The sequence below is a fragment of the Trichechus manatus genome, unplaced genomic scaffold (genome assembly GCF_000243295.1).
Source record: "Trichechus manatus latirostris isolate Lorelei unplaced genomic scaffold, TriManLat1.0 scaffold00035, whole genome shotgun sequence".
Classification (NCBI taxonomy): Eukaryota; Metazoa; Chordata; class Mammalia; order Sirenia; family Trichechidae; genus Trichechus; species Trichechus manatus.
In genome coordinates this window covers 11,224,093-11,295,205 of record NW_004443971.1, presented here as the reverse complement: position 1 = coordinate 11,295,205, position 71,113 = coordinate 11,224,093, and the positions used below count along the sequence as shown (strand labels likewise).

Genomic DNA, 71,113 nt, shown 5'->3' with positions numbered 1-71,113 from the left:
TTAAAAAATAAATGCCTATGATGCAATTATTACTCTCTGGAGTCTTTTACAACCTCCACCTGTTGAATGATACAAAGAACCACATTCAACTGGCAACTACAATAACATATACAGAAGTCCCTCCATAGAGCAGTATGCACAGAAATTAAATATATTAGATGTTATATTTGGCAGAAAGATGCAGCTTTCCCGAAGTAGTCGAGAGTACTACCCATGTAGGATTTGTGACAGTCCTTGGAAATAACTTAGGCAAAACAGAAACTAAAAATAAAAATCCTCCATACATTTTCAACCAGTCATTAGAAAAAAAAAAAAATATGATACAAGATAATATACTTTAACTTGGTAACATATACAAGATTATTTCCTTAGCCATAAGGTAGAAGGCCAAATCACTGAAATCAAATATACAGAGAAAACACAAAAGCCTACTAATTTCAAAATGTTATGGAGAGAAAGAGTGAGCCCAAAGTTTTTAGACAGCTATACATAATTTAAATTAGAACTGAAAAGGGCTTTGAACCCTATAAATATTGTTTCCCAAGAAAATAAGTTTTGAAAGTGCAAAATTACAACATAAAAGGTCCCCTTTTCAGTTCAACAAGCAAATAGCATTCAAAAACACATACAATTAAATCATAAAAGAAATGTCTTCAAAAAGGAAAGGATTAGAAATAACCACACTATCTCATCCTTCAATTCTGGATATTTCCGAGTGAGATATGTTGCAAAGAATATTAAACTAGGTCACTGGATCCAAGTTGCATTTCCTTTAAAAAGAATGTCAAAGGACAGCTGCCAATTTTTGTTTTTAAAAGAAACCTCTCAAGTAGGAGGTAGTGTATGCTAGGGCTAGAGGCCGTCAAATCACCTTAACATTGCTTGTTAAGTCCTTTGAAGCATGTTTCTTGGAGTCTATTAAACATTCTTTCTCTGTGCTCAAATGTCAAGCAATATCCAATAGCATCTTCGGTTTCTTGAATTCGTTTCTGGAACCTGCATCCATCACGCGCAAGTTCCTCCCAGGGTCCTTTACGATCCTCATCACCACTTATATAATACTCAGTAACTTCTTCAAGAAAGGTTACCTATAAAAACAAAGACTAATTTAATAACTCTCTAGGATCTTACAATTAGCACTGAGGTCAATAACCCTTTATGCTACTAGTTCTTTCAGAATAACACATATTATAGGAATGCTTGGTCCCAACCATAAAAGTAGCAAAAAAAGAAAAAGCTCTGACTGGATGGGCAACTGCCACTTGAATTTCTTTCATACATATGGATTTATGTATGTGTGTGTTGTGTATATATAAACATATCTTCCCCCCTTCACTTTTGATGTTAAAAGAATCCAGATGGAGAACTGATATTTTCCTATTATTAATCCCTGCTTCTTTAATCCTTAAGAAAACACAGTTGTAATATTCTTCCCTCGAAAATGACCAAAGTGTCCAAAGAAACTATTTCAGAAAATCACCACGACATCCCTGGAAGTTAATGCTTTTATTACAGCACAAAGGCTTTAACAACGTTTTCACTTCTATTTTTCCTTCAAAAAAAATTTACTCCTTAGTGCTTTTTTTGGATCATAGACCCTTATTTCTATTTTTGTATTATTAATTTTGTAATCAGAATATAGAAGAGAAAGTTACTTGGTAAACAAAGTGCAGCAAAATTAATTTATATCTTAAAGGCTTGTTACTAAAAAAGACTTTGTAGTTGAGATACAAACTCTCTTTGTATTTCCACTCAGCGGTGGCGCAGTGGTTAAGGGCTAGGCTGCTAACCAAAAGGTCAGCAGTTCAAATCCACCAGCAGCTCCTTGGAAACCCTATGGGGCATTTCTACTTGTCCTATAGGGTCGCTATGAGTCAGAATTGGCTGGATGGCCAACGGGGATTTTATATTTACATGAAACTGTAAATATTTCAATATACAGGATGACATGCAACGAGTGACAGTCCTTTTCAACCCCTATTTAATTTCTAATACAGAAGTTTCTAAGATAGTAAACTACAAAAGTAAATACTTGCTTTAAAGTACGTTCTATAGTTACATCAGCCAATCCCACTGTGGCCTACTACTTTCATTCTCTTTACATCAGGCCTGGGAATGCCCCTGAGGACAATTAGTAGGTATGTAACACCTTACTAAATATTGCATTCTAGTCATTACTCTTTCACTGAGTCACTAAGATAAATAACAACAAGCACTATATAATAACAAACACATAATGTTTGTTGTTGTTAGGTGCCATCGTGTTTACCATATGCCAAAGCACTTTACAATTTTTATCTCATTTAATCCTCACACCAACCCTATGAGCTGTGTACTATTATCATCCCCACAGTAGATACAGGCAAGATAGGCACAGAGAGGCTAACTGACCTACCCAAAGTCACACAGATGCTTAGTGGTGTAATCAGGATTCCAACACTGAGTCTGGCTCCATAATGTTCACTATGTTATGCCATGACACAAAGCATTGTAAACTAGATCTGAAAGCTTCATTCCAATAGATCAGGCACTACCCGTTTTTCTCTTAAAGAATGGCAAGTGGCCAAAGGCTGTCACATAATCTCACCATCTTTTAGACATAATCTTTTACAAGTTTTGGTTTTAGTTCATAGTCTCATGTCTGCTTACTCATCTCATTTTACTCAACGAGCAAAGCTAAAATGAGACACAAGACTGTCCTGAGGTCCCTGAGCAATAAGAGCTACCATATAAAGGCAAGGCAATGAATTACAACTTTTACTTACTTTACTCGTCCCATTTAAATCGTGCAATAACTCACACAGTAGATACTGTAACTGTTTCCACAGATAAATGAGTGAATCAAAGCCATAAGAGGTCATGTAACTTCCCTGGCCTAACCACTCAGGGATGGAGAACACCCGGCTCCAGGTGCCCAGTGCTCATTCCACTGCCCCACTTTGTTTACCTATCCACTCTAAATAGGTTTTGTCAGGGGCCCCTACAAGGACAGAGAAAAGCTCTTTTATCATCACATTTACTTCAGTGTGAGCTAAATTTTAATTTTTAACATGACTTGTTCTGCTTCTAAAGTAAGATATAAGATTACCGGCATTTAGAAACATGTTATACTCCCGGAATAGTTTGGAACCTGTAGATCATGGTACTGTACTGTACACGTGAGGCTCCTGATGTTGCTGAATCTGAAGTCAGTAACAACTCACCCACCTTTCTCCTTCCAAATAAACGTTTAGTAGCTAAAGAAAACTTCCCTCTACAAAAACAAAACAAAACAAAAAAAAAACCCTTGTGCATTTGGTGGATTTTTTTTTTCAATTAATAACTTTAGTTGAACTAACAGTAAAGAAAAAAAAGGCAATTCAAAAAACTCCCCAAATAAGGTTAATCTGATAATATGCTGTAAGAGCAAAATGCTCCATGAAGTTTTAAGACTAGCCTGAGAATAGGAAGTGACCATTATTGTTTACATATAATTTTCAACTTGCAGCTGGCCAATGATAACTAACCAATGACTGCTAACCGAAAGTTTGACGGTTTGAAACCACTAGCAGCTCTGCAGGAGAAAGATGTGGCAGTCCGCTTTCATAGACATTTACAGCCACGGAAACCCTATGGGGTCGCTATGAGTCGGAATCAACTTGATGGCAGTGGGTTTGGTTTTTTGATGATAACTAGTATTGCATTAAGGGAATATCATTTTCTGTATTGTTTTTGACTGTCAATCAAAACCATGTAAACGTCGAAAAAGTTTTTACACTGAAACTAATATTTTCTTTCCTGGCAAACAACCAAATAAATCTGAACTGGTGCCATCAGCCCTTTGGGTTCTAGTGGACAAGAATGAGGACACTGACACAAAGGAAAGACTGGTCCAAAGGACTCATGGACCACAACTGCCAAGGCCTCCATCAGACTGAGTCCAGCACAACGAGATGGTGCCTGGCTACCACCACTGACTGCTCTGACGGACCACAACAGAGGATCCCGGACAGAGCTGGAGAAGAATGTAGAACAAAATTCAAACTCACAAAAAATGACCAGACTTAACTGGTCTGACAGAGACTGGAGAAACCCCAAGAGTATGGCCCCCGGACACCCTGTTAACTCAGTACTGAAATCACTCCTGAGGTTCACCCTTCGGCCAAAGATTAGACAGGGCCATAAAACAAACAATAATACCCGTAGCTCAACCATGTATACGTGACTAAATCGGCACACCTCCCAGGGGCAAGGACCAGAAGACAGGAGGGGACAGGAAAGCTGGATGAATGGAAACGGGGAACCCAAGGTCAAGAAGGAGGGAGTGCTGACACATCGTGGGGTTGGCAACCAATGTCACAATATGTGTATTAATTGTTTAATGAGAAACTAATTTGCTCTGTAAACCTTCATCCAAAGTACAATTAAAAAAAAAAAAAGAGGACACTGTTATCATGGAAGTAAAATATTAAGTGTCTGCCAGGACATATGAGTCGGAATCGACTCAACAGCGACAGGTTTGGTTTTTGTTTGATTAATGACATGTCACGTGAAAACCATTTAAAAATTCTGTGGTTATAATAGGGCCATCCCAATCTCTAGAAAAATTGTGTATATTTCTGTTCCTTGAAAAACTGTGAAAAGCTGAAGCCTGTAGGGAACCTGCCAACTCGTTTAGAGGTCCTCTGCAAAAACATGCACTACTATTCCTCCAAAAAAGTCATGCTGCTATATTCAACCATATCAAAACAGTAAGAACAAATTACCAGGCATGTTAAGAGAAAGCAAGCAAACAAACCTTTTTTCTTTTGATAAGCCTGTGTCTTTCCCCAGAAAGAAACTGGCAGTGTACCAGGTCTGGACAGTCATTTCCTTGGCTCCCTAACTGCTGCACTTTACAAGAAAGTAAGGTGTGACACTCAGAAATGGCCACAAAGGACTCAGATGGTCTCTCTGAGTCACGATGGCCTTTCCAGTTTTTCCCTGATGTCTGAAAGGGAGCCTTAAAATTCAAAAGGTTGTAGGGGTCATCAGAGTTACAAAAAGAGTTCCACAGTTGGAGACTCTCGGCCTCATCTGCACTAGATTCCCAGTCATCTTCCTCTCCAGAACTCTGGTCAGGAGACTCAGGAGGGCTTCTAGTCTGGGGAGAATCCTCTAGATCAGATTTGTCGGACAAATCGTTCTCTGAATCAGAGGGCCCTCCAGGGCCAATGCTGGCCGCAGTCTGAATCGCTGCTGTAAAGTTCTGGGGATTGTAAGGATCTACACTGTAGAAAGAGTTCCAAAGGTGAAGCCCTTCAGTGTCTTGTTCAAGGTCTGACTCTGAAAGAGAGCTATCACTGTCAAAACCATCATCCTCCACATCCTCATCCCAATCCTCACCTTCAGAATCAGAACTTGACTCCAGGTCACTGGACCCACCTCCCAAAATGTAACCTATCAACTTGTTGCTACAGGCTGGTCTGGCAGACATGGGAAGGTCATCTTCTATGATTGAGTAGTTAACCCCACTAACTTGGTCCTCTCCAGGCTCTTTATCCACAGATATCTCACAAGATGGACAGTTTCCCAAAGGGCCCTGTTTTTCCAGAGCAAGTGGAACCTCTTTAGTCAACAATTCTATGTTTTCCTCAGGGACTTCCTGGCAGGTTCCAGGAATGGCTTCCACAGAGGAAACAAACTGTGCTGGGTTCTCTCTGCAGTGTTGTGGATCAATTCGAAGAAGGCTGTGCTCCTCCTCCAGGCTGTGATAGCCATGATCTTGGTCAGGGGTGGGTAATGTTTGCCCTCTGTTAGCCTGCTGCAGGAACTCCAGCCGTTTCATGCGAAGATGGTGGATTTCAGGCAGGCCTTCGGTAGAAAGAGGTGGGCATCCCTGCCACGAGGCTCCAGTGACCTCTGCATTCAGTGGCTGGGGGTGACAATGCTCATCAATCAGGCAGCTGCTCTCTGGAGTCAGAGTCTGGCAATCCACGAGCTCGCCACTTCCCACGCTGTTCTGATAACTGAGCTCTACCTGGGGAAGGCAGTCCAGGTAGGAGGGCTTCAGCAAACAGGAGACTACGTCGAAGTTGCTTAGGCGCTGAATGTTGAGAGCCTCTGAGGGCGAAGAGCCAAGTTCCTGGTCGGAGAAGAGCTGGGCTTGAAGGCTACTCGTCAACAGCTCCACTCTCCACAGCTGCTGCTCTAAGAGGAAAGCGTGTGCCGCAGGGTACAAAGCACGTCCTTTGGCTTTAAGTGCCAATTCTACATCTGGGGACAAGCACTGCCAATGGATCCCCTCCTCTACCCAATCAAGGTGGCTGGCAGCCGAGTCGTCCGAGAGGTCGAGCCGCAGCGAACTTACAGATTTCTGGGCGGTGGGGGCGGCAGGTCCGTCCCGTCCCCTCAGGGCGCTATAGCCTGCAGCCAACTCCAGCCATCTGGTAGGAATGAGCCCACCGAAAAGCTGGCTCCAAATCAGCAGCTTCTGAAACAAGCTGGGAAGCGGCGTAAAGAGCTGGGAAAGCAGCTTCATCCAGTAGCTGGTCCGAACCTCGGGCTGAGAAGAGGAAGCGAGTTTGGGGTTCCCGGAATTCTCCGGGGCGGCGGGTGTCGGGAACTTGGAAGAGCCTGGCGGTGATCGCCAAGGGAAGAGGAAGGGCAGCCGGAACCGGGAGCCTGCCCGTCTCCGCGATCCGTCTGCTCCCTGCTCCATCTCCTTTTTCTTGGCAATCTCTCTACCCAGAGCTCAGCGGCTGGGGGTCGGACGCGATTCGGAGGAGGCCTAAACAGTCTTGGCCTTACCTAGAGGCGGAGTTGGTGCTCCAGGCCGATCCCCGGGCCAACAGAGGTGCCACAGAGGAAAGCGGCTTCGGCAGCAGGCGGCAGACCGCAGCCCGGAAAGGCAGGGACAGGACGACGCAGCTGAGGCGAGAGCCATCCTGGCGAGGAAGGAGGTGGCCTAGTCCGCTCGAGGCCTCACCACCATAGATAGGAACCCTCCCACGGTGGCGACTTTCCAGAAGAGAGGGACCGTTAAAAAGCCCCTTAGCAGCGCGACACCGGAAGGACGGGGTAGGCAGGCGGGCGCGGTTGGAAGCAAAGTCCAAAATGGCCGCAGGGCCAGTGCTAGGAAGGACACCCCTGAACAACCGGATGAGACGAAGAACGGCAGAGACGTCTACGCCGCGAGGCCCGCGACGCCGAACGTCATTTGCAGAACACCGCGGGGCGGGTCTTTGCGCACACTTCCGTGTGGCCGCTGATTGGTCTCGCCCATTTCCCTGTCGGCTTCCTTACTCTCAGAGGACCCAGCTCACACGCGGGAGGTTGCATCAGCCTGGCCGTGGCTGTACGCGTGCGCAGTTGTTTTCTTGTGGTCTCCTAGGAGATCGCCCGGCTGCCCTCTGGGCTAAAGCGAAGGGGTTGGGGAGGTGGGGGTATTTCAAGATAACTGGAGAATTCCCTTGAGCCCTTTTAATGCCCTAATACACACCGAAGTGTATAAACTTACCTTATGTATCGAGGGTCCAGTATTTTTGAGAGCTGAGTAGATCATCAACCAGAGATTAGTATATACTGTACTTTGAGTCCGACTCAGAAGGTCGCCGTGAGTCGGAATCGACTGGACGGCAACAGGTTTGGTACTAAGAGTTGGGCAATGCTGTGTAGTAGGTACACACCTGGTGTTAAGACACTTAAATCTTAAGTGGAAAATGAATCATTCTTACGTATCCCTGTTCTCTCGGTTTTAGGGTTTCTAAATAACTACTTAGCGTTGCCTGGGATCTAGCTTTGAGGTGACATACTCAGGTACACGTTCGTTGCTTGGGTGGTGCGCCTACCAGACTGCCCCTCTCACTGTGGAGCAAACTGAAGTCACAGAGGAGGGAAGAAACTTAGTCCCCGGAACTTTACTCGAGTTATTGCTTCCCAGCAGGCAACACATTTAATTCATATTTTCTGAGCTCCCAAAACTACAGGGTACAGCACCCAAAGAAGAAAGCACAGACTATTATCTTTTGAAAAAAAATTGGCTGGTAATATTAATTGCTATGTTTGATTCTGTCTTGTGAATTTGGTCTTAGTTCATTTACTTATTTCTCCTAAAACTTTTAAATCCATACCCCTGAAGTTAAGTATCTATTACATAGGGAAGATAGCAGTAATGAGCACTAGGGAGAGCAGAAAGATCTTTGGGGAGCCAGGAAGAGGCCAGCTACTAGTCTTGCTTTATTAGGCCGGTTCAAGGAAACTTCTTTCTAGGAAGATTAAAAAAAAAAAAAAAAACCAACACCAAGTAGATTTTTGTGGAGTTGATTCTGACTCATGGTGACCGCATGTGTTACAGAGTAGAACATGGGGTTTTCTCTTTTTTTTTCTGTATTTTTTTTTTTTATTATACTTCAGGTGAAGGCTTACAGATCAAATAGTTTCTCATGAAACAGTAGTACACATATTGTTTTATGATACTGGTTAACAACCCCACAGCATGTCAACCCTCTCCCTTCTCAACCTTTTTTTGTTTTTGGTGAAAATACACATAGCCAAAGAGACACCATTTCAAAAATTTCTACATGCACAGTTCAGTGACATCGACTTTGCTCTTCCTATTGTGCTGCTATTCTCACTTAAGATGAAGGCTTACAGAACAAAATAGTTTCTCATTTAACAGTTACTACACATGTTGCCCTATGACAATGGTTAACAACCTCACAACACATCAACACTATCCTTACTCAACCTTGGGTTCCCTATCACCAGCTTTCTTGTCCCCTTCTGCCTTCTGGCCCTTGGCCCTGGACTACTGTACCTCATTAGTCCCATTTGGTTTTATGGGGCTGTCCACTCCCAGGCTGAACGGCGAACCTCGGAAATGACTTCACCACTGAGCTAAAAGGGTGTCTGCGGGCCATACTCTCAGGGTTTCTCCAGTCTCCTTTAGGCCAGTAAATCTGGTCTTTTTTTTGTGAGTTAGAATTTAGTTCTACATCCTTCTCCAGCTCTGTCCAGAACCCTCTGTTGTGATCCTGGTCAGAGCAGTCAGTGGTGGTAGCCAGGCACCATCTAGCTGTACTGGACTCAGTCTGGTGGAGGCCTTGGTAGCTGTGGTCCATTAGTCCTTGGACTAATCTTTCCCTTGTATCCTGTTCTCTTCATTCTCCCTTGCTCCTGAAGTGTTGAGACCAATGGAGTATCTTAGATGGCCGCTCAGAGGCTTTTAAGACACCAGACGCTACTCACCAAGGTAGAATGTAGAGCATTGTCTTTATAAACTGTGTTATGCCAACTGAGCTAGATGTTCCCTGAGACCATGGTCCCAACAGCCCTCCACCCAGCAATTCAGTCCCTCAGGGAGTTTGGATGTGTCTACGGAGCTTCATGACCTTTCCTTGTACAGGTTGTGCTGGCTTCCCCAGTATTGTGTACTGTCTTACCCTTCAACAAAGTTACCACTTATCTATTGTATAGTTAGTATTTCCCCACCCCACCAAGAATCTGTATTCTATTTGAAAGAAATATAGACAGAAGGGTTTTCTTAAGTATTTTCAGTTTCTTCTAACTACTTCACAATGAATAGACTCTTTGGGCCATATTATTATTATTACTTGTATTTAAATGTGAATTTATTTTCCATATTATTGGGTTAGATTTTCAGATATGCATCAACATCAACACGGACATTTACCCCTCGTTTAGCCTTCTATTACATTGCAGAGCTAATTCCCATTTTCTTTTAGAATTTAAAATATTGGCTATAAAATAACATTTTTTACTTTCTTAATATAGTAAGGATATTATATCAAATGCTCTGTGAATTTAGGATTTAACTTTTTTGTTTCATTTCATAGCTAAGAACATAGGGTTTTTATGGCTGTAATCTTTAGGGAAGGAGATCGCCAGGCCTTTTTTCCTGCTGTGCCGCTGGGTAGGTTTGACTGCCAAACTTTAGGTTAGTAGTTGAGCACAAACCATATCCGCCACCCAGAGACCGCTAGGAAACTAAGAGGTCCTCAATTTCTATTATTTACCCTTTATTATCTTATTATCCATATATCTGGAAATATCTCACTGCTCAATTCTAAGAACTTCAGAAAAATGTACCAATAATAGGAGTCAGTTTAATAACAGAAAAGAGATTCACGTATGCAAATTAATTACTAGATGCCTCAGTTAGTTCAGCTATAAAATGAGGCTAATAATTCCTCTTTCAATGGGTCGGTAAGAGAACTAATTTCCTAGTACAATGCCTAGCCTAGGTAGAGTAGGGGCACAATAAACGTTAGCTAACATTCTTGTGTCATTCTCCTACTTTAGAACCTTCAACTGTTTCCCATTGCCTACAGAATGAAGGCTCTATACAGTCTGTGCTCCCACCACACTTCCCAGTTTCCTCTTCAGTAACTTCCCTTCATGCATGTTATACTCCAGGAACATTGCACTAATTGTTCTTTGCTTCATGCTGCTCCTCGGCCAGGAAAGCACTCACCTCTCCTGTCATACACCTACTAATGCTTCAAGGTCCCACTCAAACATCAACTCTTCCTTGAAGCCTTTGCTGACCTTCCTGGTCAGAATTAATTGATCTCTCCCAGCATTTATATCATTATACTCTGTCAGAGTACTTAACACATTGCATACGTATGTATACCTGTAAATGTTCTCTCCTGCTGGTCTCTGAGCTTCTTAAGGGCTATATCCTAGCACAGTGGCTCCCAATATATGGTCAGGGCACCCCTGGGAAACCCATTTCAGGGTCCTCAAGGTCAAAAATATTTTCATGATAATACTAAGCCGTTATTTTCCTTTCTAACTCTCATTGTCTCATGAGTGTACAGTGGAGGCTTCTAGAGGACACATGATGTGTGATCTGGCAACAGACTGAACGCAAAAGCAGCTATGAGGTTCCAGCTGTTTTCTATTAAGCTAGTCATTAAAGAGACTTGCAAAAAATGTAAAACAATGCCACTCCTCTATTTTTGCTTTGAAAAATAATTTTTCACTAAAATATTATTTATGTCAACACAAAATTGGTTTATTTTTAAATGAATTAATATTTTAAATTCCTCAATTTTTAGTTTAAAAAAAATTTTTTTTAAATCAATAGATATAACCACATAAACAAAAGTTCTCTGGGTGCCTCAAAAATTTTTGGAGTGTAAAGGAACCCTGGGATAAAAAATGTAAGAACCACTGACCTAGCATGTTGAGTGCCACATAATAGGTGCCCAATAAACATTTGTTGAATGAACGGAAAAAAGTAGTAACACTTTAAAATCATAGCATCTTCCTTATAACCAAGCCTCTTGCATTCTGGTCTCAACTCTGTCACTGACTGACACCACATGCCCTTAAAAAAAATTTCTTAAAACTTTCTTGAATGGGCTGTCCCTTCCCCACCTAGTCATTGGATATATAATTTCATTCTTCCTTACCTTTGGAAGTTGTTCAAGAGAGGGAGAAAATATAACCACGAAGTATATGTGACTTTGCCTTTTTTTTGAACATTTTATTGTAGTGTAGGTGAAAATTTACACAGTAAATTTGTTTCCCATTCAATAATTCATACACAAATTGTTCCATGACATTCGTTGCGGTCCCCGCACTGTGTCAGCACTCTCAGCTTTGCTTTTGGGCAAATGTTGCCCTTTTGGTCTTGTATAGTTGATTGTTCTAATGAGCACATTTCTCATGGGTGTTGTTTATTTTATAGACATGTCTATTAATTCAGGGAGCCCTGGTGGTGCAGTGGTTAAGCACTCAGCCGCTAAACGAAAGGTCGGAGGTTTGAACTCACCAGCTGTTCCGAGGGAGAAAGATACGGCACTCTACTTCCGTAAAGATGTACAGCCTTGGAAATCCTATGGGACAGTTCTGCTCTGTCCTATGGGGTCGCTATGATTCAGAATCAATTCAACAGCAATGGGTTCAGGTCTATTATTTGGCTAAAAGATGATCTCTGGGAGTGGCTTCAGTTGTGGTTCCTTTGGTCTCTATTAGACCAGAAAGTCTAGTCTTTTTTATGAATTTAAATTTGTTCTACATTTTTCTCCCACTCTAACCAGGATCTTCTATTTTGTTCCTGGTCAGAACAGTCAGTAGTGGTACAGGGCACTATCTAGTTCCTCTGGTCTCAGGCTAGTGGAGGCTATGGTTCATGTGGGCCGTTAGTCCTTTGGACTAATTGCTTCCTTGAGTCTTTGGTTTTCTTCACTCTTATTTGCTCCAGACGGGAAGAGACCAATAGTTGTATCTGAGGTGGTCACTCACAACCTTTTAAGACCCCTGATGCTACTCACCACAGTAGCAGAACATTATGAACTATGTTACGCCAGTTGACCTGCATGCCCCCTGAGACTATGGTCCTCAGCCCTCAATCCCAGTATCTCAGTCCCTCGAGGTGTTTGGTTGCCTTGTCAGTCTTGACAGGAAAATAGAGCATGAGCTTGCTTCTCAAGCCTGCTATCAGCTAGAGGGTGGAGGGAGGACAGCTCTGTACACAGAGATAACAATGTGTTGCCATGGCTGTGTGCATGCTGGTAAACACAAGATGTCCATGGACTGGCAAGCTGACTGGCACTTTGGCAGATGCTAATTAAAACCTCAGTTAATTATATTTATTTTAAAAGATTTTGCTGAAGTACAATAAAAAAAAAAAAGAGGAAAAAGAAAAAGATTTTGCTTGGCCTGAGGTAAATTTTATATAGCTTTTGACTGTATTTTTCAGTCAGCTTCACCAACACCTATAAACAAACAAACAAACAAAAAAAACCATTGCCATCAACTGGACTGGATTCTAACTCGCAGCAACCCTATAGGACAGAGACCTGCCCCATAGGGTTTCAAGGCTATAATCTTTATGGAAGCTGACTGCCACATCTTTCTCCCACAGAGTGGCTGGTGGGTTCCAACCACTGGCCTTTCAGTTAGCAGGCAAGTGCTTAACCACTGCGCCATACAGCTCCTTCCAATACTTGTGTTGTTGTTTGTAGCTACCATCGAGTTGGTTCCAAATCATAGCAACCTCATGTACAACAGAAGGAAACACTGCCTCCTACGCCATCCTCACAGTCATTGCTATATATGAGCCCATTGTTGCGGTCACTGTTTCAATCCATCTTGTTGAGGGTCTTCCTTTTTTTTTTGCTGACTCTCTACTTTACCAAGCATGATGTCCTTCTCCAGGGACTAGTCCCTCCTGATAACATGTCCAAAGTACAAGAGACGAGTCTTGCCCTCCTCACTTTTTTTTTTAATTTTATTGTACTTTAAGTGAACGTTTACAATTCAAGTTAGTCTCTCATACAAAAATATATATACACATTATTATGTGACCCTAGTTGCTCTCCCTATCCTGTGACAGCACCCTCCTCCTTTCCATCCCTGATTTCCTGTGTCCATTCAACCAGCTCCTGAGCCTCTCTGCCTTCTCATCTCACCTCCCGACAGAAGCTGCCCATTTAGTCCCATGCATCTACTTGAGCTAAGAAGCACACTCTTCACGAGTATCATCTTATGTCCTATAATCCAGTCTAATCTTTGTCTGAAGAGTTGGCCTCAGGAATGGTTTTAGTTCTGGGTTGACAGAGTCTGGGGGCCATGCTTTGTGGGGTTCCTCCAGTCTCAGACCATTAAGTCTGGTCTTTTTACTAGAATTTGAGTTCTGCACCCCACTTTTCTCCAGCTCCATCAGGGACTCTCTGTTGTGCTCCCTGTCAGGATGGTCATTGGTGGTAGCCAGGTACCATCTAGTTCTTCTGGTCTCAGGCTGATGACGTTTCTGGTTTATATGGCCCTTTCTGTCACTTGCAAGCTTTTAAGACCCCAGATGCCACCCACCAAAGTAGGCCATCCTCATCTGGGGGGCATTATGCTGAGTGAATTTAGTCAGTCACAGAAGGACAAATATTGTATAAGACCACTATTATAAGAACTCAAGAATAGGTTTAAACACAGAAGAAAACATTCTTTGATGGTTGTGAGGGTGGGGAGGGAGGGTGAGGGTTATTCACTAACTAGTAGTAGACAAGAATTATCTTAGGTGAAGGGAAGGACAGCACATACTACAGGGGAAGTCAGCACAACTGGACTAAATCAAAGCTAAGACGTTTCCTGAATACAATCAAACACTTCAAGGGACAGAGTAGCAGCGGTGGGGGTCTGGGGAATCACGCTTTCAGAGGACATCTAGGTCAACTGGCATAACAAAGCTTATTAAGAAAATGTTCTGCATCCTACTTTGGTGAGCAGCGTCTGGGGCCTTAAAAGCTACCAAGCGGCCATCTAAGATGCATCAATTGGTCCCAACCACCTGGAGTAAAGGAGAATGAAGAACACCAGGGACACAAGGAAAGTATTAGCCCAAGAAACAGAAAGGGCCACATAAACCAGAGACTTCATCAGCCTGAGACCAGAAGAACTAGATGGTGCCCTGCTACCACCAATGACCGCCCTGACAGGGAACACTACAGAGAGTCCCTGATGGAACAGGGGAAAGGTGGGGTGCAGATCTCAAATTCTAGTAAGGAGACCAGACTTAATGGTCTGACTGAGACTGGAGGAACCCTGGAAAGCATGGTCCCTGGATTCTTCTATCAGCCCAGAAATAAAACAATTTCCAAGACCAACTCTTCAGACAGGGACTCGACTGGACTGTGGGACATAAAATGATACTCATAAAGAGTATGCTTCTTAGCTCAAGTAGATACATGGACTAAATGGGCAGCTTCTGTCGGGAGGTGAGATGAGAAGGCAGAGAGGGTTAGGAGCTGGCTGAACGGACATGGGAAATCAGGGATGGAAAGGAGGAGTGTGCTGTTGCAGTACAGGGAGAGCAATTAGGGTCACATAATAATGTATGTATAAATTTTTGTATGAGAGACTAACTTGAAATGTAAACTTTCACTTAAACTACAACAATAAACAAACAAAACAACAACAAAAAACTAAGTAGGCCATCCTCACTTCTAAGGAGCATTCTAGCTGTACTTCTTCCAAGAGATTTGTTCTTTCTTCTAGCAATCCATGGTATATTCAATATTCTTCACCAGCACCATAATTCAAAGGCATCAATTTTTCTTCAGTCTTCCTTATTCATCGTCTAGCTTTCATATGCATATGAGGCAATTGAAAACACCATGGCTTGGGTCAGGGACACCTTAGTCCTCAAAGTGACATCTTTAAAGAACACTTTAAAGAGGTCTTTTGCAGAACATTTGCCAATGCAGCATGTCGTTTGATTTCTTGATTGGGGTTCACCATCCCCAATACTTGTAACACCTCTAAAATCCTGTTTCCAAATATCCCACATACTGACTACCACGTATCTTTCCAATTCACTGCCCTGGTATCCCTATTCAGCTACTTATCAACCCCCAAAATCTTCCAAACCATTACTCTTACCACTTTTTCATGATCTACCGACCTCTTCATGTCCCTCCTTCTTGTTGTTGTTAATTGCTGTTGAGTTGACGCCAACTCATGGCGACCTTATGTATAACAAAATGAACCACTGCCCAGTCCTGTGCCATCTTCATCACTGGTATGTTTGAGTCCATTGTTGCGGCTACTGTGTTAATCCATTTCATTAAGGGTTTCCCTAATATTTGCTGACCCTCTACTTTACCAAACATGATGTCCTTTTCTAGTGACTGGTCTTTCCTGATGACATGTCCCTCCTTCCCTAGTATGAATTCCACGATTCAGTATTAAAACTATCTCCTTGCAAACACCAGTAATTCTCTTGCCCTTCTCCTTTGCCAACATTCTTCTCTGGCAAAATTCCAACCCTAGTTAAACCCACTGATTCTGAGACTATACCCTTGCAGTTAATCACTGCAAGCGAGAAGATCACTCAGCCATGCTGACTGACTCACTTCGTATTTGTGATCACAAATGTCCTTTATGCCAGGCACTCCTACGACAGTTCCCTAGTGGCTTTGCTTCTCCAGTGCTCTGAGACTGTTTCACAATATTTCTTCCCTCAAATTTCCAGCATTCTCCAGAAACATACATTCTCAGTTTATGTTTACATACTTCATTGAGAAAATAGATACAATTGGAAACAACCTCATCTTTCCACCACTAAATACACCAATCTACCTGCACCTGCACCCACATACTCTGCCTTCAATCCCATAACAAGAAGCAAGACCTGCTGGATCCTATCCCTTCATGTCCACTCAAGGAACTCTGGCCTCCATTTCCCCTCTTTTCCTGTAACATAACTTTCTTTCTCACTAACAGATCATTCACACTGACATAGTTTAATATTACCCATTTAAAAAAACAACAGAAAAGCCTCTCCCTAGATAAATGCCCCTCTCCAGTTTCTATGCCATTCAGCAACATTTCTCAAGAGTTTCTATACTCACAATCTCCACTTTCTCATCGCCTAATTTTCTCTTCAACCTGCTCCAATGTGGCTTTCATTTTCACCACTCATTCAAGTATCCCTTATGAAGGTCACCAAGAACATTTTGCCAAATCTAATTCTCTGACCATACTTCTTTTCTTTAGGTTCCCTTGGTACTATTCTCCTAGCTTCCTACAATTTCAATGGCTGCTCCTCCTCTTCCACCCAACCTCTAAATGTTGGCATGTATCAGAGCTCAGTCCACCCACATCTTTTTTTCTGCTCATTAAAAATCACCTAAATGCTGATGACTTCTATAGCTAAACTTCCAGACTGATCTCTCCTTTGGGCTCCAGATTCTATATTACTTCTCCACTTAGATGTTTACCAGTCATCTCAAATTTATCATGATCAAAACAAAACTCTTAATTCAGCTTCACCAACCACATCTTCCCTATCTCAGTAATGCCACCACAGTACTCTTCACCCAGGTGCCAAGCCTCCAAACTTAGGGTCATCCACAACTCTTGTCTTTCCCTCAACTCCGTATTGAATCCATCAGCAAATCCTATCAGCTCTACCTTCAAAATATATCCAGAATCTCACTACTTTTCACTATTCCCAAGCCACTATCATTTCCCTTCCTGCTGTTTTGTGCCGTGGAGTTGATTCTGACACAGTGACCCCATACGATAGAGTAGAACTGCCCCATACAGTTTAAACCACCAACCTTTCAGTTAGCATTTGAGGTGCTCAACCACTGCGCCACGTGCAGAAAAACCAAACCCTTTGCCATCCAGCAGATTCTGATTCATAGTCACCCTATAGGATAGAGAAGAACCGCCCCATAGGATTTCCAAGGCTATAAATCTTTATGGATACCAAATGTTGCATCTTTCTCCTGGAGCAGCTGGTCAGTTTGACCCACTGACCTTTTGGTTAGCAGCCAAGCGCTTAACTACTGCACCACTAGGGCTCTTATTTCTCTCCTAGACTGCTGCAAAAGGTTTCTCTTCCACTGTTTCCATTCTTGATTCACACAGCAGCCAGAAGGATTTTTTAAAGATGTAAATGGGAGCATTGCAGTCCCTTTTTCAAAAAACTCTAATGGTGCCCCCATAATACTAAGAATAAAATCTAGAGTTCTGACTGCCTTTAAAACTCAGTTCAGATATCTCCTCTGTGAAGCCCTCTATGCCCCAACCCTCCCCTTTTCAGCCCTTCCACCTTGTCTGTACCACACTGCACTGTAATTGTTTCCGTGTCTGTCTCCCTAACTAGACTATGACCTCCTTGAGGGCAGGATCCACACCTTTTGTCATCTTAGTAGTCACAGTGCCTGCCCCCTTGCCTGACCCAGAGTAGGTCATCAGTGTTGTTGACAAGTCCCAGCCACCAGAATTACCTCCCAACATAAGATGCTGCCTCATTTTTTTCCTAAATTTTACTGTTGTTGAGAATATACACAGCAAAGCAAACACTAATGCAACACTTTCTACATGTACAATTTAGTGGCATTGATTATACTCCTCGAGTTGTGTAACTACCCTCATCCTCCTTTCCTGAGTTGTTTCTCCCTCGTTAACATAAATTCACTGCCCCCTAAAGTTCCTATCTAACCTTTCGAGTTGCTGTTGTCAATTTGATCCCATATAAATAGTTCCTAGAAGAGCATAATGCTTGTAAAAAGGGCATGGGTGTGGCATCTGACCTCCTCTAACCTCCCAAGGGGGAAGAAGAATCAAGATCAGCAGCTCAGGGCTGATTCCTATGAGGCAGAGGTTAGACATGCCTCCTCTCTCTGCCATCTTTACCAATTCTGACACCAACCGTCCTTCCCACAGCACTCTCTACTTCTCTGCTGGGTTTGGTAATTCATTTCAATGGCCACACAGAACTCACAGACAATAGTCACGATTATGGGGTTTATTAGGGAAGTAACAGGTTACAATTCAGGTTGAGGAGCACTCAGGATGCAGTCCTTCTATCGGGACTGACTCTTCCCAGTTGTGCTTGCTGGCAGGCCTCTCCCAGGCCCCTCAGCCTCTGCCCTCCTCAGGCAAGTGTTACAAAGCTCTTTTAGCTCTGCAGTTAAGAGTCCGGGAGGCACCCCACTGCCAGTAAGCTTCGGCTGGAAGGCGCTCAGCTCTAGCTCCACAGGTCTGCAAACCTAGCTCCACGAAGTGGCTGGAGGCACCCTACTCCACCACGAACCTCCTGCCCAAAGGCACTCAGCTTTCTTGCTCTGTGGGCTGGGAAGCCCACCACACTGTCTCCTGCCAGTTTCTCCTGCCGCTGTTTCTCTGCCACTGTGTCCATTCTTCAGTGTTACAGCTCTCAGTTCTAGAAGCTTCTTAGCGCAGGGATCCCAAATCCAAAGCACATGCTCCACTCTTGGCTCTCCTTCCTTGGTGCTGGTAGGATCCTCTCCTTCCCGCCTCTTGGGTGGCTCATTTCAAGCCCAGTGTATCTCAAAACTGACCAATCCCCTTGGTGGGTCACAGTTACGCTATCTGCACAGTCCCACCCAATTACTTGGGTGGGAGTTACAAGACCATGGCAAGAAAGGCCACACAAAAGCAATCCATCGCACCACAGAGCTCAAGGCCATTATTATTTACCAGTTAAGTTAAACTATTGTTTGGTTTTAAGATGATTTCAGGGGATATTTTTGGCTTAAGGTTCAAAGATTATCTCAGGGCAATAGTTTCAAGGGTTCATCTACCTTCTATGGCTCCAGGAAGTCTAGAGTTCATGAGAATTTGAAATTCTGTTCTGCATTTTGATCAGGATTCTTCTATAGGAACTTTGATCAAAATGTTGAGTAATGGTAGCCGAGTACCAACCAGTTCTAGTCTCATGGCAAAGGAGGCAGTTGTTCATGGAGGCAATTAACTACACATTCTATATCCTCCTCCTATTCCTGACTCTCCTTCTTCCCCTGTTGCTCCAGGTGAATAAAGACCAATTGTGCCTTGGATGGCTGCTTGCAAGCTTTTAAAACCGAAGGCACTATGCAAGGAACTAGAAGGTAGAAAAGAAGCACTAAACACGTTATTAGGATGCTGTCTCACTTTTGACCTTTCAAATCCAATCTAACCTTACTCCCAGCCACCTCTCTTTCAACTTAGAAAATCAACCTCCTGGGCTTCTTTTCTCTTCTCCCCAGGAAACCCCTCTTTCCTACTCCCCAGCTCTTCCATCCCACTCCCTCAGGGTAGTTCAGATTTCTACGCCAATTGGCCAAGAAATTTCCTAAGACTCTTGCCAGATTCAAATTCTAACTTTTAAAGGGTCTATAGGGACTTGTCCAGAACTGCGGTGATACCTCGAAACCACTTAGAAATATAACAGGTAACACTTCCCACTGTTTACTACTGAAAATCCCTTGGAAGTCCCCACAAAATTCCCCAGCATGAAATATGACTCCCCACTGGGGAGTTTTGAAAACTTCTGGGTAAAATGCCTAACAAGGGCCGTATCACTTCCATTCTCCATTTGGGGGGTTCAATTCTGGGATACAGGTCTGCTGTCACAGTTCAATCCTAATGAGGCATTTAAGAGTCTTGGTTTCCTCTCTTATAAAACGGGCTTGGTTAATATCACCAGGCAGTAAACTTCTCAAATGCAGAAGATTGTCTTAATTTATCTTCGTAGCCCCCTCCCTCATGGTACCTGGTACAGGGCCCAGTGCACAGCTCCAGGGGGTGTCAGTCACACTGTCTTCTTTGGTAAGTGCTAATAAGCACAATGTTTGTTGAAAGAATGAATGAATGAGCCATGTTTACTTCCCAGGGTCGTTGTAATGAAAAATGACATCATATATATTAAAGCACTCTGAAAACTATCAAGTATTACACCAACATAACCACCACCAGTTGCTGTTGAGTCACTTTTTACTTATGGCAACCCTACGTGTGTCAGAGTAGACCTGTGCTCCATACGGTTTTCAATGGCTGATTTTTAAAAAATAGATCACCAGGCCTTTCTTCTGAGGTGCTTCTGTGCGGACCAAAAGCTCCAACTGTTCGGTTAGCAGCTGAGCATGTTAACCATTTGCACCACACTCAGGGGCTCCAAATTGACATAAGGGATTATATTAAACATTGCCAAGGATGAATAGCACAAGATGTGGAGTCAAACAAACCTGGTTTCAAATTCCAGCTCCATGATTAACTGGCTGTGTGCCCTTAGGCAAATTACTTAATCTCTCTGAGCTTCACTTTCTTCATCTGTAAAATGGGGATGGTAATACCCACCTGATCAAGTTGTTGTGATGATAGATTTAGCAGACAAATGTACAATGCCTTCTGCAGGGCATTAGTACACATAAGAGTTGCCTTCTGTAAAACGACTACTGTTATATTTTTATCTTGTACATCAGATGGTTTAACCTGAACATTTAAACATCAACCAATCTTGAAAATGACATTTTTCTCAGATGTCATTTATTAGAAAATACAATTCCAGAGAAAATAGGAGATACAGGGCGTCTGGGAAGTGGATACAGTACACAGACCTCCTTAAATCAGGGGCATAAAGGGTCAAAATAAAATGAGTTAACGGGCAAAAAGCCAGCAACCCATCTGTGGTCCATTCATCTGGAAAAGTCCCACTCCCATTCCTCACTCCCCCAGCCCCTCTCCACAGCAGCCTGCTTCATTCTTGGCATTTTTAATTTAAAAGAACAATTTAGACTCCCTTGCAGGGAATGGAGCTGCTTTCTCCAGTTATGGAATGAGTCGGCAAGAGGGGGAGTCTCCTCTGCTTGGAGTTGGAAAGGAATACAGTAGGTAGGTCGAGGGGAGGTACAGCTTGCAGGATGCCCTTATTTATTCCTTTCCACCTCGCAGGGCACAGCCAGCTGATTCTGGGTGAAAAAGTTCATATCAAATCCAAAGTCTCTCCCTCTTTTTTAAGGAGGACAACCTTTTGGAGTGAAGTGTTAAAGAGTGAACTTAACATCTGCCTGGTAAAGAATAAAGAATATGAAGAGATAAGAGACCCGGTCTCTTTCTCCCAGCTCCTGAGCTCAGCTACAGGGGATAATAATCACTACTCCAAGCCAGCCTCCTCATGACCAAAGGTAATTATTGGAAAAAAACAACTATTTCGACTGAACTCCCCCACCCCATGCCCATTTCCTCGAGTTAGGGCATCCCTTTGGCTCCAGGTTAAATAGGTTTATGGCCCCACAGAATGAGGGGAATTCTTATAAAAAGTGTGACAGAAAAGGGGCTTGGGGAGATGAAGCATAAAAGAAAGAAGTGGAGGGTGATAGGGAATGCTTCCCAGAAACCACCTAGCAGGCAGCCATGTTGGCATCTGCAGCCTAGGGACCCTTTCCCAGGGCCAAGACACCCTCAGGAAAACTAAACCTAAGGGCCGAGGCAGATGATATCTCATAAGAGAAAAATTAAGAGAGACTAGGGGGAAGCACCCCCAGCGTATTCATAGGGAGCAGGTGGCTCCCAGAAGGGCCAAGAGAAGGGAGGGGACAAGGGGTAGAGGACAGTATTCAGGGGAAGTCCTAACAAAGTAGGGGATGATGAGAGGAAACACTCACCCCAAAAGAGCACGGGTCCCTGAATACAGGTCCTTGGCAGAACCCCAATACAAAGGCCCTTGCTTACACACACAGGTATCATGGCGCTCTCCTTTGGAGGCAAACTCAGAAAGGCCCGGGGCCCAGGCCTCAGTCCAGTACTCCCTGCCCTCTCTGCCTGCCCTTAAAGAGGGAGAGCTCTAACTGAGGACAACTGGGCCCCTCCCCAAATAATTCCTATAGATAGAAAAACAAAAACAAACAAATAAACAAAAAACCTAGGGAAAAGTCCAATAAGAACCTTAATCATACAAAAAGTCCAAATAGTTTTCCTCTCTTGCCTTCTGAGGCATATGTATGTCCCTTCTCACAAGGCTTCCTGTCCAGTTAGGACAACATTACTATTTCATTTTTTAAAAATAAAAATAAAGATATCCACCCACCCTCCCTCAAAATGCTATTCATATAACCCACCCCCCCACACTCCAAACCGGGCATTGCTCCCTTGACACAAGGTAAACTTAAAACTTCGCTGAAACCTCACAGCCTCCAAGGGGCTGCGCATCACAATCATCCCAAGTTTAGTCTTAGAGGAAAGGACAGCAGAGAGCTTCTTACTCTCCCCGCCTCCTGTCATGGAGGACAGATCCACCTGGAGGGAGAAGAGTACCCCCAAGGGCCCTGGCCCTTCACAAGGAAAGGAAGTGTCAAGCAAGGGAGACTCCTCCGCCCCAGCTCCTGCCACCATCCTGGAGTCAGACCGTGGCTTTACTGAGTTCACAAGGTCCCATGACTTCGAGATCCCAATGCAAACCAGCCAGTCTTCTCCTGAGCCAGATCTAGCTCTCGCAGGCGGATGTGCACCTCCCCAAGGAGGACATTCTCCCACAATCCTTGCTCACTCAGCACACTCAGCTGTAGCTCCCGTTGCTGCAGGTCTCCCCTGGGAATCCCATCATACACCAACTGCAAAAGTGGAGAACAGGGAGAAAGGGAAGTGGTGAGAGAGGGAACTCGAAGAATCCAGAGGCAACATGGAACAACGAGATGCTTAAGTCTGTGGTGGTTCGATCTGGCTGTGGCTAAGAGCACTTGATCTCTTTAACCCTACAGAATCCAAGGGAATAGAAAAGGTATACGGAACCCAGTTCTGTTCTTTGTTCAGAGTCCAAGCAGGTGAGGGCTTTTTACTGAGGCTCCTGCTCATGTTCAGCATAGACCAGCAGGAAGCCCCCCAGAGGACAGGGGCCAGGCCACACAGAGCTGTGGAATCTACCCTAAGAGCCAGAGAGTAAATATTTTAGGCTTTGCAGGTCATATGGTCTGTGTTGCAGCTACTCAACTCTGCAGTCGCAACATGAAAGCTGCCACAGATAATATATAAATCAGTGGATGTAGCTACGTTTCAATAAAACTTTATTTACAAAAACAGGCATAGTTTGCTGACCCCTGTCCTACCCCCACCAAGTTCCCCACACACCATCTCATTGTAGGTGGGATTGCAGGTTTTCCGAGCCACTTTGGTTTTCCTCTTAGTGGTCTTCTGAGGGTCAGGAAGGAGGTAAGTCTTTACATAGGGGTCAGGGTCATTCCCATCCTGCAGCAGTTGCTACAAGGGAATGAAAACACAAAACATAAAGATTCTCATCACCACTCCTGTGAGCACACCCTCATCCAGACTCATCTCCCACACCTGGCTTCTTCAGTACACAGGTAATTTATTTGTCCGCCTCCCATCTCACTCCATCCTGACAGAGAAATCTGCCATGATGACATTACGTCTTCTGCTGAAACATCGATCAGATCATCCATTGTCTCGAGTCCATACTTTTTATCTGAATGCTCAGGGCACCCCATAATGGGGTCTATTTTCAAAGAACCTTCAAGTCCACAGCCATCCTCTTGCCACAATCTCTGTCTATTTTATCATTTGGCCCACTAACCTCTCGTTGTTGTTAACTGCCATTGAGTTGGTCCCCAACTCAGGGACCCCATGCACAATGAAACGAAATGCTGATGGGTCCTATGCCAAACTCATGATTAGTTGGGGTCAGACCGTTGATCCACAGCGGCTCCTTTCCTTTTTTTTTTTTTAAATAATATTTTATTGTTTTTTCAGTGGAAGTTTACACAGCAAATTAGGTTCCCTTTTGACAATTTCTCCACAAAGTGTTTAGTGACATTAGTACATTTTTCACAGTGTGTCAACTGTCAACATTCCCTCTCACTGCGCTCTGGTTGTTCGATCCACAGGGTTTTCCCGGACTGATTTTCAAAAGTAGATCACCTAGTCTGTCTTAGTCTAGAAGCTCCACTGAAGCTTGTTCAGCTTCCTAGCAACACACAAGCCTCCACAGACAGATGACAAGTTGCTACGCATGAGGTGCGTTGGCTGGGAATTGAACCCAGGTCTCCTGTATGGAAGGTAAGAATTTTACCACTGAACCACCACTGTCCCGCTTAACCTCTTAACCGCTAAGACATGAAGAAATGAGTCAGAGGGATTAAGTTGCTTGTCCAAGGCAGCCAACTAGTAAGTGATTTACCTAGGCTGATCCTTTTAAAATGTAAATCAGATCATGTTACGCTTCCGCTCAAAACGCCCAACAGCTCTCACCTCATTCAGAGGAAAAGCCAAAGTCCTTGCCATGGGACCCGCCAGCTCTGGCCTGCTGTGCCCTCTCTGAGGGCATCTCTCACTGCTCTCCCCTCTGCTCCATTGGCTGCAGCCACACTACCCCAGGCAGGCCCCCGGCTCAGGGCTTTAGGATTTTACTGCTCCCTCTGCCTGGAACAATCCTCCGTCAGAGGATTCTCACCTCTGTCTTTGCTACAGTATCTCCTCGTTAGTGAGGACTTCCCTGACCACTTTATACAAAATCTCCACTCCCTCATCCCACTCTAGCATTCCTTCTCTGCTTTCTCTCTCCACATAGCTCTTGCCAGCAGCTGACATGCCATGTATTTTTCTTATTTATTTGTCAGGCTGCCTCTTCCAACTAGAATGTAAGGTCCCTGAGGGCACAGATTTTTGTTTTGCTTACCACTGTAACCACAGCTAATGTCTCACTGCCTGGCACATAGTAGGCACTCAGTGAACATTTGTTGAATGAATGGATGATGGTGTGAGAGTGAAACCCAAGTCTGTCTGATTCCAAAGCTCCTCCTACTATAACTACGCAAAGTGCCTAGCCAGGGTACAGCGCATAGTAGGTGTTCAATAAAAATTCCCTCCCCCTTCCTCTCACAATGTTCTTGGAATCCATAACAAAAATTTCATAATTATATATTGCCTTGATTATGCTCGATGATGCCATGTGTCTGCCTTATCTCTAGGAAAAAAGTCCCTTGGGCCTCTTCCTTATAATTACCACGGTAATAATCGTATACCTGATACTAGGCACTGTTCTAAATGCTTTACATGCATTATCTCATTTAATCTCCATAACAACCCTATGAGGTAGTGTACTAACATTATCCTCATTTTAATGAGGCTCAGAGTAACTAGGTCACTTGCCAAAGATCACAGCTAATACGAAGCTGTGTCTTGTACTATTCGGTCATATCACAGGCCTGGTTACTCTCATGACATGGGGACAGAGAAGGTCTGAGCAGCCACTAAAGCACCAGAAAAAGACAGAAAAAGAGCCAGATGAGGGTTGCCCGTACACTTACCAAGTCCCGAATATGCATCACCATAATGAAGAGTTTATTGTTTTTATAGGAGATGGACAGCTTCACCTCCCCTCCTACCTTCCCGATGGGCCGGGCCCATGAGCCATCTGTAGGGACAAAGAAAAGTGAGAAAGCTCATGAGGTCAGCCATGTCCCTCTCTGGGGGCAGGCAGATGTTTCTAGTTTCCTTCTGACTCTTCCTGCTCCCCGCCCCCCACCCCCGGCTTCATGTCCAATTTATTCAGGGACTGGGGCTTCCTGGCACCCCCTGGGGGATCTGCATAAGAGGAGTCCATGAACATGATGTGGCATTGGGTCGGGATGGGTCTATCCGATTTGAAAGTGTAATCACCAACTGAATATCCAAGCCCTGGGGAACCTGGCCAAGGAGATATGCACCCCACAGCCTGAGTGGGAAACCTGATTCCCTAGCCAGTAAGGAAAGGAACTGGAGACAAGGAAAAAGATCTGTGGAGAGGTGGGGGCAGGAGGAGAAGTCACCCTTAGGAGTGGTTCATTGGGGCTGGCAGGGATGTCACAGAGGAGGCACTGTACCTGAGGATTTGGGAGCTGGGCTGGCGCCTATAGCCTTCTCGTCCCGGGGCAGGGGGTGGAAGAAGGTATACACCAAATCACACTGGAATGAACCAGAAGACGGGGTCATTATTCAATAAGACAATGGCACACTAAAAAATGTGTGTGGGGTGGGGGGGTGGTTCTTCCAGATGAAAAGAGACATAAAATGTAACAGCCAAATGTGCAATTCTTGTTTGCCTCCTGGCTCAAACAAACCGACTGTGAAAAGACATCTCAGGGACAAGAGGGGATCTTCGAATATGGAATATGTATTGGGTGAAATAATGGCAATGTGATGATGTGAGAATATATCCTTATGTTTTAGAGATGCACAGTGAGTATTTAGGGGTAGAATGTCATGGTGTCTGTAATTTAAAATACGTCATAAAAAATAGATGATCAGAACTGTTAAGGTGAAAGATATATGGGCACTTGTTATATTGTTCTACTTTTCTGTAGATATGAAAAAAAAAAAGAACAAATAAAACTAGGTCACACCAGGTCACAAGCAGTTTGTTCTCTCCCACTGCATACACAGACACACACAGACACACACACAGACACACACACACACACACACACAGCCATCAAGCACAGAGAAAAGCTTGAGCCAAGCTTGGACACAGACCATGAATCCCACTCTTGAGAACGTTTCCTAACTAATTTGAAAAACGAAACACCTAAATGCGTTCAAATACCCACTTTAGCATTAATACTAGGAAAAAATGGGCCTAATTTACAATGTCTTTTAAGAAGCAAATGGTAAAGGAAGTTATGGTATTGTAAGTTACTATACTACTAATTTAATACAGATATTTAAAGTTCTGGCATATGCTTACCATAGATGCTAAGTAGAAAAAAAACCCATCAAATTATGTTTAAGCTATGAGGACTGTTGTTGTTAGGTGCCATTAAGTGGATTTTCGACTTACAGTGACCCAGTGTGACAGAGTAGAACTGCCCCATAGAGTCTTCCAGGCTGTAATCTCCAGGCGTTTCTCCCAGGAAGCTGCTGGGTGGGTTCCAACTGCCAGGCTTCTGGTTAGCAGCCAAGCTCTTAACCATTGCGCCACCAGGGCTCCTTAGGACTACTGTAAAAGTCACATTTGCATGTGGACAAATATAAAGGAATCGTGGAAAACAGAGGTAGATGATTTAGTTAGGCTGATGGGATTCCTGATGACTAAATTGTTTTTATGCCCATTACAGTATCACTTGTTAAAACATATCTAAGTGGATACACACACACACTCAATCTGTTTAAAATTCCTTTTCCTCAGGTTCTGATCATTCTAATCCCTTTGGGATGGCATCTCTCCTTGTGACTGGCTGCATGGAAGTGTCCATGTTATGAATTGAATTATGTCCCCAAAATATATGTCCCCAACCTCTATGCCTGTGGTTATAATCCCATTTGGGAATGAGTTGTGTTTTTTTTTATGTTAATGAGTCAGGATTAGTGTAGGGCGTGTTTTAAGTCAGTATCTTTTGAGATATAAAACAGATTAAACAAGCAAGTGAGTAAGCAGAGATGGGGGGAGAGAGATGTGAAGCCACATGAGATGTCAAGTCACGTGAAGATCGACCAGGAGAAGCTCAGAAGAGACAAGGACCTTCCTCCAGAGCCGACAGAGAGAGAAAGCCTTTCTCTAGAGTCGGCACCCTGAATTCAGACTTCTAATCTCCTAAAAAACTGTGAGAAAATAAATTTCTGTGTGTTAAAGCCACCCACTTGTGGTATTTCTGTTACAGCAGCACTAGATAGCTAAGACACCAAGGAACTCTAAAGAACTACAAGGAACGCTAAGGAAATCCTGGGGCTACCGACAAGGAAGGCCTACCCCCCACAGCCATGCCCTGAATTTGGACTTCTAGCCTCCTACACTGTGAGAAAATAAATTTCTGTGTGCTACAGCCCGCATCTGTGGTATTTCTGTTACAGCAACACTAGATAACTAGCACAGTGCTCAGGATCTCTGTGAGGCTGGAACCACTGACCTACCCCTTCTCTTCATCTTCCACTCAGAGTTCAGAGCACTGGCCATTTCACCACCAAAAACGGAAGAGCCAGTCCCCCTTCCCTGATTCCCAGCAGGCTGGGACCCTTCCACTCCCCGCATCCTCCACATCAGTGACCAGGACAGCCAGAAAGGAGGAGAGTGGACCCACCTCGGCCACCTCAGGGACTGCGTGGATCAAGTGCCAGATGTAGCCATTTAACTCCTCCCTCCGTCGCTCAGCCACAGCCTCTCCCCAGGAGCGGCCAATCACAAAGCGACTAGGGAAGCTGGGTGGCGAGGTGGGCAGTGGTGATGCAGGAGGGGAAAGATGGGGAAAGAAAATTAGGAGACAACAAGCTTTTTTCAAATGTCATTTGCTGTTTCAGTCACCTGACCCACATTTTCCAATGGCCTCCCTTCCCGGAGACCGCTACCCCACCTCTCCATTCCCCCGGCCCCAGCTCCCCAAGACTGTGCCAATGACACACGTGCTCAGCATCTCACACCAGACAAGAAAACCAAACTGTTCCACAGAGTCCTGTGGCTCCCTGGGAGTGCCTCGGGGGCTTCACAGCTCCTTAATTTTTCAATCAGATTGTCTCCAACCAATGTAAAAATTCATTTGAAAAATAGTTTTACTCTTTAAACAATTAGAAACTTTGAAACAGAGTCACATTCAGTCAATCCCCCTGCCTTTGGACTAGTTTGCTTTCCTTCTGGCAGGTGGGCCCAAGCTTATTTTCAAGGCTGTAGTAAGACCTCTAAGGAGGCCTGGTTGCCCAGTGTTTAGGCACTTGGCTGCTAACCGAAAGGTCAGCGGCTGGAACCCACTAGTTGCTCCGCGGGAGAAAGATGTAGCAGTCTGCTTCCTTAAAGATTACAGCCTTGGAAGCCCTATAGGGCAGTTTTACTTTGTCCTACAGGGTCACTATGAGTCATTATCGACTCAGTGGGCAATGGGCTTAGTAAGACCTCTTGAGGGTATCAGGAGATCTTGGCCAGCAAGGGGAGCACTTCTCACCAAACTCATTACCAGGCCCAGTAAAGCAGCTAGAGCTTTGAAAGAGGGATTGGCACCCCCATGCAGTCCTGCCCACCCCCATCCCATCTCCCTCCCCAGCACTCCTCTGTGCAGAGTAAAGGCGTGCTACCTGGGCAAGAGGGAAGAAGGGAAGAGCAGCCGCAGCTTATTGTGTAATTCCTGGAACTCCTCAAACGTCCGCTGGATGTAAGCGGCCTCGTGAACATTCTCTCGCATCACCTTTACCATGTATATCTACAAAGGCCCAGATTTAGGGTATAACTGCCCACCCCTCTGCACCCAAGGAAGGGAGCAGATTAGGGAACAGTGTGTGTGTGAAGGGTTCATTTTCTAGGGAAGAAGACAAGAGTGCCTCCAATGGAGATGAATGGTTTCTACAACAGGAATCTGAAAGCCAAGTTTTCCTGTACATGTTCAGAGGGAATCACCATCCAATTCAGCCCCGATTCTAGGTAGGCCACCTGAGCAAGTGACAGGGAAGTAGTCTGGGAGCACTTCCAGGGAGGATGCTCAGACAACTCCAGTGCCCACTGCATGGGGTGTGAAGAATAGTCAGAACTCCAATAAGCTGGGGTCAGTAGGGAGCATGACGGAGTAGGATTGGAGAAGACGCTCACATAGCCCTTGCTGGGGTGGAAGACCTTCTCATGGCGGCAGAGAAAAACATCAGTGATGCGGCCCGAGCTCTTGAGGGTGTGTGTCCGGGGGGCAAAGGAAAGAGTCAGCCGGTCATCTGAGCCCGTGAACTTCATCTGAGCCAGGTTATGGATGAAGAAATTGAGCTTTGTGGCTACACTGCCCAGACTGGACTCAATCAACCTGTTGGTTCAAGAGGATGGGATGAACAGGATGTAGCCACGGACCCAAGTTCCCAGTGCCTTGATGCAGCTACCACAGATCAAATCCTTTTCATTATGAAATATCCTCATAGAGGGCATGACTGGCACGCAATTATCTATATGCGATTTACCTGTGTGAATCCTGGGGTCTTATCTCTCCTTGCGGCCCATGGTAGGAAGGAATTAGGGAACCCACTGTGTGGTGACCATGTAAATGTCTAAATATTGTTCTTAAACTGAATTCCAAGTTTGTTCAGTACAATGGAATTTCACCAAGGACTTATTAATATACATATTTCAATTCAAAAGGGAGTTCTATGAGTTGGAATCAACTCAATGGCACACACCAACAACATAATCAGCTTGTAAAACAAAACATAAAAGTAACAAAAACAAGACAAACAAAAGGAGAGGTTCTATGTTAGACCCAACAGAGAAAATTTAGTTCACTAAGCTCCAAAAAGAGTGCATAATAAAATGGAGACATAATCTACATGGACAAAATTACAGGCATTAATACACAGAAACATCCCTCGTCTTCAGACTAAAAGTTTTAGTTCCTAAAAACTGTCAAATATGGAAAAATCAAACCATGGGCTTCCATGTTTTTACAAGGGTGGTGGGCCTGATCCCAGAGAGCTAAAAACTGTTACAAAGTCCATATTATACCTTGTCCCTTAGACACAGTCTTCGGCTGGGATCTGGTAAGAGTGGAAGTAAAAGGCAGACTGCAATGCCTCTATATACAAAAGTTAGCACTAAAATGTACATGGGAAACTGAGGCAGAGAGGAGCAAAGTGATTTACCTAAGCCAGAAGCAAAGGTGGGACAACAGAGCCATGCTGTCAGCTTTAGGCTGCCATCTTAGCCTTTCCCATTCCCTAGTCCTGTTCTACCAGTCAGGCAGCCTGGAAATTACTCGGGGTGGGCAGTGCTCCGTTTTGTACAGGGTATTACCTTGTGAAGTAGGTCGTGGCATTGGCCTCTGTGTCCTGAGGCCTCAAGGCATCATACACATACTTGAGGTCCTCCAGGTCTGAGAGCTCAGGGATCCCACAGGACAACATCTAGAAGGTGAGGAAAGAAGAAGAAATAGTATCTGTAATAACAAGGAATCCTTGCTTCTTCCCCACCATAAGGCAAGATTTTCTATAGCTAAGCTCCCTGACCCTTCTAGAGGGTGGCAGGAGGCAGATCCTGTGGGCAGTGGCTAGAGGGTCATAGGGGTTGGGGGCTGGAGAAGGGAGTCCGACACTTGCACAGAGACTACTGTCCCCAGGTACCCTAGGTTCCTGCCTTTATCTGGGGCAGGCAGGTGCTCAGTTGGGGCTTAGAGAAGTGGACCTCCAGAAATCCTTTGAAGCAAGACAGGGGAGTCTTACAGATGGTGCCAGATGGTAAGAAGGAGGGGTTCAGCCAAGGATGGAGCTCCTCACCAGGCCCAGAAGGTTGAGGAAGAGGTGGGTGTGCTTGCGGATGAGGTTGTAGGCTTGGCAGCAAAGGTCAACAAAGTCATGGAAGCGGCTGGAAGGTTTGTCACCCCCGTTGATGACATACGCCATGTCCGAGGTGAAGACAAAGGGGGCACGGTCCCTGGGCCAAGGGGAACATATAGATAGAAGGTCAACATGGAGGAGGAAGGCTCCCTTGTGGACTGCATCAGGGGATGGCGTCCCTCATCCCTCATATGAGCCCGGATAGATGGGGCTCTCTCTAACTTTTTTCTCCTTCCCCTACCTTAATCTTAAAAGATCACAAGTCAGTGACATCACTAGGAGGGTGTGGGGGGTGTGGACCGCACTGGGTGATACTGTCAGAGGGGGTGATGTCAAAATGTCTGTCGATAAAATTTTTGTGCATTGTTTCAACAGAAATTTATTATGTTTTATAAAAATATCCCTGTAGTTAGTAAAAACAACAAAAAATTTTTTTGTAAGCCCAGCTTACATGTATCAGTATACCCACAAGCCTAAAACTCTACGCTAATTTACTTTTTAAACCTTCTAATGCACTCCAGTCAGAGCTGTCATTATTACCCAATTACAATGATGCTTCAAATCACGTGGTTTCGTCTGCATGCGCTGCAAGCGTGCGCTGTTGTTCTCATTGCTGCCACTGTCTCTATAGTCGCTGATTTTGTCAGAATTTCTGGTGTTTTAGCTATGATATTGTGGTAATTAGCACGGGGGGGTGACATCATGAGTTACAGCACTGGGTGACACCAACCCTAGTGATGTCACTGCCACCAGTAACAGCTATTCCACATCTTTCTCTGGTTCCCTGTCTGTGAGCAATCAATATTTTTTCCTGACTATCTAATCATGTTCTCTTTTGCTGAAGTTTGGGCTCATTTTCGTTTGCTCAGCCTCAGGAGGGAGGGAGAACAGTTGGTCCCCATCTTCTTCTGCATGGCCCTATAAAGACTTGGCCACTTATCCAAAGCTGGTCAGCTCAGAGTCCACGCTCAGAGGCCCACTTATCGTGGGCTGTTTTCCAGCTCTGAACCATTTCTGTTGACCTCCCTGACCTATACACTGTACCCACATATCCTGGATTCTGGAGACCACTTACCGCTTGATGTTGCCAAACATCTGGGCATGGCCCAAGAAGCGGCCAAAATCTATGTGGAACATGTGGCCAGTGGTCTTCAGCATAATGTTGTCATTGTGTCGGTCACAGATGCCCAAGACATAAGTGGCCACGCAGCAGCCTGCGCAGGAGTAGATGAAGTTCTCCACAGCCTGGGAGGAGTGAAGGCAGATGGAAGGAGAGGACACAATGCTCACCTGGAGGGGCTCCAGGAGGCACAGCCAGGCTGAGTTCAGCCTCCCTCTCCTGTGAGCTCCAAAAGCACCTTGCATCAGCCTGTCCAGCCCTCATCACACACTAACATACACACTCACACATGTAGGAACGTCTACCATATCTTATGCAGTATAAGGAGATGGAAGGCATATATTATGTCTACCTCCACCACCCTTTCTGAATTTCTTCTCCTTTGTCCTTTCTCCTATGGAGACTGGTTGAAAAGAGTGGATTAATCTGGGGGCACTGACTTGACTGGCCCAGACTGAGGAGAGTACTAGATGGGAAGACTGAAGTGCACAGCATTCCCAACTGGTCCTGAGGATCTTAACTCAAGCACCGAGACTGTGCAAGATGAAAGTAATAATAGTAGTCATTTGACAAATGGTATAACTTTTTGTATTGTGATAAATATATACACAGCAAAATGTGGCATTTCAACAATTTTCACATGCACTGTTCAGTGGCATTAATTATGTTCATGTTATTCAACCATCACCCTTATTCATTCCAAAATTGTACCATCACCCTTAACAGAAGCTCAGTGTCCCCTAGGCAGTGAGTCCTCCTTTCCTTCTCCCTCCCTCCCATCCCTAGTAACCACTAATAAACTTTGGTCTCTATACACATGTCTATTCTAGATAGCTCATATAAGTGCCCTTTTGTGACTAACTTATTTCACTCGGCATAATGTTTTCAAGGTTCATCCACGTTGCAGTATGTATCAGAACTTTATTTCTCTTTAAGCCTGAGTAACATTCACAAATGGTAACTTACACGTGCTAGCGTACTGCAGTAGGTATTTGACTCTTGTCAGCTAAATCTACTCTCCCAATTTTACAGATGAAGAAACTGAAGCTCAGAGAGATTAAGTAATTTGCCCAGGGCACACAGCCAGCCAATCTGTGAGCTGGGATTTGAACCCAGGCTTGTGTTTTGATTCCAAACCTTGTGCTGCTCCTCCTAGACAATGTTTGATGCAATCCCTCATGCTGGTATAAGACTTGATAGTTTCAAATACTTTCACTGGACATAGACCAGTGAAATAGCATCAAGAATCCAGAAATGAATGCATCCATCTCTGGGCAACTGATTTTTGACGAGGAGTCAAAGTCCATTCAATGGGGATGAAACAGCAAGAAACAGTCTCTTTAACAAATGGTACTGGCAAAATTGGATATCCACGTGCAGAAAAATGAAACAGGACCTATACCTCACACCATACACAAAAATCAACTCAAAATGAACCAAAGATTTAAATGTTAAAGCTAAAACTATAAAGCTCTTGGAAGAAAACATAGGGACAAAACTATGGGACCCAATTTAAAAAATAAAATAAATTACCAAACACAACTATTAATCCATGAACAGGAGAAGTCAAACTAGATAACTGGAACCTCCTAAAAATTAACTACTTACGCTCATCAAAAGACTATCAAAAGAGTAAAAAGCGAACCATCACACTGGGAAAAAATCTTTGGGAACGACATATCTGACAAGGGTCTAATCTCAATAAAATATACAGAAAACTTCAAAACTCAACGAAAAAAGACTAACAATCCAATTTAAAAATGGGCAAAGGACATGAACAGATACTTCACCAAAGAGGACACTCAATTGGCCAACAGAACACATGAAAAGATGCTTGCGATTATAAGCCATTAGAGAGATGCAAATCAAAACTACAATGAGATACCATCTTACCCCTGCAAAAACGGCACTTAAAAAAAAAAACAGAAAACACAAATGCTGGCGAGGCTGTGGAGAGACTGGAAGCCTTATCCACTGCTGGGAGGATTGTAAAATGGTACAACCATTATGGAAAATGGTATGGGATTTCTCAAAAAACTAGAAATGGAACTATCTTATGATCCAGCTATCCCACTGTTAGGCATATACCTTAGAGATCGAATATTAAAGACACAATCAGACATATGCACATCTATGTTCATTGCAGCATTATTCACAATAGTAAAAAGATGGAAACAACCTGAGTGCCTGTCAATGGATGAATGGCTAAACCAAATGTGGTACATACGTACAATGGACGACTATGTAGCCATAAAGAATAACGATGAGTTCTCAAAATATATTATAATGTGGATGAAACTGGAGGACATTATGCTGAATGAAGTAAGTCAATCACAAAAGGACAAATATTGCATGATCTCACTATTATAAAAAGATAAGAATAGGTATATATACTGAAACCAGTGTTCACTGGTGGTTACCAGGGATAGGTGGGGAGCAGGGATTTCACTCTCTGGATAGTAGACACTTGTTGTTTTGGGGGATGGGAAATATAACACCAAATGTGGGTGAAGTGCGCACAGCCTGACCAAGGTAAATGAAATCACTAAGAAGTACACAAGAAAAAAGGACTTTTTGGTAAATGCTAGGACATACACAACTGTGCAACAACAACTTAGTAACAGGAGTGTGGACACATGTATGTATGTATGCATCCAAGAGCGTAGGTGTGTATATGTGTGTATATAGGTGAGATATCTAGATACACCTACATGAAAGTGTATATATCCGTAAGTATATGCATCCATATATATTCATATATACGATAAAGCACACAGGGAGCACAAACATGGGTACTTATTAAACACCTCATGGGATTGGTTTACAGGCTCTGAAGGCTTAGGACCATAGTCTCATGGGACAACTCAGTCAGTTGGCATAATATAGTATGTAAAATTTACATTCTACATCCTAGCTGGATTAGTAGCAGCTAGGGTCTTAAAAGCTTGCAAGCTGCCATCTAAGATACAACTATTGGTCTCTATGCATCTGTAGTAAAAAAGATTGAAAGAAACCAAAGACTCAGAAGAAACCAGTCCACAGGACTAACAGTCTACATGAATCACAACCTCATCTACCCTGAGACCAGAAGAAATATGGTGCCTTACTACCACTACCATCCATTCTGATCAGGAACACAGTAAATGGATCCTGATAAAATGGGAACAAAATGTGGAACAGGACTCAAATTCTTTAAATGTCCAGACTTACTGGACCAGTTGAGAGTGGAGAACCCACCAAGACTATCGCCCTGAGATACTCTTTAAACCTTGAACAAAACTACTGCATGAGGTTATCTTTTAGCTAACTAACAAACTGGCTCGTAAAATAAACAATATCACCCATAAGTACTGTGCTGGTTTAAAAAATCATCTATGTGAGACCAAACAGTCAACATTTACTCTAAAGCAAAGACAAGGAAGCAAGGGGGCAGGAAGATTAGATTTCTGGAAATGGAACAACTAGAATAGAAATAATGAGAAAGTTGCACACTGTGTAAAATGTAACCAATGTCACTGAACAAACTGTGTATAAATTGTTAAATGGGAACTTAACTTGCTGTGTAAACTTTCAGTGAAAACACAAAATTTTTTTTTTTTTAAAGTGCATTCATTGATATCACTTTTCATCACAACTACCCTGAGAAGTAGGCATGGCTCATTTACTAATTCTTTCAACAAACATTTACTGACCCTGCGCAGAATTCTCCCACCCTTCCCCTTGCCCCAGATAAAACTCCCATTCCCAGAGTTCTTGATAACAGCTAACTGCTAATTAAAGTCACTTCACTCCGAAGAAGGGCTGAGGCAGCTTAACACTTCTGGGGAGTGTTTTACACTTGAAAATCAGACAACTCTAGTTGGTAAAATGTGTTAGAGATATTTTTGAGTTTAACGTAGGGGGAGAGGGATCCCCCTTATCTAGTCTGGTTAACATCTGTCCAGGAAGTAAAAATACATGGAATCAGCACTACAATGCACTTTGTGAGGTTTTTAGAATTCTCAGGAACTCGAGAAAGTCTCATAGCAGAGGGCAATAGCTGCCACAGCCAACAAGGAATGTAAAAAATTGGGAATGAGAGAAAGCTTCCCAGATGTAGAACACCTGCCCTCTTTCTCTCCACAAATTTCCATCCGTCCTTCAAGCACCCTCCTTGAATTCCACGCTGTTCCCAGCCCCTTCCAGCTCAAACTGACTTCTGCTCCTTCTCTGAGCCCCTACAAATCCACTGCCACCACCATCTACTCAGTGCTTAGTCTACACTCCCCTAGGGTTTGTTTGTCACCATGGAGGTGGATCCCAACTCTTGGTGACCCCATGCACAATGGATCAAAATGCTGCCAGGTCCTGCACCATCCTCATGATGAGTTGAAGATCAGTTCACTGTGATCCACAGGGCTTTCACTGGCTGATTTCTGGAAGTACACTGCCGGGCCTTTCTTCCTAGTCTGTCTTTGTCTGGAAGCTCTGCTGAAACCTGTTCAGCATCATAGCAACACGCAAGCCTCCACTGACAGATGGGTGGTGGCTGTGCATGAGGTGTATTGGCTGGGAATCAAACCTGGGTCTCCTGCATGGAGGGTGAGAATTCTACCACTGAACTATCACCTATACCCATCCCCCATGGTTTAGGGGTCTTATATCCCAAGTGATTATAAGCCCCTCTGCAGGCTTCCTGGCTGCTCCAGAAGACCTATAAAACCAGCCGCACACAGGAGCCCTCCTCCACCCCCACCCTGCTGCTTGTCATATTACAACTGGATGATCAATCCACAGGAAACTAAGAATGGAAAGTCTATAAAGATATCACGGAATTCACCTTCTGGAAGACAAAGATGATTTCTATGAAAGGGCAATACATATATGAATGAAAAGAAACTGCTCATCAAGTAATATAGCCCACCAACTCCCATTCCTGACCTCACCTCCATCAGATTGTTTTCCTTTCTCAGATATTCCTTCTTCCTTAAATCCATCCTATCTTGGCTCCTAAAATAGCTGTATGCCTGTGGGAAAATGACTCGGTGCTTATCACCTCACTAAATTATGCCAGGTGTTAGCTTCCTACTGACAAGAAGTCTCATCATATAAAGGGACGCTCTCCTGATTTAGGGGCTTCACTTGCAGGATGCAGGAGAACCTCTCTGATGAGTAGCTGGACAAGAGAAAAACGTCTCTAGTTCTTTTCTCCTGGAAGTCACCACAGGGAACTAGCAGCATTTTGCCAGTGGAAGAAGCTATCTTTCCGAGACCACCATTAAACATCTGTAGACTGTTAAGAGTTGGCAGGGCCTTAGCAATTGTTCAGTCCCCTCACCTTATAGATGAGGGAACTGAGACTCAAAGAAGTTAACTGATTTGCCCAAAAATTACAGCAGGCAGGTAATGTGACAATCTTAACTCAACTCTTTCTATTATACTATGTGTGTTTTCCCCGATGAGATTGTTGGGGGGTGGTTTTCTTTATGCCTGAGTATGCCAATATAACCCACCTCCACAAAAAGCCCCTCTACTCTTGGAGAGAAGTAATAGCAATTCTTCCCCGTCGCCTCCATGTATTATTTATCTTCCATATATTTTTCAGGCATTAAACAACCATCATGCAGCAGCACTGTGCTAGGTATTAGAATTATGATTACTTCCTACCAACGTAACAAGCGTCATAATAAATGTGATGGATGTAAGTAATAAGAACACACACAGAGACACTAACTCTGCCCTGGGGTATTAAAGAAGGGGGTAGGTTTCAAGGGATGGGGAAGGGAGAAATGGCGTTCCAGGCAAAGGGAATACCATTGTCTAGGAGCATCGAGGGAAATGCAAGCAACCCTCCGAGCCAGAGCACAAGTCAGCATAAGATGGGAAAGCGCAGTGGATAAGACTGCAGGGGTAGACAAGGCTGGATTATAAAAGGCTGTGCATGCAATGCTAAGGAGGCTGGACTTATCTTTAGGACATAGGGAGCTACTGAAGAACTTAGAGCAAAGGAGTGACATGGGCAGGTTTGCACTTTATAAAAAAAAAACAACTCAGGAAACCAAGCAGAGGATGCAGTGGAAGGAGGAGAGGTCATTCCAGTGGTACAGTAGACAGCGAATAGCTGAACTAAAGCGTCGGTAAGGAAATAGAAGGAAGAGGTCAGAGTTGGGTGATATTAGGGAAGAAGAATCAACCGGGCATGACTCGGCAGGGGGTGAGGCAGGAGAAAGCATCATGAAAACTCACGTGTCTATGGTTTGGGTGACTGAATGGAGAGCATCATGCCATTTAATGATAGGAAACACACAAAAAGCAGGTTTCAAGAGGCGAAGGAGAGACAGAAAATTTGGTTTTGCCCATACTGAGTTGGAGGCATTGGTGAAACACGAGTGGACAAGTGCGACAAGCAGGTGGCTAAGAGTATAAAGCTGAAAGGAGGGAAGAGAGCTAGAGGAATAGCTTTGGAAGTCATCAGCCTACAGATGGTTGTTACAGTAATGAGAGAGGATGAGCTGACACAAGAAGAATGCAAAGAGCGCACAGCAGGCTAGGAATTAAACCCTGGGGAATGCAAACATTTAAGACCATTTAAGGTCATCTAATTACATGTCCGGAGCCCTGGTGGTGCAGTGGTTAAAAGCTCAGCTGCTAAGCAAAAGGTTGGCAGTTGAAATCCACTGGCTGCTCCTTGGAAACCCTATGGGGCAGTTCTACCCTGTCCTATAGGATCACTAGGAGTCAGAACTGACTCGACAATAATGGGTTTGGTTTGTTTAATTACATGTTCACTAAACAACATTCTGATTATAATTTGGCTTCCCATGTAGGTTTTTCCTCAGGGATAAAATGCATTGATTAATATAAAATTAGTATTTGGATCCCCTTGGAAGTTAAATTTATATAAATCAGCATTCTGGCTTATAGTCATTCTCTTATAGGTTTGGTTACTGTGATTTGTTCCCTCCTCCCCTACATCTAATTATCCCAGGGACTAGCCCCGTGAAGCTGTGGACCAGCCCTGGACAATAGCAGGCCACAAAGTCCTATCACCTAGTAAAGTCCCACCTGAGGAACAAGCCAGCCTCCTTTCTATCATCTCTGTCTCATACTGAACCCCAGTCCTAGCTTCGAGTTACAGCCTGGCCACAAACCAGCTCCATGAGGAGCAACTAAGTGAATCTTAGTTCACATCTACGAAAAGAGGGATTGGACTAAAATGACCTCCAACGTCTCTCCCAACAAACTCTTATTCTATACGTACCACTGAGCCTCTGAGAGCCCAGCAGGAATTGAATGGATGCATGACTAGGAGGGTTCTGAAAAGCTGGCCCCCCTCCTTCAAAACTCTCTCTACCAGGAAGGTCCCTGGGTGGCACAAACTCGGCTGGTAACCAAAAGGTTGGCCCAGTTGGAACTCACGCAGCATCACGGAGGAAGAAACGGGCCTATGGATCTGCTTCTGTAAAGACCACAGCCAAGAAAACCCTATGGAGCAGTTCAACTCTGTAACACATGAGGTGTCCTAAGCCACAAATCCTCAACAAAAACAAAGTTAACAACAAAACTGGATCTGCCAGGGAAACTCAATTTTTTGTTAATGAGGCCATATCAATGCAGGGTGCGTCCTGACCCTAATCACTTTTGAGATGTAAAAAGAGCAGGTTAGACACAGAAGGAAGCAAAAACAAACACAGATGCAATGTGAAGACTGTCAAGAAACTGAGGAATTCTGGGGCCACAGAGGCTGAAGGCCACGAGGACCTTCCCCGAGAGCCTACAGAGAGAGCTCTCCCCTACATCCCGTACCCTGAGCATGGACTTCTAGCCTCCTAACCAGGAGAAAATCAATTTCTGTTTTTAAAGTCCACCCACTTGTGGTATATGTTACAGCAACCAGGAAAGCACGTCGACAGCCAAGCGCCAGTCAGGCACGCGTACCCCAGCCCCCGGGCCTACCTTCTCATACTCGTCCCCAGGGTTGTGCTTCTGCAGCCAGTCGGCCAGGGGCCGGTCCTTGAAGGAGCCCGTCACCCCGTGCTCCACCTGGATCTTGCGCAGGGTCTCGGCGTTGGGGATCATCTCTACCATCCCTGAGAGAGGAGGAATCAGGATCACCCTCCAGAGCAGAGTGAAGGGGACCGTGGGGAGTGGACTGCGAGGCTCTGCAGGAAGCTCCGCTATGAATCAAGCTGGAGGGCAGGTGGACTAAGCCTGATAATAGGGGCACGAAACGGGGGAAAGGATAACGGTGGAAAGGAAGGGCATTCCCAAGTCTCATATTCCATCCTGTGGCTTGCTGGTTTCCCAGTTCATAACTACTGCTCCTTTTATATTCTCAAATTTTATAATGGAAAATTTCAAATATATGTAAGAACAGAGAAAACTGTATCATGAATTCACATGTAGCATTACCCACCTTCCAAAGTTATCAACAGTTTGCTAATTTTGTTTCATCTAGTTCATTCGCCCAACCCTGCTTTTTTTTTTTTTTTTTTTCCCCTTCTCCTGGCTGGAGTATTTTAAAGCAAATTCCAGACATGTTATTTCACTCATAAATACTTTAAGTATATAAGTAACACGGACATACCACCATGTCATCGTCATATCGAAAAAGTTCGCACGCATTCCTGAAAATGATCTAATACCCAATCCACATTCAAATGTCCCCAGTTGTCTCAAAAACGCCTTTTTAAAGTTAGTTTGAATCAGGAGCCAAGCAAAGCCTATATAATACGTTTGGCTTTCATGTCTCCAAGTCTGTTTTATCTTCTAAATCTCTCCCTTCCTTTTTTTTTTCTGCCATTTCACAGCCATTAATGAAACAATCTCCTTTTCATCTTCCCAGAGACATTTAGAGTTCATCTTGGGGAACAGGCAGAGGGCAGTAAGCAAAGGGGCGCCCTCCCTACCACCCACCTCTTCACCCCCCTTCTCCCAGCTGACCTCTGCCCCGGCCGGTGGAGAAGCAGCGGAATATAACCATGCGCATGTCCAGCCCCTCCTGGACCCAGATCTTGCTCATGATGCGAATCATCTGCAGGGTTAGCATGTCTTGGCGAAGGTCATCCCCACACTGGATGGAGGAAGAGTGAGGCCTCAGAGCTGTATGCGCCAGAGCCTGTCTCCACCACCTCCCCGCCCCCCCAGCTCCCAGGTGGGCCCGCTGGGCCCAAATGACAGTGACAAGGAGGGACAACCCTGTCTTCCCACCTCACACCTCTGAGCTGCTCACTCAGCTCACACAGGCTCAAAGGAGCAACAATGGTTCAACAGCCTTCACACTGTGCCCAGGAGGTGTCCCACCCTCCCCTCCACTCTACCCTCCCACCTGAATTGGATTCACTCAGCTGCTAACCAAGAGGTCAGCAGTTCAAACCCACCAGCTGCTCCACAGGAGAAAGATGTGGCAGTCAGCTTCCATAAAGACTACAGCCTTGGAAACCCTATAGGGCGGTTCTGTCCCACCCAATAGGGTCACACTTAGAGTCAGAATCGACTCAACAGCAGCAGATTTTTTTTAACAGATCCTCTTCCTCATGCAGCCCTCCCTGACGATCAGCTCCCCCACTCCCACCCCGTCCCCCCGGATTTGGAACTTACACACAGCAAATACATAGTTTAAGTTACTAAATCATTTTGTCTTCTCCACCAGATTATATGCTCTGAGACTATCACTTACTTCTCAGAATTGTGGATATACTGGAGTCAGAAGGGAGCTTACGGTTTATCAAGACCAACCTATACCTGATGTATTAATTTCCTCTTTAACATCCCTGCCACATGGTCATTCAGCCTCTGCTTGAATACTCCCAGGAACAAGCAGATCACCATCTTACCTATTCCACTGTTGGACAGCTCCACCTCCTAGAAAGGGCTTCCACAGACTGGGCTGTCAGTTACTGTCCCTAGCCCTCAGGGCCGCTCAGAATTAGACTATTTCCTTTTTCACCTGATAGTCTTTCACAGACCAGAGAGGCAGCATGGAATAGTGGGAAGAGAACAGCCCAGGGCTGCTCCTGCCACCCCCCATGCTCCTTCCTACCCTTTTCTCGCCCACCTTGGTCCCCCTGTCCTGAGCGAAGGACTCTCACCTTGAAGATGACACGTATGTTCTCACCCAGCGGGTCCATGTTCTGGAAGGAGAGCTTGAGGGGGACGGCATTGGAGTTGAAGTAGCAACAGTCCTGCCATGGCAAAGAGGGCAGCGATGAGGGTGAGGGGGGGAAAACGACCTCTCCCCACCTTGGACCAGATGCCACCTGCCTTCCTGCTGCTGGTCAGCCAAGACCTGCTCACTGCTTCCTCCAGGTTTCTCAGGCACCCGACATCCGGGTTCAGTTTGTTACGACCTCAACCCCGGCCCCTGATCTCTCATCCCTCCAGGGCATTCTGCACACAACTTAATGTTGGTGACTTATGTGTGTCACACACCCTCCCTAGGCTTCAGTTTATTGCTTGGTGAAATGGCCTCACAATGATACCGACTACATGGAGCTGCGGGGATAAAGCACTGAGACTGTGCCAGACACAGAGACAGTGCTCCATAAATGAGAGATGACAGCTGCCATCACCATCACCATCCCTGACTGCATCTCCAATCCAAGTCCTCCACCCCACACAGCTGTTGGGCAAAGTCCACGCATCCAGGGGTAGGAGAAGGCCACGAACACGCCTTTCTTCCTCGTACCTCTCAATAACTAGGCGGGTCAGGGACGACCACGCTCTGCAGACCCCTCTGCACTCTGAGAGCCACAGGCCCACCGGTCACTCACCCTGGGCACGACGCCCCTGACCAGCAGACTGGGGCTGAGCGGCAGACGGCATGAACCGTTGAGAGCAAAGAACTGCTTCACCTCCTCCAGGCCCGTGCGGAGGATCCCCTGGTGGGGGGAGACGGGGAGCGGGGCTGAGGTGAGGGGCCATCAGCTCCGCTCACAACCAGGCCTCCCCCAGGAGCAGATGCCTGGTGGTGGCTGGCAGGAAGACCACCACCTGAGGAGGTGGGCTAACTTCCAGAGGCCCTTAAGAAGGAAAACTACCCGACTCATGCCCCAGCCTGGGACAGTGCAGGGGAAGCAGGCCCAAGGACCTTTTGAGGTCCCACAGGTGACAGAACAGCATGAAGCAGGCTGCCATGAACTCAGGCAGGCTACATCTCAAGGGGAGCTGCTACTCAGGCTGTTGCCAGGGAAGCCAACAAGCTAAACTTTATTATGGAATCTCACAATTTTTAAATGTTGGCAACCGGGAACACTGCTGGCCCAAGAAACCACCTCTGTGCAAATAGATAAAGGTGCTGTCTTTGGGTGGCTGCAGTCCTGAGCCGTGGCTCACAGTCTAGAGAACAAAGTATGGCTGGATTTCAGCCCTCACTTGCCCCACTCTGGCTGGGGACTCTTGTGCAGTGAACAACTTATACAACTGTGCTCAGCCTTTACAGCAAACAGTTAAATAAAAACTTTAATACTTTACTAGCCAAACGAAATACACTCACAGGCTGTATCCAGGGTGCAGGCTGTCAGTTTGTGGCTCGTAGTTTAGAGAAAGAGCTACTTCCTTCCAGCCCTGAGAGGCTGCAGAAGCTCGGGGTTGGAAATGGGCAGAGGTAGCTTTACCCCACTCACCTGCCGTGTAGACGGGGTGGCCTCCCGGACCTGCTGGGCCAGCTTGGCCAGGGTGTTGACGAGCCAGCACTGGCGGTTAAACTCCTCTCTCAGCCCCTTGCCACAGCAGCACAACAGGGCCGCCAGCAGATACTGGTAGCGGATGCTGAACTGGGAGTCCTTGAGGCCGTCCTTCAGCAACCTACAAGGCAGAGGGGAGTGGGGAGTCGGGACCCTCTAGGGATCATAGGCAAGGGTTGGCGGGAGGACCAAACCCAGGTCCAAAACCCACCCCAAATTTGGGAAGGAAAATATATTAAGTGCTTAGCTGCTAACTGAAAGGGTGGCAGTTCGAACCCACCCAGTGGCTCTGTGGGAGAAAGACCTGGTGATCTGCTCCCGTAAAGATTACAGCCAAGAAAACCCTATGGGACAGTTCTACTCTGTCACATAGGGTCACAATGAGTTGAAACTGACTCCACGGCACCCAGCAACAACAACATGCATGTACAGACGTGTTCATCTGTGCCCACATCCAAGTCCATGGCCACTCTGTCTTTAAGGAGAAGGGGCTCAAGGCACCTCTGTGCCTAGCTTCCCCTTTATATTTTTGCCTGGGGTGGGTGAAGGGGAGGGGCAGGGATGATCCTCACTGTGCCGCACTGGGGTGAACTGAGACCTCCTGAGGCAAAGATCCAGCTCAAGGCAAGAGAGTAAGTCAGCAGCATTCTGGAGCCCCAACGACTCAGCCCTCACCCTTGCAGGCCGTGGAGCGAAACACTCCCACGTGAAGCCCACACATCTACCTCCCACCTTTCCACACGCAGCTTTACCAGAAGAAGTAGTGCGTCACTCTCAAGTCAGAGACGGCTCGCTTCAGGAGGAAGCGCACCAAGGGGCTGTCCAGGTAGCACTCATACTTGAGGGCCTGTGTAGGGGAAAGGGAGGAGGCGAACATGAGGCTTTGTTAACTGCCCCCAACCTACACCTACTACTAGCCCGCTGGGGACCCCAGGTTCTCAGGGGCAGAGTGCAGCCTGACTTGGGGTCTTGGGGTTGGACCATCAGAACTGGACGGCAGGCCAGTCTACCCACCTGCACCAGCTGGGGCAAGTAGTCCAGCAGCTCGGCATCTGAGAGCGAGCTGATCCACTGGACAGCCATACGTCGCACCTCTTGGTCCGGGAAGCTGCAAAACAGAGCCCAGGCCTGACACCCAGCTGCAGGCTCTGAGGCACCGGCTTCTGAGCCAAGTGCCCTGGCCACCTGGGCTTCAGAGGGTGGAAAGGCACAGACGGAGGAAAGGCAAGGTTCCCCGGAGTCTGCCAAAGCTGCTAGAAGAGTCCTTAGCACCTTCTCCGGAATGATCCCACCCCATGGTCAGAGTCTACCTCAGCCTGTAGAGGCACAGGTGGGTGGCCACTCTCATTCCTTGTGTGATTTAGAGAAAATGGGGTAAAGTCCTCAGCCCCAACCGTACTCCCTTAGTTCTTTTCCTTGAGTCCCACTGTGCCGGAAATTCCCATCGTCAAAGAACCTTCATGTGGGTTACAGCATTATTGAGTCTCAGTACCATCCTTAAATGCAAAGCCTGCCAGTCAAATAACAGTTTAATAGTGGAATTTACATAAGCCAATACACCTTGGCTTGATTACTTTAGCAGAGATTAGCGGGACCACTGCCTCAAAAAGTCCGGAAGGTAGGACACATGGATGGGGTAGATTTTGGTAACCAAGAGTAGGGAGAAATAAGCCAGGGACACTAGGTGGCAAGGGTCTGAGACTGGGAGCCTTGTGTCCCCAGAGAGCCCTTCAGGGGAAGGAGGGAAAGAGCAGACTGTTAAGATGGGAACTAACTGACAGGGCTTGGGTTACACAGGTGTATGCATTTGTCAAAACTCAGCAAATGTACACTCAAGGTTTGGGCGTTTTCTTGTCTATAAATTTTACCTCAAAAGGAAAAAACCATAAACACTGAGCTATGGTGAATGATATTATGCATGCTAAAATATTTAGGAGGGAATTTAACGATGTCTGCCAATTTACTTCCAAATGTATAAAATAAATAAATAAATCAAATGGACCAATGGATGGAGAGAGGGATGAGCAGATATGCAATGAAGCCAAGGCGGTGAGTATAAATTCTGTAAAATTCTTTCAATTTTGTTGTATTTGAAAAATGTTTGTAATGTAATGTTGGGGGGAAAATTGAGACAAAGTAAAAAAGGAGATGTGGAAAAGCCCTGGAGACCCAGGCGCACATCACCCTTTTCCCCGGCACCAGCTCAGCTCAGTGATGGGCAGTGCCAAGCACTGGCTTCTGGAAGGGCAAGTGGTTGGGAAAGGTGGGTGTCACACTCACATGGCATGCAGGAGCCCCAGGGCATCCTGGTGGTTCATGTGGGTCCACTGCTTCAAAAGCGCATAGATGTCAGGAAGGCACGCCCACTCCCAGCTGGGGGCGCTGGCGAGCAGCAGGGAGAGCGAGCTCACCTCCAAATGGCAGTAATAGCGCTTTTCCCACAGACGCTTCTTGTCAGCATCAGTGAGCCTGTGGGGTGGGGATGGGAGAGAGCAGAGTCCACCTGAGCGCAGAGTATTACTCCAAGGGAATGCTACACACACCCCAATGTAGTGGTTCCCCAACTTTGCTGCACGTTAGCATTACTTGGGGAGCTTTCTAAAATCCCCATGCCTAGAATGTAAAATGGTAAACAGTGTGGCAGTTCGTCAAAAAGCTGAACATAGAACTACCATATGACCCAGCAACCCCAGTCCTAGGTATATACCCAGAAGAAGTGAAGGCAGGAATGCAAACAAGCTGGTACACCAATGTTCATTGCAGCACTGTTCACAATAGCCAAAAGGTGGAAACAACCGAAATGTCCATCACCAGATGAACGGATAAACAAAATGTGGTCTATCCAGCAACACAGTGGAACTCAGCTAAAAACAGAAATGAAGTCCTGGTACATGGGTGAACCCTGAAAACATGCTGAGCGAAATTAGTTGCAAAAGGACAAATACTGTGTGATATCACTTATATGAAATAAGCAAATATATAGAAACCAAGGACTCTTAGTGGTCCCCGAGGGCGGGTGGGAGGGGTAAGGGGAAGTTATTGCTCAGGGAACACTGAAATTACATTAATGGTGGTGGGATGATTTGGAAAAAGATAGCGAGAATGGTTGCACAACTGGAAGAACATACTCAGTATTACTGACTTGCACATGTAGAAATTGTTGAGACGGTGTATGTTTTTTTATGTATATTTTCCCCACAATATAATTTAAAAAAGAAAAAAAAAATCCCCACATCCAGGTCACCCCCAGTAAGTGTTAAATCAGAATATCTGGGGATGGCAGCCAGGTATCAGTAGTTTTAAAAGATCCTCAGGTGATTCCAATGTGCAGCCAAGTTTGGGGATCAGGGCCCAAATCTCACCACTGATCCCAACTCAGGAGCATCTCCGGCTAAGGCACAACGCACAAGCCAAGGGCACCAAATTTGCTGCCTCTCCTGAGGATGTCCCAGGGCACTACTCCCAAGCCGAGCCACCAGAGGGCAGTGGTTCCCACATGTCAGGGTCTGGGCAGCTGAGAGGCCTCCTGGGGCCTCCTGGGACCAGCTGGCAGTTTAATAGGACCTGCAGCTAATTGGCCTTACTGGAGATCCGGTGTCTAATGGGAGGAGGAGGCTGAGGGGCTAATGCAGTGAGGGGTCAGTGGAGGAGTGGGGGCAGGGGAGGTCTGCAGCTGCTCTGGCTGCCCTTGGTGGGACATGAGTGAGAGAGATGAGTCCCTTCTCTCTCATGTCTCCTCCCCACCCAACACATGCACAGGGCCACGCATGAGGCAGAGAGGCATGCAGAGAGAGGAGGCATGGGAGGCGCCTGGAGCCCAGATCCCAAAAGCTCCTCCAGTTCTCTGTTCCCACCCAGCCTTCTCCACTCCTGGTAGGAGAAGCCGGAGGATGAGATCAGCCTAGATGCGCTTACCGCTGAGAGCTGCCAGCTTGCTTTGACACCTGATCCTTTTTGGAAAGTGACAGGGCCAGACCAATGCAAAGGCTGTGGGTGTGGAAGGGGCAGAAGGTGGGGGCAGGAGGTGGGGGCAGGGTGCTGAGGACAGCAGCCAGCTGCCCCAGTGGATGGCAAGTAACAGTGTATCTGGGGCGGAGGGCAAAACTCCGCTCCTCTCGGGACAGAATCTGGACCAAGTGTTCAGTGTGGGGATGGGCACTCCCAGATCTAATTTCCACTCCATTTTTCCTAGTGTCAGCTCATGGAAACAGGCATGGGGGCTGGCCTCTGCAGAGCCCTCTCCACCACTTCCTGCCTAGGTAGGAATGCCCACCCTACCCTACTTCCACTCCCAAAGCAGGAGGGCAGGGACTTGGTGCTGGGAGGTGAGATAATGTCGATCAGAAAGTGATAGATTGGTGGGGGACCTGAGCCATGTGTGGGGGATGCCCTGGGCCTCACCAGTACAGGGACTCCTTCTGCATGATGTCTTTAAGCTTGCCTTGGTCTTCCTCCCGGAGGCTGCCGAATTCATATCGGGGGCTGAACTTGTCTCCAGGGGGGCTGGTGAACTTGATGTCAAAGGCCGAGGTGGGGAAGTCAATCTGGTGGAGGGGATCAAAGAGGTGGAGAAATGAGAACAGCCAGCGTGAGTGGGGACAGCCATCCATTTGGGGTCTCTAGCCTCTCTCTCACCCCAGCATTCCTGCCTTCTCCCTCCCTCCCTTTCCTCAGATTCTTTGTCTACAAAATAACACAGTTGGACTTCGTGATCTCTAAAGTCTCTTCCCGCCGTAACTTTCAGCAAGAGCTCACCCTTCCACTCCAGGAAAAAAAGAGAGCGAGAGAAAATGGGCAAGCAAACCCAGCAATTCCACTCCCAAATATATGCCCAAAAGACTTGAAAGCAGGGACTCAGACAGACACGTGTACACCCATGTGCACTGCAGCACTATTCACCAGAGCCAAAAGGCGGAATAACCATCCATCAGTGGATGAATGGATAAGCAAAAGTGGTACATACATACAATGGAATTTATCCAATCATAAAGGGAAATGAAGTTCTGATACATGCTATGACATAGATGAACCCTGAAAACATTACGCTGAGTGAAATAAGCCAGACACAAAAGGACAAATATTGTTATGATTTCACTTATATGAAATCTCTAGAATAGACAAACGCATCAAAACACAAAAGTAGATTAGAGGTTACTGGGGCTGGGGCGATGGGACAATGGGAAGTTATTAATGGGTACATAGTTTCTGTTTGTGGTGATAAAAATGTTTTGGAAATATAGTGGTGATGGTTGTACAACACTGGGAATGTAATTAATGTCACCAAACTGTACATTTAAAAGTGGTTAAAATAGCAAATCTTATGTTATATGAATTTTACCACATTTTTAAAAATATATTAAAAAAACAACAGCAGCCAAGGGAGGAACAGGCCAGGCTGAGCTGCCTCTTGGTGAGGGGACAAGCCCCGTCTCAGAACTCTGAACAGAAAAGCCACTGGGCTGAGCCTCTGGGAGTGCCCAGCTGAGGCTGGGGAGCCTTCAGTGTGGTCCTGGGGGGCATTCCTGCCTGCTGGCAGGTGGGACAACATGCCAGGTGAGGGCCCCCCACCTCTAAGGCCCCCACTCACGTAAGGCCTCCAGATGTTCATTCCCCTAAAACAGGTATCAGAGTTGAGTGAGCCAGTTCTCAAAAACAGTTCTATGTTCCTTCATTCAAACAAATGTGTATTGAGCCTTAATATGTGCCGGGCATTGTTCTAGGCCCAGAGGATAGAGTAAGACAGACAAAACACCTGCTTCATAGAGCTGTCATTCTATATATTCTATTTCATTCTTTATCAGCTTTGATACTCTAGATTCCATAACAAAGCATCTCATGGCCACAAGAAAGAGGAGTTGGGAGCTGGTAACTAGACCTTGGACCTAACCAGCTCCTCCTCCTCTCCCTGGTGAATGGGTCCACCCCACTAATGCACTGAGTGACTAGCTGGGGGAGGGCTGCCCCTTGAGCCTCAAGAGGGGACAGCTTAGCTTTGATCAGATTCAGCAGTAAGATGGCTCAACACAAGTGTCTCTGGAAAGCTGGCGGAGCCCTGCATGGGGAGAGTCTCAGACCCTACCTTCGGGTTCCTTGAAATCAAAGTTGACCTCTACGAGATGGGAAGAAGATACTACAGAGCTCACCCTTCCACTCCAGGTCTAAACATAGTCACTCATGCCCAAATTTCCAGCCCATTCTAGTATCCCAGCCCAAATCTTCAGGGGGAGAACATGGCACTTACTCCTTCCTGAGTGGTTCTGCTGGGTGGGTGGGAAGAAAGAACTGAGGCTGAGGTCTCACCTGCAGGATGACGCTGTCTGGCTGGTGAAAATTGGGTGCACTCCATCGGGTACTGGGGTGTTCCTGGGTTGCTGGCCACAAGCCCAGAAGCTTCCGGCCACAGGTCAGCACTCTAAGGAGGATGGAGGGTAGGATGTGCCAACAAAAGAAATCTGTTGAGCAGATATTTTTCCTCCTGCTCCCCTAATCCAAAAATCTGCCTTTTCTGTTTGAAGCCACCACCTAACACTCATCTCTCTCATTCTCCCCACAGACCATGGCCTTTTCCCTCTGCCAAGTCCTGCTACTCGAGCTCTCGCCCTCCAGCAAGTGTCCCTGAGCTAACTGCACCCTAGTCTGGGTGACCTGGTAGCGGGGATGCCTACACGAGGTACAGAGGCTGGACTAGGTGACCTCTAAGGTCCTTCCAATGACAAGACCAGATGGCATGTTATCCGAGTATTGCTTTTCCACGTCCCTTCCCCCCACAACAGTCCTGGGCCACCCGTCCTGCCCAGCAGCTCCTGGTTACACCAATAGTCCCAGTCACTAGTTCTGTGCTTTGGCCCCCTCTGCCAGGGCTGGGACCTGCTGCTCTCTGCTGGTGAGCAACCCCTTGACCAACCCTCTTGAGGGGCTCTGGCCAGTGCGGCAGCTTGGCCCCTGTCTCTGTCCCCACCACTTCCACAGCTGAGAAGCCACTGCCCTGGAGCCCACATACTGCCTGAAGTTGAAGAGTGGGGTGGTGACCCAGCCCAGGGCTTCGGGTGCCCGCCGTTGCTTATTGGTGTCTGAGGAGCTCCCGGGTGGGGGGATGGGCAGAGCGTAGAGGGTGGCGCACAGCAGGGTCTCCCGAGGCAGCCGGTTCACCTGCACGGGGAAGCAGATCCTAGAAGGACAGGAAACCAAGTTAGAGGTGCTACCCCTGGAACTGCAAGGGACAGGTGGCCCAGGAGGTGAAGAGGAGGCTGAAACTCTGGCCTTGCTTGCAGGGTGTTGGACGTGCGTCCCAGGGACACCATCCTGCAGGACCAGGATGGGTCCCAGGCTGCAGCAAAGCCTCCATGGATTCACCCGGCAGCACAGCCTGGTCTCTGTGTGAGGCCCTCCAAAGAATGAGGCAAACAGCGCTGATTGCAAGGCTGCCCACGACAACTGGACAGAGCTAACTTTGCCAGAGCCATCTCGGAGTACAGGCGACTACATGTCCCATACTGCAACTCTGCTCCTTTTCCTGACTTAGGGTTTCTGCAGAGGGTCACCAAGAAGCTGCCTTTTGTCCCCCTTTACAGTCTGACCACAGCCATCCCTCCCCTACTTTCCCTGCTGACAGCAACCCGGAAACAGCACCACATTCTCTGCCCTCAGTTCATCTCCTGGAAGCCCCACCACCTGTCCTCTCACCTCCCCTTCTCCTGCTAGCCCCAGGGGCACACACGGTTTGTTCTCGCCCCAGAATATCTGCAAAGCCAAAGGCATAAGGAGAAGGGGCTCCTCCAATTTCCCAGGCAGTGAGAAAGTAAATTGGCAGGGCCATGACAATTGAGACTCATGAGCACTCGCCACTACCCAGGCCCAGATGTTCTCTGTGGCTGCTCAGCCTGAACCACACCCTGCCACACCCTCCAAGTTCAGGATAAGGAACTGGGGTGGGGTGAGCTAGGGAGGGGAGAAGAGCTGTGGAAGGAGAGGGAGGACCCATGTTACCTTTCGGGGAAGCTGTCCCTGGGCCAAGGTCCACAGTCACACACCCTCCTGACAGGCCCGGGGCCCAGCAGCTTCTACGCCAGATGGGCACAGAGGCAGGGCAGCCACCCCGAAGGTCAGCAGTCTCAGGATAAAGCAGCCTCCCTCCACAGCAGCCCCTCACTCCTCCAGGGAATCTCCACCGAAGTGTGGCTCTCCCTCCCTCCTCCCAGAGACTGGCAGAGCCCTGGCCCAGCGGCCTCTACCCTGGGGAGCCCACAGCTATAATTAGGGCCCCTCCAGCAGCCAGTGGACTTGCCAGGCCAGGGCTTGGCCAGGGGCAGCAGAGCACAGCTGCTGGGCCTATTTTGAGAGTGAGCTGATCCCTCTACTCTGGCAGTGGGAGAGAGAATCAGCTGACCCCACAGCAGAGGGGAGTGGGAGCTGGTCCTGCCGCCTTTCTTTTCACCCAAGAAGGAAGAGGCTTCCTGCTTTGTGTCTGGGGGAAAAGTGGAGTGAGACTTCCTAACTGAAACCTTAACACCTAGAACATTCCAAGGCCACTTCTCCTCAGTCCTTGAGTGTATCCTCCACTGAAACCTCCACCGTGGATCTACACCCGGGGTCTGTCAGGGTAGCCACTATGTTGGCTGCAGCCCTGAACCTCCTCCCTCTTCTTCCCTCTGCAACCCATTCCTGAACATCACATCACAGGGGCTGCCTCCTCCAGGAAGGATTCCTAGCACGAGTTGGTCCCAACCTTGGTTCTGCCACTTACAACCCCGGGCAACACACATCTCTGCCCCTCAGCTTCCTCATCAGTGAAAAGGAGAATACGCTTAACATGTGTGATGTCTGTACCCAATGCCTGTGCACCTCTCGCTCTGTGACACTGGGATCACTGCCCTGAAGCTGGGCTATACAGACAATACTTCCGTGTACAAACATCCCCACGTATCCACACCGTGTCAGTCACCTGGAGTGAGAAACTGGGACTGAGAGGGCTTCCACAGCAAATAACAGAAAGATGAAGAAGAAAGCACCTACCGCGGGCTAGGCACTGTGCCGAGTACTTTACTTGCAATGTCCTAACTGCCCCTCCAATGAGCCTAGGCAGTGAAACCTGGGAGAGCCGGAACTTGATGGGACCGCCTTGTTTTTCTAGGTCTCGTAAGTTTTCTGGCTTTGACAGGGTGCAGTCTTACCACTTTTCTAGTTCTCCTTTTAGTGGAAAATATTTGTGTTTTCCTTCTCTTGACAGGTTTCTGCCTTACACAGGTTCTGGCTTTTGCAAGTTTTACTGCATCTTCTCCATTTTAGGTTAAATGACATGGCCAAGGTCACACTGACAGTAAGTAGGGGAGGATGACTCGCCCCAAAGCCTGTGCTCTGAACCCTCCACTGCACCGCCTGCTCCCAAATGCCTTTGTCTTGACGACGAAGGGGACAAGAGGTCTCCCATGAGGCATTCAGGCAGCAATGCTGGGGTGACCCCTCCACCAGGTGCAGGCAGAGGGCCAGCCCTGTAGGGTATGAGGTAGACCTCAGACAGGAAATGGAATGAGACAGGCCCTGGGGACCTAGAGTAGGCTGAGGTAGGATGGGGCTTGCACTGGGCAAGTGGGCTGCTTCTATACCTGCGACCCGCTAAGACCAAGTTTTTGGGTCCACCTGGGCCAGAGCACTGTGTTGTAACCTTTCCCTGGGCAGCTGGCAGTAATTAAGGTTAAAGACCCCCAAAGAGCTGGTGAAACTCAAGAGCCATTTAGTGCAGCCATTCTCTGCCTCTAAAGAGTTTCTCTTGCTCTGGAGACGGCTTGATGAAGGCCCTTCATTTGCACCATTATTGCTCTAAGAATCACATAAAACGTGAAGGACAGGAGAGAGGGTCTGACTCCCCAGTTGTCCACCTGTAAAAGGACCCAAGGATCACAGCACTTCCACAGACTCTTCGTTTAACTGTTTCTGCACTCTCGCCCTCCACGAGGACACCCCTCAGCCTCTTTAATTCACACCCCAAATATTTAAGCTGTAGTTCTGCTGTACACACAAGGGCCAGATAAAACCTGACAGTCAGTCTGGGGAAGGGAGGGTGGAGGCAGCAAACTAGGGGTTTTCTGACTGTCTGGAGGGAGGAAGAACACAGCCCAGATCAGGCACAGGGCAGGCAGACACCTGCAACACTGCTATTCAAGGCACCCTCGCCCCCATTTCCTTCCTGCTTCGTTTGGCTGATGACAACTTATTAACATTATTATCGTAATGAACAGTGATTACAGTTTCATATTTATAGTCTGCCTATCTCATTTCAGTGCCATAACTTCCTCTGAGTTAAACAAATAACCCCATTTTACGGTTTGAGAAACTGAGGCAGAGAGAGGCTAGAGAGAACTTAGCATTAGAGACAGAGCTAGAAATAGAGCCTTCCTCCTGTGGCTTCAAGCCCATTATTCTTTCCCCTAGACAACCTTCCCTTCTCTATCTCTAAGCAAGAAAGCACAGTCCCCTCCCTCTATTCTATGGAACCCTTGGGAAGAAGGAAAAGTTAAGAATCCTTTGGACTATTTAAACTTTTTAAGGGAGGCAAGATCAAAACAAAAAATGTTTATATAGTGCTTTATGGCTTATGAATACTTCTCATCGGATCCTCATAACAACTTGAGAGGTAGAACTTATACTTGTACTATTTAAGAGTCAAGGAAGTAATGGGGACTCAAGGGCTGGAAGAACTTGTCTAGTTAGGGTTAGCAACAGGGTCTGGGTTTAAGCCAGGTATGAGCTCCGAGTCCCAGTCTGGTTATTTGGCACCAGGGGCATGCACGCGGATGAGTAGCACATGGCCTGGACACTGGGGCCTGGGGAATGGCTTACTGCTGGTCCCAGACGATGAGGTGGAAGAGGTACTTGCAGAAGTGAGCCCTTCGCGTCTGCAGGGGGCTGCACAGCTCCTTGCCGCCGTGGCTGAGAGAGCAGGAGAGGTAGAAATCTTCATAGCTGCCGTAGAAAAGGTGCACATCAGGACACCGGGCACCCAGACCCAACCTCAGTCACCCAAACCAATGCTCCCCTAATACCAAACCCCACCCCCTCAGTAAACTCACAGTCTCTGGGGACTGTGACATGGGCCAGGGGACAAGACAACCAAGCTGGATTTAAGGAAGTGTTTCTGAGAGAAGCAACTCAATCTGGATTGCTCTGCCCAGTTCAGGTTCCATGCTGAGCCTGGTGGTTTTTCTTCTTCCCTGGGCACAGGCCTTCTGGCCCCTCCCTACAGATCCAGGCCAGGCTATCAGATGCTCCTGTGTGTGTGTATGTTTGCATGCCTGTGTTATGTATATGCATGTGTGTCTGTGTATGTTCGCACATGCACTAGCATGCACTCACTCGCAGGCGAGGAGGGTGGGGGAGAAAAACAACATATGCCGACATGGATGCCAACACATGGGGGTCCCTGTGGCTCGTGACAGGTGCCTGACAGAAGAGGTCAGAGAAGGCCCTGGTTTCCCAGGCTGCCTCCTTTGTTCTCTGCCAATGGCCCAGAGGAATACATTAAGTGAAGAACAAAGAGAGAGGGGAAGGGAGGGGAGGGGGGGAAAGGAAGGGCTGGAGGTGGGGCCCCGCGCTTATTCCCCCAGGCCTTGGATGATGCGGATCCGGCAGGAGCCGGGATTACCAAACGAACCTCCCCTTCCACCCACCCCTGCAGGCCTGGGGAACCCCAGACAAAGGGTCATCACCCCCCTCCCCACCCCTCCCATTGTGTGTCTACAGGGAAGTGCAGTCATTGGCTGTGGGGCATGCACTCTATCTGGGAACTGGCCATCTGTCCCCATGTCTCCATCAGCTGGCCTTGGATCCGGAGGGGGCTGGGATGCCGACACAGCCAGCCCTGAGAGGAAGTGGCAAGGTCTGAACCCTGCCCCTTTCCCATCTCCTAGCGCACCTTCTCTCTCCAGCTCTGGGATGTCCCAGCCCAGGCCCCCCTCAGGCACTTAGCCCACCCCTTCAGCCAGGCTGCACGACAATGCCACATATCCTAAGACTTAGATCAGTGGTCACATGCAGACAGAAGATGCCATCAGCAAGTCTAACTGTGCTCCCTTCCTAGAGGCCATCAGCCTGAGCTCACCTGGTAGCCCAGGTGATGGGGATGCGGTGGGTGGCATAGACAGTGAAGGCCAGGGGCCTGGAGAAGTGGCAGGCCTCCTGGACCAGGCCATGCTTGCGGCTCCCGTGCACCGCAGTCTGGAAGTCTGCATTGAATGTGTTGCAGTATAGCTCCACCAGGTCCAGGATGGCAGCTGTTAGTGCTTCTACCACTTTCTCTGTGAAATCAAGGGCAGCAGGAAACCACGTGAGGCCTCAGCAAACCCCATCTCGGTGCCATGGCACTGGCTAGGATGCGATAGCCTGGGACAGTGGCTCCCAAATGCCAGTCAGTTTCTAATACACATGGCAAGATTCACCCATCTATGGGGATATGAGAAAAAAGCAGGACCATGTTATGAGCTTTTCATAAAGTGATAGTTATTCCATTTTAAACATTGTCCTTACTTGTACTTATTGCAACTTAGTGTTACAATGTCCTTTGTTTTAGAAGATGATAGTTACAATGACCACAGGTTATTTTTTTAAAAAGTCAGTGGTTGGCAAAATAAGAAGTTGGCAACTGTATGTTGGTCCCCAAAACAACTTTTGGGACATTTTACTGGTCCGTGAAATCCCAAAGACTAGGAATCACTATCCTAACAATCCTACGGCTATGGGCTTTGTAGGGCAAAGTTCTGCTTGAAAGACTCAACAGGGGAAATCCTAGTGAAAAATTCTTTTATCACCCTCTCCCAAGGCCCATTCTAAATTGGAATCCTAGGGGTTATGAGCCACCTGGAGAATAATCACAACTAACCAAATGGAAGTTGTCCCATTTGGATCCCAGGGCTAGCTCTGCCTCCCACGCCCACCCCCATACCTATTCCTCCTCACCACAATCGTCCAGGGACATCACCAGGAATAACTAGTAAAAATAATGAGAGAACACTTGGTGGAAAGAAATAGGCTCTCCAGCTGTGCTCACACCTCATATAGGAAAACGCGCACGCACACACACACACACACACACACATGCATGCACACACACACACGCACACACGCGCACACACACACGCACACATGCACACACGCGCACACACACACACACACACACACACAGACACATGCAAACTCGGACGCATAAATCAAGGGGGGCAGGGAGAACAAGGAATCTGGGCACCAAATACAGTTTTCAGCCACTCCTACTGGATAAAGACAGAAAGCAGTTCCCCTACCTCGGTTTTCCCTCACAGCCAAGACGCTCGGATCCTGTTGGGGAAAAAGAAGAGGGAGGGGAGCTTCAGGGCCATGGCCTCTGCTGCCACAGCTAGAAGAAGGGCTGTGTACAGCTGTGCGCATCTGGACCAGGCTGAGTTGCAATTTGAGGAGCAGAGATTCCCCCGGGAGGATAGAATCATGGTTTGCGGCAGGTCTGTGTGATGGACAGGCTGAGCCTGACGTAGGATAAGATCGTGGTGTCCACCCAGATGAGACATCCCAGCTCTCAGCCCCTCTCTGCCAATCACAGTCTGGGGGCACTGTCTGCATGACACACAGCCACACTGTAGTCGCCCCGAAAGAGGGAGGAGGAACACCTGGCTCCGGAGAGATCTTCCTCCTCGTCTGGTTTGGCACCCTGATGGGTATGCACACTGCAGGCAATGCCTCAGGGGTGGGACTAAAGCCTTTGCTGGCCGAAGCTACACACGGCCATCAGTCCCAGGGGCAGCCCCTAGCCCGCTCTCATCCTCAGAAAGGGGGGCACACCTGGCATTCATTTGCTAAGAACGCTCGTGATTAAACCATGGATTCATAAAAGAAGGAGGTATAGATAAAGAATCTTTTTATGAGTGGACACCTCATTGCCCGAGCAATGGGGCAATTCAGTAACCTGGGACTGTTCCCCTTCCCTCCTTCCCCATCCTAAAGTGCCTGAGCTCTTTACCTTCTGAATTTTAGGCTGCATGCGAGAGGGGCAGGGGGGCAGCTGGTTGAGAGCGTTGGTGATCTCTGGGGTTTCCACAGCAGCTAGGGCGTTGCAGATGGCCTTGACGGACTGGACCACCCTGTCAGCCTTCAGTGGGAAGTCCCCCTGTGGGAGGCAGCATGCGAGCCTAGCACTCTTGGACTCCAACCCCCTCCCCCACCACCCCAGTCCTGGAAGGAATGGGTCGATGGGCTAGGAGGAGTAGGGGCTCATGACCCTCAAAAGTCACCAGTGGAATTCATGCTTTAGTTTAAAGCATCAGTGAACACTCTCTCCCAGTAAATTTAAATGGACCAGGCCCACATGCCCCAACTCTCCTTTCAGACATCCCCCGCTAAATGTCCTCTCATTCCCAGCCTCCCTCCGTCCTCTCCCATCTACTTGTGGCAAATACACACAGGGTCTCCCCCAGGGACATGAAAGAAAACCAATCTCTAGGGAACAGCAGAAGTCCTGGTGGTACAGTGGTTAAGAGCTCGGCTGCTAACCAAAAGGTCGACAGTTCAAATCCACCATCTGCTCCTTGGAAACCCTATGGGGCAGTTCTACTCTGTCCTACAGGGTGACTATGAGTTGGAATTGACTCGATGGCAATGAGTTGGTTGGGTTGGAGGGAATAGCAAGGGGTCCAAAGAGGCCATATTGAGGCCTGGCCACTCAGCCTTGTTTCTCATACATGTCACCACAGAATTTCCAGACAAATCTCATCTCAGTTCCCACACCCACGCCCTCCCCTCTGCACTGTTGCTCCTGCAGTTTTCACATTTGGAATTCCCTCACCTGTCCTGTCTGTCCCACGTAAATTTAAATCATGGACCAGCTAAAATCCTACCTTCTTCACAAAGCCTTCCCTGAATGCTTTAAAACAAAACCCACCGACATTGAGTCGATTCCGACTCACAGCGACCTATAGGATACAGCAGAAACTGCCCTATAGTTTCCAAGGTTGTCATCTTTACAGAGGCAGGCTGCAACATTTTTCCACTGCAGGGTGGCTGGTGGGCTTGAACCACTGACCTTTTGGTCAGCAGCTGAGTGCTTAACCAGGGCTCCTTCTCTGAATACTTTAGCCCTAGACAATCCCCCTCTCCACTGCCCTCCAAGAGGCCTTGGTTCACTCACTGCCATCTCCCTTCTATTGATCACTGAATGTTATTATCCCATTTTGCTAACAAGAACACAAGCTCGCTGAAGGCTGAGACTATTCTTATACTTCTCTGTCTCCAGCAGCCACTAGCATAGAGCCAGACTAGCACACAGTAGGTGTGCAGAGAACTCTCCCTTCATCACTGCACATGGTCAGAGGGCTGCTATGGAAGGGGTTCTGGCAGTGAGTAGAGGGCTGAACTAGATACAGTGCTGCCCTCCCAAAAGGCAAGAATCTATGACCACTGTTAAACGGATCAATGAGACAAGGATTGTTTTTTGAAGATCACTGTCTAAGCCTCTTTGAGGAGCCCTGGTGGTGCAGTAGTTAAGCGCTTGGCTGTTAACCAAAAAGTCAGCAGTTGGAACCCACTAGCCACTCCGTGGGAGAAAGCTGTGGCAATCTGCTTCCATAAAGATTGCTACAGCCCTGGAAACCCTATGGGGCAATTCTGCTCTGTCCTAGAGGGTCACTAGAATTTGACTTGACAGCAGTGGGTTTGGTTTTTTGGTTTGTCTGAGCCTCTTCTGCACAAAGACATTTGGGGCAAATGTTTATCATGGGTGTGAAGGCTTAAACTATAGGAGAATCCTAGTGGGAGCTGTGCCACTTGCTTTAAGCTGTGAGAGTCCTGACCCCTCCCCTCCGCCTCCAGATGATTTTCCACCTGCGACACCAGCACACCCCTCTCAAATCAGAGGCCGCTGGGCACTGCTCATAGGATGCACACGCCAATGCGCATTCAAGTACAGCAGCTGGGGAGACAACGCTACGTCCAGCAGATTTAGGGACATCTTATTCCAGACACAGGGATCAGGGCACAGCTCCTGATCTACTTTTACAAAGGAGCAGAGCTTCTTTCTACAAACTTGCTCGTCTTGGTTTGTCCATGAGCTGCGGGATGAAAAGAAATGCTCTGCTGGACACAATTTCAGTGTCTATTCCAGACCCTGTAGAGTGCTGGCTGATCCTAGAAGGACTGGGGGAGAGGAGGGAGGAGCTTCTGCCAGCTGGGCCAGCCCCTATGCCCTGTACTTACATCAGCTAAAAGGAAGGCATCCACCTCGTTGTGGTAAGTGTCGAACAGAAGACTCAGGGCCTGCCTGGGGAGTTGGGGGCAGAAAAAAAAAATCATAGGAGAGGTCAGAAAAAAACCCGTGCACAGGGGACCCTATCCCACTCCCTTTCTCCCTTCCTCTCCTCAGCTCAGAAATCAGACTCTGGTTTAAAGAGGTTCCCATCTTTCCATATGTTCCATAAAGACAGAAGGAGGGAGACTTCTTTCTACTTCACTACCTCTCACCTAGAGAATGATGGCAAAGTACTAGAGGGAAGAGGTGTAACATGCTCTGGAGTGGGGACCTTCCCTGACAAAACTTTTGGGCGCTAATCCCTGACACCTGGTGGAAAGAAAGCACAGGATCCATTGGGATCCCCTCACAGTTCCTCTTTGGACTATATCCAAGATGGCACCCACTCTCACCTGCTGATGGTCTGTTTCACTGGCCTCTCCTGTAGATGGACGAGGTAGTTCAAGGTGGAAGGGCTCTGGTCATCATTCACCTGTGTGACAAGTGTCCCATTCAGAGAGGGGTGGTGCCCTTATCTCAGCCCAGGGCTCCTGTCCAACCTCCCACTCAGCATGTTCCACGTCATCACCCTCTGCCCACTCCACCTCCCCAGCTCTGTGCAACCATCAGCCTCCCCAGACACCAACCGTCCGGGCCAGGTCACTGCGTACAGCCTTCTGCTCCATCAGCTGTAGTCGAATGTCGATGTCAAACTTCCGGCAGTACTGAATGTACTCATGGCTGCCCAAGGCGTGCTTGCTGGTGGGGTAGGGCGACAAGACCATTAGCATCCTGGGGACTCAGTGGGAAGGGAGGTGCATACCTTAGCTTTGGGGAGAGATAAGCAAGATGAAGGTGGAGGCGAGGAGGTAGTACCTGGCTCCTGGAAAATGTCACAGTAGAGATCTGTCTAAACAAAAGCCACCTAATACACTTAACCCTTGGTTTGCACAAATATTAACCCTCCTCGGTATTTATGACTTACATCTTTGTCACTAGCTCCCTCCAGGGGTGGGAGCTGCTGGAGAGTGGGAGACAGAGGGACTTCTCAAGGGGAAGCTGTTGAAACCCCATTTCTTAGCTTTGGTATAAGGACAGCTATGAGGAGACATGGTGAGAGTCAGCCTGGGCTCAGGCATGGGGCTCAGCGACTGGCACCCTCTCTCCAGTGTGGTCCTAAGTCTCCCACCCCCTACTGGCACCAACCAGGGTATGGAGGCCAAACAAAGCAATCCCACCAAGATTCCAGATCTGTTATCCCCAAGCCCATCCAAGTTCTGCTTCCTGTTCCCAGGGGTCCGGCCTGATTGTGAATAACCACAAAAATCTCTAAAAATCCCTACAGATTTCCTGAGAAACACCCACCTCCACGCCTTCCCACTGTTCAAGTGCCCACACATGAGACCCCTCAGTTTCAGAAAAGCTGAAGGAGGTCTAGGGAGTCCCTCTGTGACTCAGCCTCCCCTCACATCACACCTTAGTCAGAAAGGAAGCCCAAGAGAAAGGGCTGAGTGTGAGTCCCACCTCCAAGCCAGCATTTCAAGCTGGCTGGGTCCCCACAGCTGAGTAACAGAAGCCGGAAAGGGACTGCCTTCCTCAGCAGAGCTGCGAATCTAGGCAGATACGGAAGGGAGTGGAGCAAAGCAAAGGGGAAAGGTATGTGGAGACAATGATGGAGGTTCCAGGGCCCAAGGCCAACCCAGGTCCAGCTAGGACTTGGGGGGTTCTCCACATCCTAATGGGGTCAGGGCTCCCATCTTGTCCCCAACCTGCTAAGACTGAGCTGCAGCCAGAACTTGGGGGTGGAGCGGCTGGGCTGTGGGGTAGGTCTATGGGAGCGTCCTGGGAGGAAGGAAGAGTGTGGTACGTGTGGGGGAGGTGGCAGGAAACCCAACCCTCCCCCAGGACTATCTCAAGGTTCTTATCGGAAGGAAGCCTGCATCCTGGCCTGCAGCTTCCCCCTCAGTATCAGACCCTCCTACCAGGCAGGGGTGGGGCCCTGGTGGCGCAGTGGTTAAGAGTTATGGCTGCTAACCAAAAGGTCAGCAGTTCAAATCTATGAGCTCCTCCTTGGAAACCCTATGGGAAAGTTCTACTCCATCCTATAGGGTCACTATGAGTTGGGATCAACTCGATGGCAATGGGTTTGGTTTCAGTTTTTTACTAGGCAGGGGTAGAATACCTGAGGGCCTTCTTGGGAGCTAGCAGTTCTCTGGAACCCCCAGAGGGTCCTTTCCACCCCAGCCCAGGGTAGCTGTCTGTGTTCAGTGGCCTGGGGGCTAGGCCAGGAACCCAAACCCAAACTAGTTGCCATGGAGTCGATTTCGACTCTTGGTGACTCCGTGTTTGCAGAGTAGAAGCAGATCACCAGGCCTGTCTTCCCAGGTTCCTCTGGGTGGGTTCGAACCGCTAACCTTTCAGTCAGTAGTCAAGCACTTAACTATTTGCACCACCCAGGGACTCTGGGGTGGGGAAGCAGCACTGGGGCTTTCTCTGGAGTGGGAGGGAAGAAAAGAGCCTCAGAAGGGGAGGAGGATGCCTGGACTGGGAGTCAGGGACACAGGTCCTCTGGAGATTTGCTCAATCCTCTCTGTGGAAAGTTCTCCCTGGAGCACTCAGGTTAGAGCAGAAGAGGCATGAGCGTGGACAAGGACCTTCCTGTTCCACTTCGCTCAGAACACTCCACTGGGTCTCAGCAGGAAGTCAGGAACCTGACTGGTTACCCACCACCTCTGGTTCAGGGGCTGCAGGAACAGTGTTGCTGCAGGGAACTGACAGTCTACCTAATCCATATCCTCATGCGTTCCTGTCTTTGCACAGGCCCTTCCCTGTTAATATTAGGTGCCCAGTGGGTCATTCTCACAGTTAATCCTTACTACATTTTACAGAGGTAACAGAGGTGCAGGGTTCCACAACGAGGAAGTGACAAGCCAGAATCCACACAGGCCGTATGGGTGTGACCAGAAGCTCATATCTGCCCAGCATGCCCCTTGTTTCCCTGTTACAGTGCAGGCTGCCTGGGCTCTCTGCCAGGACACCTTGCATCCAGGACCCCTTCCTATTCCCCCAGGTGAGGGTGCACAAATGAGCCCCACACGGAGCACATGTTCACGGTGGCCCCTGGTGTGCTGCCCCCAGCTTTCCAGACAAGGACTTAGAGCCAGAAAAAAGCCCCATGATATCCCTAAGGTTGAAGAGATCAGCCAAGAAATGAACCTTCAGTCCTGACTGCCAGCCCTATGCTCAAGACACAGATCAACCACCCTTGCATCCAGACCTGGAAGTGAGAGGGGGAAAAAGCGAGGGGTGGCACTTACGGGCACTCCTAAGAAGGGAGGCGGAGGCTGCCTCTCTCTCTGTCCCCCACACCCAAGGCCTGCTTTCTCCAAGGCCAGAGGTGGTGGGGAGTAGCTAGTCTGCAGGTTGGGGGAGGAAAGCTGATCTCCTTATCTGTCTGCTGCCCTCTTGCTTGTTCTACAGGCTGCCACACAGGCTGTGCCACCCGAGGGACATTCACCCCCTAATCTGCCCCCTACTTTCCCTTCACCTCGCACTCCACAGAGCCAGGGGAGTGGAAAGGGGATGGCCTCAGCTGGTCCACATCAGACTTTCCAGGAAGGCTGACTTCTGCATTGGGCACTGGATGGGGAGGCATTGGAGGTGAGACTTTGGTGAGGAGAACCAGCTGCACGTGTCAGCCAGGGAGAAGAGGCTTGTTGGCAAGGCAAAGGGGAAGAAAGAACAACTGTCATTTTCCCCCTAGATTCCCCAAGCGCGCTTCTGCCTAGTCCTTCTTCTGCCCCAGCCACGAAGCTGCCTCAAATCCACTAGAGCAGGAGAAACAACCTCATGTAGTTCTTTCCCCCTTCCCACACACATCTCTCCACACGCAGAAGCTTGGAAGCAGATATGACCCAGCCTTTGCCTAATCCCAGCTCCAAGCTCCTTCCACAGCAGATCTGGCCCAGGAAGCCGGCCAACCTTGCTGGAAGATAGACCTCCTGGGGAAAGTGTGACGTGGCTGAGAGTGTGCCCAGAAAGCAGGGATCCCAGCTGTGGGACTGGGGCCTAGCTGCCAGCCCGGGGCCCAGCACCAGCCCCCTGAACCCTCCTCACAATCCCTCTACCCAGAAGGCAGATGGTACTCCCTGACCCCCCTGTCCCCACCAGTGCACTCACTTCTGCAGGAACTCCTCTAGCCCACAGGGCTTCAGCACAAAGTCACCCACATCCACATCCCTCAGTTCATCATGGGTGTAGCACAGGGTCTGGTAGATGAGCAAGTCTACAGTGGAGGAACCTGGAAGAGTGGGTCAGGGGGGCAACGATGATGGGTTCTGGGGCAGGTGGGGCTCGGCTTCCCCACCCTGATCCCCATTCCCAGCTATGCCTTCTCCAGCAACATCAACAACAGATGAAGCAGGCAAACAGCTTGGGGTTGGAAAATTACTGTGGACCTAGAAAATTGGCCCTACAGCCAGTCTCCCAAAGGAGCTTCCCCACTGCCCCTCATCAGAGCCACAAGGATCCTACCGTCCAGGGCACCAACTCATCCCCACCCCATCTCAAGGGACACTCAACCCCCAACTAACTTACAGTTGCAGGTAAAAGTGAGTGGCTCCTGCAGGCTGTCACACAACACGGTCACCTTCAGGTTTACCTCATCCCCAAGGTGTTCTGGGCTTGGGGTGACTGCACTCCAGACATATCCAGTGAGAGAGTAGTCTCGGATGTCAGAGCCCGATCGAAGGCTGTGCAGGAAGACAGGGAAAAGGACCCTCGCTGTGCCTTCAGAAGAGAGCAGTCGGAGAAGAGGCCTGCTGGGACCCTCCCGCCCTTCAGCCTAAGGCCCCCTGTCCCCACTCAGCCGGACCCTCTAGGTCTGCAGGCCAGGATGGGGGCGTGGGCAAGCTCCTCTGGGAAATGGTGTTCCTGAGACATTTGCTACAGTTACAAAACGTTTCACAAGCAGAGTAGAACAGCAGGGATAGTTCTAAAAGGACAAAGCTTCCCATGTTTAGTTTATCATAGGATTTTTCTGAATCAATTTTCTTTCCCTTTTAGCTCTGGATTACACTCTTATCTTCACCGGAAGTGCATTTGCCCCTGAGAGCAACTGAGGACCAGAGCTAAAGTGAAGGGGATAACCTGACTGTTAGATGGTTTCATGGATTTTGTTAAAAATGTGAAACTTCTGGAATCTCAAAATGCCTGCAAACACCTGTTGCAGGAAAATTCCACAGCTATGAATTAAGGTTTATTAAATATGGCTCTTCTTCCTTTCCAAAGAAAGTTCTGAAATGGGTGACCCACCTCCCCAGCCCCTACAACCCTCCCAAACCCCTTGCCCCATTCTTTATCTCTTACACATCCAGCATGTGGCAGAATGCGGCAACTTCCTCATCCCTCTCCTCCGAGACCTCAAACAACTCGTGTCCACTGGCAATGGTGCGGGGCCGCGAGCCCACCTTGAAGGGAAGAGCAGCTGGCTCAGTGCCCTTTCCCTCATGGCATCCCCTCCCCAGGGGTGCTACTCCCAATAAACTCTTAAACTCTGAGTGCAAAGGCTTTGCAGCCTTCCAGCAACCAGATAAAGGAGCACAAGAAAACATGAGTGATCCAGGAACATATTTATCTGTGGTCCTGGGAGATCAAGAGCCAAGCTGAAAAACACGAGTTGAAGCTTGGCTGAGGCCGGAAGCCTGGGTGGGATGGACAAGAGTATGGCCAAACCCTCTTCCAGAGGGGGATGAGCCTGATAAACTCAGGCCAGCAGGACACTGGAGGGCTTTCTGGAGGGACGCTCCCATGGGCTTGGCGTGCACTGAGCTGGCAGCTTTTTCCCCTGCCCCACCACTGAGGCCATGGCAAGGGACTTGCCCAAATGGTCCCCAGGGAAGCTTGGCCCTGGACAAATGCCTGAACATCCATAAAAAGCTCCAGCCACCCAAAGCAGAGTACCCCAGAGCCCTCAGATGGAGGAGATGACTCAGACCCACGTGCCTTCTCAGCAAATGCTATTTGAGGAAGAAAGCGTCAAAGCAGCTGTCTGGGCAGGGGAGAACCTAGTACAAGGCCTGGCAACTCCAAGCCCCGAGTCCTCTGGTTCTGAACAGCTGGAAAGTCAGGAAGCCTGCCCTGGCCTCACTTCCTCTCGAAGAAGAAGTGTATGGTGGTGGGGACTATCTCAGATAAGGCTCCAGAGGCGCTCCCACCCCAGAGCTGTTTTCAGTCACCCATGAGAGGCCCTAAAGAAGCCCTCAAACAAGGCAGCCCAGCCCTCAGCAAGAGGAAGCTGAGGGGGAGAGCTGGTGCGTGACACGTTTCTGCCTGGTAGACCTGCTCAGGGTGGTGGGGGAGGCCACACGAAGGATGAAGCTGCAGCTCGGATGGAGTCCCCAGCCTGCATCCGGCAAAGGCATCCGCAGGCAAAGGCATCCGGTGAGGGCAGCTGGGTCCAACAGCTGCTTCCAGGGGAGTGCACACACTGCAGCACCTTCCCTCTCAGCCTCCCCACCCACTATTCTCAGCCCCCTCTGCCCCTGGGGGAGATGGCAGCAACTGAGTTCCTCATCTGAGCATCCAGATTGCTTCCTCTGGGTGACCCTCTCCCTCTGCCTTGCTCCCCTGCGTGTGCATGGGGGTGACGGGAGGGGAGGGTGCAGCAGAGGCAGTTGGCACATGAGGCCCTGGCTCTGCCAAGTTTGTGCCTGTGTCCCAGTCAAAACAATAGTATCACTGTCAGCATTTAACCCACAAAAGTGAGCGAGAGATAGAGAAGGGGAGGAGGGGAAGGCAAGAAGAGAGAGAGAACAGAGTGGCTGCTGAAGGCCATTTCCATGCCCTTTCAGTACCACTCGCTGGCACCATAAGAAAACAAAAGCCACTTACGTTTGCCCAGCTGGCAGGCCCTGGTGGCATCGCCCGATGCTGGCTGGGGGGGTCTGCTGAGCAGAGGCTGATAGCAGGGGTACTGGGCTGCCATTTGGAGCCAGCCATTTCCAGAGCTGCCTCTGCAGGCCCAGGATAAAGACGGTCCTTCCGGCTGGAAGCCCGGCGAAAGCGGGGTGGTGGTGTGGGTCGAGGGCCCGCGGGGTCCCCCCTCCTAGTGGGCTGAGCCCCTGCACCAAGCTGAGGTGGAGAGGCCCGGGGCTGCATTTCCCCGTGGGAAAAGGCAAGACCTTGTTGCTCTGCCCTAGCTTCTTCCAGGAGATTCTGAACGGAGGGAGCTCTCTGGGAACACCGATGACACATAGGGGCTGGGGGAGGGTGGGCGAGTGCGGGGAGGCAGACAGAGGGAGTGACAGAGGTGACCACCTACCAGGGTGGCCCAGCCAGTGAGTAGGCCCGGCCCTGTGCTAGGAGCTCAGAGCTGGGAACAGGATTCTCCCAGGCCCTATAAATAGCGGGAATAGCCCCACCTCTCTGAGCGGGCCCTTTAAAAAGCTCTGAGCTCCGAGCTCATGGCTGATCCCAGGAGCTGATTCTGCTTTAGGGGCCTCTCTTAGCAGAAGCAAAGGAAGGAAGGACTGTGTGGCTCTTTCCAGAGAGCTGGGAAGGATCCCAACTGCTGGACACAAGGTGAGAAAGCCCCAGTATCCCTTAGACAATGGATAAGGAGGAAACAGGGAGGGAATAACCTGGAACCCCAGGTTACTACATAAGTCATCAGCCAGGAAGGTGCCTCTTGACTACTTCTGGGGTCAGGGTTTCCGGAGGTCAAGGGTGAAACACATAAGTGATCTTCAGATCTCCACCCATGGAGATGCTGATACTTTTTTTAACCAGAAAAAAGATCAAAGCTGCCCTGGGACACGAGCAGTGTGTCTATGCAGATACTATGATACTATGCTGTCTTATACTATGTATTGATAAAAGTTGTTACCGTTACACTGCGTAATTTTTCCAAATACTTTCATTGTGAAAAGAGGGTGGACTTCGGAACAAGACAGACCAGGATTGAGGCTGGTTCTGCCATTCCTTGCGGTGTGGCTTTGGACAAGCACTTGGTCAGCTTAACAACAGCTCTCAGGCAGGGTTGCTGGGGGCTCTGCACCAGAGCTGGGATTCAGAGCACCACACAGGGGCCAATGCTATGGTTGATTCTCACTGCCACACGGTGTTTTTGGCAGAACAGGGACTTAGAAATGGGAAACAACTTGCTCAAGTCCTCAAGGCCATTCAGCCACAGTCAATAACAAACCTCCTAAGTCCTAATTCAGCCCCTAGATCATGAAGTGGGCACGCACTGAAGAAGAATTAGGGTTCTAATTCCCAGCAGAGCCATTTTGGCCAAGGGATGCAGAACTTGGCCCTGAAAAAAGCCCTGGCTCAACTGGTTCCTTTTCCCTCCTCCCCTCCCCCCGGCCTACCTTGGGCCTGTCCCCTACCAGGATCCAGGGTCCCAATGGCAGAAGTAGAATACCCCCCAAAACACCCATTGTCGTCAAGTCAATTCCAACTCATAGCGACCCTACAGGACAGAGTAGAACTGCCCCATAGGGCTTCCAAGGCTGTAATCTTTACGGAAGCAGACTGCCACATCTTTCTCCCACAGAGCAGTTGGTGGGTTCGAACTGCCGACCTTTCGATTAGCAGCTGAGTGCTTAACCACTGCACCACCAGGGCTCCTTGGCAGAAGTTGAGGGGAGGACTAAAGGTGTGGGTACTTGGTGGATGTGGGTTTGGAAAAGCAAAGAAGAGACTAGGCTCTCTGAATGATGCAGGGCAAAGGGCACAGAAGCAGCACAATAAGGTCCTCACCGGAGTGGCCGAAATCCTGCGGTTCTTGCCAGGTGCTGCATTCTTCCGGTTGGCATAGCGGGAGGCATAGGTGCGAGGGGGCACCTGAGGGGGCATAGTCTTGCTCCGGGCCACAGGTTTTCCAGGGGTGTCCTTGCTGAAGTCCAGGGGCCCTCGGCCCTCCTTCCAGCCCCTGGTGGCATCCCGCAACATCTCTGCATCATAGGTTGACTTTAAGTTGAGTCGCGTAATTGCATCATTGATACCATCATAGTCCACGGACCCCAGGAGGCGACCCTGACCCCCACCTCCCGGCTCCTCTTCCTCTTCTAGGATCCGATGCCCTAGCAATTTGCCTGGCGGTTGCTCGACCAAAGAAAAAGTGTTGATGTCATTGGGCTGGGAGATCTTGGATGAAGAGGGGGACCCCTTTCTGGGAGGCAGAGGGGGAGTGTTCCAGATAGAGACTCGGGGAGGCAGAGGAGGTGGGGATAGATTTTTGGAAGAGCCATCCACGTCCCCTGGTCCTGGGGACAGAGGGAGCCCCCCGTCTGAACTATCAAAAATATAGAGATAGTCTCCAGACAGGGAGCCTTTGGGCCAGGGATCTGGGCCAGGCTGGGAGCCCGGGGAGGTAGAGTGGTTGGGTGGCCCCTCCTGTGGGGAGAGCGAGTTGTAATTGAGGGTAGGATCAGAGCCAGAGAGACCACGAAGAAGCTTGAGGTCATTCCGCCTGCCCGCTGGCTTGGTGAAGAAGTCCAGAACAGGCTTGTCCCAGCTGATGAGAGAGGGGTCTGTGTTCTGCTTGGCTCTGCTCTCCTCCTTGTCATGCCGGAGCCTGGACAGAGCATCATACTCCATCTGCAGGGCTTCGGCCATCGCCAGCTCTTTGCGGCTAATGCCCACCGACTCCAGGGACTTCCAGTGTTCCCCATTGCCCTGAGTCGAAGACATGGTGAGGATGGGGGATGGAGGAGATAAGGAAAGACGTCTACTTCCTGCCAAGGTCAGGTCTGGAGGGTTGGGGCATGGTGTCTTTGTACCTGTAGGCAAGAGGTAAAAATATCACTCACTGAATCACACAAAGATCGTTCTTCATAATTTGACTTAAGTGACATAATCTGGGCCAGTGTCTGTTTCTTGAGTGATGACAACAGAAGGAAAGAAACAGAAAAATGGAGAAAAAAAGAGACATCAAAGCAATTTCATTTATCTACCTATCACACCCACCCAGCGACCCATTCATCTATGTATGGGCACCTTCCATGAGCTAAGAGAAGACAATGAAAACAAGGGGTCTTCAGTCAGTTTAAAGAGGACAGCTGAGAGGAGATGTGATCAAAGGCTATAAATTATGAAGGGTTTAAATTGGTGGGCTGGACTATATTAATGATAGTCAAGGAAACAATATCATGAAGATGGTACAAGTCTGGGCAATGCTTCGTTCTATTATACATATGGTCGTCACGAGTTGAAGTTGACTAGACATTAACTAATAACAACAATAAGGAGACATTACTAGAGCCCTGTTATAACAGACCTTATGAGACGTACAGATGAAAAGATGTTCAACATCGTCATCATGGAAATACAAACTCAAATAACAATGAAATACTAAGCAGCAACTAGAATGGCTAAAATAGAAAGTATTTACCATACCGAGTGTTGGTAAGAATGTGGAGCACCTGGAACTCTCATACACTGCTGGTGGGAATGTAAAATTGTACAACCACTTTGGAAAACAGTCAGGTTCTTAAAAAGTTAAATATACACCTACCATATGACCCAACTATCCCACTCCTATTTACTTATCAAAATGAATAAATAAAGGATATTTCC

At 47.7% G+C, this 71,113-nt stretch overlaps 2 protein-coding genes across 6 annotated transcripts in view; both read right to left on the bottom strand.

Annotated features, from left to right (window-relative positions):
• PPP1R15B (protein phosphatase 1 regulatory subunit 15B) overlaps positions 1–6,731 on the bottom strand; it is a 13,573-nt gene extending 6,842 nt beyond the window's left edge. For 3 of the 5 annotated variants that reach the window (XR_002823922.1, XM_023730317.1, XM_023730318.1), the window contains exons 1-2: positions 4,778–6,731; positions 872–1,088 (exon numbers count right to left, since the gene is read on the bottom strand). Coding sequence is in view for 4 of the 5 variants with exons in the window: in XM_023730317.1 (XP_023586085.1) it covers positions 873–1,088; positions 4,778–6,679 (2,118 nt within the window). In the remaining variant the exon portion in view is untranslated. Of the gene's footprint in view, positions 1,089–4,777 lie in introns of all 5 variants that reach the window. The other 2 variants (XM_004375250.2, XM_023730319.1) reach the window with 2 other exon arrangements.
• An 11,904-nt stretch (positions 6,732–18,635) lies between these two features.
• On the bottom strand, positions 18,636–70,228 carry PIK3C2B (phosphatidylinositol-4-phosphate 3-kinase catalytic subunit type 2 beta). Its single transcript, XM_004375249.2, has 32 exons — positions 69,296–70,228; positions 65,900–66,000; positions 65,129–65,283; positions 64,712–64,832; positions 61,180–61,291; positions 60,946–61,025; positions 60,502–60,565; positions 58,274–58,420; positions 57,564–57,597; positions 56,369–56,564; positions 55,111–55,233; positions 51,275–51,442; positions 50,575–50,686; positions 48,676–48,818; positions 46,555–46,743; positions 45,289–45,382; positions 45,027–45,121; positions 44,215–44,395; positions 43,363–43,470; positions 42,682–42,774; positions 41,534–41,663; positions 40,547–40,680; positions 32,567–32,736; positions 31,432–31,588; positions 30,953–31,062; positions 29,774–29,975; positions 29,266–29,390; positions 28,284–28,401; positions 26,094–26,175; positions 25,539–25,645; positions 23,344–23,472; positions 18,636–22,829 (listed from the first exon to the last, which is right to left on the bottom strand). The coding sequence occupies exons 1-32, from the start codon at positions 70,226–70,228 to the stop codon at positions 22,641–22,643; spliced, it is 4,902 nt and encodes a 1,633-aa protein (XP_004375306.1). The 3' UTR covers positions 18,636–22,640.
• Between the last annotated feature and the right edge of the window lie 885 nt (positions 70,229–71,113).

Bases quoted from the DNA above. Each gene is read 5' to 3' on its own strand.
- PIK3C2B (XM_004375249.2), bottom strand. From the start codon at position 70,228: ATGTCTTCGACTCAGGGCAATGGGGAACACTGGAAGTCCCTGGAGTCG. The intron at 29,391-29,773 runs GTGAGCGTCTTC...GGGCCTTTGTAG, and splicing joins TCCACCCCAGCAAGGGCTAT to ATATACATGGTAAAGGTGAT. The intron at 25,646-26,093 runs GTACAGTGCCTC...TTGTCCCTACAG, and splicing joins CCCAGCTCCCAAATCCTCAG to ATGGCTCATGGGCCCGGCCC.